This window comes from Panicum virgatum, chromosome 2N (assembly GCF_016808335.1).
Source record: "Panicum virgatum strain AP13 chromosome 2N, P.virgatum_v5, whole genome shotgun sequence".
NCBI lineage: Eukaryota > Viridiplantae > Streptophyta > Magnoliopsida > Poales > Poaceae > Panicum > Panicum virgatum.
Genome location: NC_053146.1, coordinates 1,207,429 through 1,277,772, shown reverse-complemented (window position 1 = coordinate 1,277,772; position 70,344 = coordinate 1,207,429). Strand labels below are relative to the sequence as shown.

Sequence of the window (70,344 nt, the reverse complement as noted above, 5' to 3'; positions counted from 1 at the left end):
ACATCGAGCTTGAAATTAAAATCAGACGTGCTGAATGTGTGACAAACTTGACTCTCAGGTCATAAGCTTTTTCATTTATCCGGTAGCATCTTTTATCTGGAATGCATTAGTGATGCTGAGTTCTCTACTGACATCTTCACCTGCAAGCTTGAAGTGATGTCCAACTTCCTGCATGCACTTTACTATGACACCAAGTATGTCAGTACTACCAGAGAGATCAGAGATGTAACATGAATCCTAAACTGGAAATCTTTGTAGGCTCATTTAAGTCTTGGGGAGAAAAACTTAGTATTTCCTCCACACTCTGCAATGCTGATAGGTTGTAGAATAATGTAGTAAAACTTGCTACTGTGCAATGCTTGATACCTGAGAAACTCCCCTATAACTGTAAGGTGATGATATGGTTGAAGAAAACGTGCTGTCATGGGGTCCTTCCGAATTAAAAGAGCTTCAGGAATTCATCTGCACCATCTACAAGTCTGTCGAATCTTCGGATATAAGTCAAGATACATCTCAGCTCATCATTACTGGATCCAACAAATGATGAGAAGAGCAACTTGGAAGCGTGAGCAATGCGTTTGGCAAATGAGGAACTGTTCACTCTCTGCCTTGTTTCTTCCTCTTCCTGGGTGCGTTGCTTGCAACTTCTCAATGTGTCATTGCACTCCTGAGCAGCACGCTTCAGCCTAGGCTGCTAGTAGACTAACAGAAAAATGAAATGGCGGCACCATCCATGAGTCAAAGGTCATTTCTTTCACTATTATTTGCATGGACTTGATCTCAGCAGAAACCTTCAAGACACCTCATCTGTTGGATCACTCAATTAGACATCTCAGAAGCAAATCATTAGGTCCTAATTTTACTTCTTCAAAGTTCAAGCTTTGGATTTGCAACAAAAGTAGTGACTGAGCATAAATAATGATTGAAGTAGCATTCAGAGATGGGAATGGTGATAAATCCCACCCACCCCCAAGGCCCCAACGACCCAAATGAAGTTGCATAGGGGAAAGGATCAGCCGAACGTATAAACCTTGGTGTCCACCGGAGATAGATCCCCCATGGCGTCGTCCACGGCACCCGAGACAGCTCGCGGACTCCACGGTCGCGGAAAATCTGAGGCTGATTGCTGCCGCTGGACCAACCAAGGAGCACGAGCTCCTGGCCGCCCGACTGCGGCAAGGCTCCTCGCCCGTCGCGACGAGCACCGCGAGAGCTGCGAAGGACTGGTACTCGACCACGGCGGCTGGGGCACGAACGCGCAGCATTGGCGTGGCGGCGTGTTCCTAGCACAGCATTTGCGCACTTCGCCGGCGGCGGCGCCCTGAGCGCCGGCCGCCGGACACGGTTGCGACTAGAGAGGAGAAGGCTTGGACAGGTTTGGGCTCTTCTATCTTTTTGTACATGTCCATGGAGGCCCATACTCATGGCGGTCCATATCAGTTTGTAAAGCACGGCCCAATAATTCAAGCACCCAATCGTTTCACAAATATTTTTTGAACACATTTGGACAAAATAACAAAACACTGGTGCTGAAAGAGGATTGGACTTGGGAGATAGAGCTGTATATGATCATGTCTATGATGCCACTCCAAGAAATACAATTGTTATTTCGCAAAAAAAAATGTTACTTGTGACAGATAATTCCAGGTGGCTTTCGGGCCTAGTAAAAAATTGGATAATTTTGTTGACATCCAAATGATGTTTTTAGGTTTAAAAATGTCCCTAATGCATGGTTTTGGGCCCAATCCATGACAATTGACAGATAGAAATAGTTTGCCCAGAAGTTATTTAATTAAATTTTATGAAAAACATTTACACCACATTCCACTACTTTATATTGCACTTTATTTGCTCTTGATACTGTTGGCCAAGCATTATCTCAATGAACTATTCATTTGAGACTTGATGCTGTGAACTCACAATCGAATCGCATCTAGTATAAGAATTTGATTTTCTCTCACTTTTGAGATAGTAATGGAAGCTTCATTAGCCCGTATTAAATCAATTTTGAGTTAGTAATTTGTTGGTGAACCAACACCACACATCAAATCACTGTCAAGTAAACGACACCAACAATGGATGAAGAATTCCAAGGAACTAGCTTTCAGATGCTGCTTTCATCTTAGTGGGTATGGACTTCACCATCTCGCAAGTATACATGTAGTTCTTGTAAGGCGGTATGCGCAACTTCAATGCAAGGACCTCAAACTTCCCTTCACATTTAACAGTTCCGTACACTAGATCAAATAGTGTTGTTCTAGTAATCATGTCATCAGCAGCAAAACCTTTGGCGCAAGGATAAATCGCAAAGTACTCATTCGTGGCTATTCTCCGAGCATATTTAGGATTCTTTTCGTTTATAATAGCAGGTGCACAGGAGGATATCCTTGCTCTATTTAGATCCCTCAGGCTGGCACGAACCATACGCCCATACTGACCATTAAGATGATCCCTGAGGAGGCAAGAGACGAAGTTTGCACCAACGAACGACCTATTAGTACATCTGCTCATTTCCATGGCCATTGATTCCAGTTTTGGTTGGTCCTTTGGATCTGCACTGCCAAATGTAAGCACCTTGAAGAAATACCAATATGCTTCTGGTGGGAGAAGATTCAGCACAAGGGCCTGTGTGGTGCCAAAATTGATGATTTTGTTTGATCGGCTTGTGATTATAACTTTGACAACATTTGAATGGCAGGTTGCAGAAGCTAGATAGCAGTTCCATGCAGCCTTATCAATATCCTCAGAGAATTCAATTATAGACAATGTCCTCTCATTTTCATTCAAGGAATTCTGTTGGTAATAGATCACACCTCCATCTTCTAAAGTTGTTAGTCCCTTGTCTTTAAGATCATATTGAGTAATGAGCACAATTCGTGTGAAGTTATTGCGCACTCTTTCATCATTGCATACATGTGCAACAAGAGTACTCTTCCCGACTTCTGCTGGACCAACAATTGGTAGAACACCCACGTGTTTTGTGCTAGTAGGATCAACTAGCATCAAAAAGTTCATAATCCTGTCTAACTCCATTTGACGACCAAACATGCACTTGTCAATAATCAAGTGCATGCTATAAGGTTGATGGTACAATGGAGGATAGTTTTTCAGAAGTGCGGTGAACTCACTCATATCACTAACAATTTCATTTAAATTGTAGAGCACTTGCTGCAGTTCTTTCTCCACATGTGTAACACCAGTGGAGAAAAAGAGCCGCTTGGCAGGATTGAATTTAGACAGGGCGAAAGGGTGACTCACATCAAGATCTGTGGTCTTGTTTTCTTCATCATCTTTTCTTCTTAAGTTGTCCATAGTGAAATAACCTCTGTACATCTCTTTCCTCAACATGTTTAGTTGATGTAACATAGCTTGATTTGTGATCTTCCGTGCCTCTGCTTCGTCGATGATGACATTAACCCGGCGCAACAGCTGTTACAAATTGTGTATCATCTGATCCTCATTGGTTGGCAGTTTTTGCTTCGACCATTTTCCAATTAAGAAAGATATTGATCTATTGGCAATCTCACCCAAAATTGCAGTGAGAACTTCTTCCATTGAAAAGCTTGCTTTCTTAACAAGATGTCGAGGCATAATTAGAACACTAGTGTATATATATATATATATATATATATATATATATATATATATATATATATATATATATATATATATATATATATATATATATATATATATACACACACACACTAAGTAATGCCAGCACAAGGAACCACCTAGGATTTGCAGTTGCTATATGCACTATAATCAGGGATGACGTCATAATATATATTTTCTAAGCATGATAATGACACTGCACTTTGACTTGATAAAATAATGCTGTCTAGGACTTAACGGCATCTTCCGAATACAATACACCGATGATGAATATTAGCCATCGATAGCATGCAGCCTCAGCTGGAGGATTTCTGTTGATTATAGTACCAATGGTTGGTCCAGCAGCTGTTTATTTTTTATTGGAAAACTCCAAGGGAAACCCCTAAAATATAAAGGTGCAGCACCTAGGGTTTGAACCCTGGGTGGGAACACTCCGGCCACTAGCCTTTGTCATTGCATCGTCAGCCGCTTCACCCAGCAGCTGTTTATTGAGAGAGCAACCTAGTTTACGCATGTCTGCTGAAATAAAAGAGTGATATCTTTCCTCGAATCTTAGCTTGTGTGTTATTGGCCTTATGAAGTGATGCCAAGTGCAAGCAACACATCCTAGGATTTGCAGTTGTTAATAAGCACTATATATAAGGAGAAGGATTGAATATACATGTCCTAGGATAATCTATGAGCATGACAAAGACTAAATTGACTTGATCAAATCCTGTAGTCTAGGATTTAACACAATCTTCCTAGAACTAAACGTTCATGATGAGCAATAAGGATGCAAATGGGTAGCTAATGGTATTTCTTAGTCACTAGATTAATTATGATGGCACGCATGACATTCTGCTTTGTTCTCCTCCCAAATTATTTACGTGGAGTGGCATTCTAATTTATTTTATTAAGTGTGTTTTGGTCGACCTAGTAATAAAAAATGATTAGGACTTTCATCCCTAATGGGCAACCTGCCGAGGCATGAAAGCTTGGAAATGCATGAAACTTTGTAGCCTCCATTAGTCTTAATGAAGATGCACACAAAATGTCTGCCAATTGTTTGATGTAGCAACAGCATGCCATATATTTATCTCCATGGAATGACGGGTCAATTCATCACTCTTATGCTGCTGTGGCAGCTATCAATTTTCTATCGTCTCTCGGAATTCGTTGTTTGCGTTCGTTGGTTAATATAGGAAGTATCGCAGCTCATTTTGTAGAAACCTGGATTGAAGGACTCGAGGAGCAAAGCAAATTTGGCACCACTCCTTGATGAGTTTCATAGGGGAAAGAATCAACACAACGGTTACCCAGAACATAGGAACAAAATTGAGATTCTTTCAAACACAAACTTTGGATAATTAACTATGAATTTTTTACTGCATCATACCCCCATAGAAAATACTCCAACAAAGATTTATATAAAAACAAAACAAGATCTGGGACACCTTTTGGGGGGAATTTTTTTATTGTATATTTATCACATAAAAGTGAAATTAGTTGATTTATCTGGAAAATATTTGCAAATTATTATATTCCTAATAGTGTTTACTATATGTATTTAGAAAACTTATTATCTTTCGCATTCTTATGAATTAGAACATCCCTTCATCTAAAAAAATATTTAGAAAATGTAAGGGTTAAAAGTGTAAAAAATGGAAACTATATTGATTGCTAAAATGACAAGTAAAAAGAACTAAAGGAGTATCAAGCTGAATTGACAATATTCATTATGAACTAATAGCAATGCCAACATAACAATCAATAATTGTTCTTCTTATCTTGGTTTCTGAATCAAGCAACTAGCAATGTAAGAACTGTAAGGTTGTATGTGTGACTTCCATTCAATAACCTCGAACTCCCCTTCATATTTTACTGCCCTAGACACAACATCTTCTACTGTTATTGTGGGAGCATTTTCCATGGTAGGACATGTACATTACTTATCCCAAACAATAAACTCATCATCGCTGATGCGCCAGGTCATACGATGACTTTTATGCTTAAGGTCAAATGGGTTCTCACCAAACAAAGCGATATTCCTTTTAATATTTTCCTTTAACTGTGCTAGGTATTTCCACCAGATTTGAGAACTAAAATTGTTCCGTAGAAAACTTGATGTAACATTTGCACAGATGAATGATCCATTGAGCACTCTAGCTATCTCCATAGCTATTGATTCTAATATTGGGTGATCATTAGAGTATGTGCTCCCAAAGGTAAGATTCTTGAAAAAATACCAATATGCTTCTGGTGGTAGATGGTTTAATACTAGAGCTTGTGTGGTACCAAATTTCATGACTTTGTTCGATCTACTTGTGATTATCATTTTGCTACCTCTTCCAAGGTAAACACTAGAACATGAATACAAATTATTAAATGCAACCTCATCAACATCTCCTGAGAATTCGATAATAGCCAGTACTCTCTCATCCTCGCCCATGTCATTGTTTCGATGCACAATCACACCCGCATCTTGCAAGCTGACCAGATTTTCATTATTGATGTCATCTCCACTAATTACCATGATTTGAGAAAAGTAGTTACGCACTCTTGGATCATTGTAGACATGTGCTACTAGGGTGCTCTTTCCAACAAATGTTGGGCCAACAATTGGTAGAACACGCACACTCTCCGTGCCAGGATGCCCTTTTTGCATAAAAAAATCCATGATCCTGTCCATTTCCATTTGACGACCAAACATGCACATGCCAACAAACAAGTGCATGCTATAAGGTTGCCTGTATAGTGGAGGATACTTCTTCAAAAATATAATGAGCTCGTTCACATCCTCCATGAGGTTCTTCAAATTTCCTATCACTTGCTGCAGATCTTTGTCCATATTACACTTGTCAAGATTGGAGAAAAAGAGACGCTTGGAGGGATTGAATTTTGATAGGGCGAATGAGTGACTCACATCATGATCTTTATCCTCAATTCCTTGGCACCTCAAATTATCCATGGTGAAGTAGCCTCTGTACATTTCTTTCCTCAGTAAATTCAATTGATGTACCATAGCTTTGTTTGTGATGTGCCGTGCCTCTGCCTCCTCAATGACAACTCTAACCCGCAACAGCAATCTTTCAAGATTGTGTAGCCTCTTCTCCTCCATGGTTGGTGTTGTCGTTTTCGAGTACTTACCGATCAAGAAAGCCAAGTCACCTATAATAGCTTTGAAAGATACTGCCATCAATTGGGAAATAAAGCTTACTGTCCTAAAAAGTCTGTTCTACGAATCAGTAGGAACACCAACAAAAGTGTTATGAATAACAAAGTCAAGGAGTGGTATGGAGTACCCGGTAGAACATCTGTTCTAGTGTTTATATATAATTGCAAAGCATTAAGCATACTCTCCAAGAGAGCATGCATGTTAACATGACAGAAATAATAAATTCAATAAATCCAATGATGCATAGCATTTGACGCCACCTTTCCTAGGATTTAACAGAGACCATGGCATATACCTTTTTCCGATGTTAACGATGAGGCAGATTTTGTACCTACATACATGTAATGTAAAATAAAAGCAATAGCAGCATGGATCATGGAACATGCATGGAAGTAGCAAGCAGGAACCGTGAGAAGGAACCCTGCAGACTTGCAGCAGTGTCATGCTTGTACCTACGAACAGCATCAGATAGGGACAATCGTATCATCCTTCTCAAGAGTATGCAGCCTGCTTTTCATCTAGGTACAGCAGAAATAGAATAATTTTCTAAATATCTTACTATTACTAATTAGAGACTCCCTTAAAAGCGTTCATGTGAAGCTACCTAGGATCCTAGATGAGCGCCTCAAAAAGAGAAATTCTGTAAAAATAACAAAATATCTAGCCTCAATCAATGTATGGTAATCATCATTGATAAAAAGATAGAAATTCTCTAAAAAAAGTAAACTATCTGGCCTCGATCAATATATGGTAATCATCATTGATAATAACTAGCCTATACCAACCCATGCAACCGCACGGACAAATGATTTATAGTTATATATGTCCCTAGTTAACAAACCCTCTATTTTAAATTATAGTTTATTTATCTTTATCCTAATGAAAATTCATCTAATTTTGACCAAGTTTATGGAAAACTTAGACCGAAATATATTTTAGTCTATCTAGTGAATTTAGTTTAATATTGTAGATATTTATAGATTTTTTCTATAAACTTGATCAAACATAGAGAAGTTTAACTTAGAACAAACTAAACTGACTTATAGTTTGGAATGAAAAGATTAGACAAATAGAGTTTTTATTTAGACACCATAATACATAGAATTTGAATATATTTTGACTCATTTGCGAGTAAATATATTTTAAATAAAGATAAGTGTTGTCAAACATCTAGCTAGTTAACTCATTTGTGAGTAAATATAATTTAAATATATTTTAACTCATTAACGAAAGCATGGTGGTGCAAAAAAATTAAGCAGAGAGAAGAAATATTGAAGTGTTCATATATTGTAGATTTGCAATCAGGCCAACTATTTTTGCATGAAACTGAGAGAAGTAAATAAAGAAACCCTCCATGCCTAGGTGTTCTTTTTACAAATTAGTGATTACAGATAAGAGCATCTCCAAGAGCTCTTGTATAATCTTAGCTAGTTGCACACCTCTGTAGAGTATAAAATCTATTCGAATAGCCGTGCCCACGGTACTGGGCGAGTTATTGTTTGGTCACACAACTAGTGTTTCTTCTGGGAATGGATGGGTTGGCGTGAGTTGTTTTGGAGAAGTGTCCGACAGCTGTGCCGTGTGCTACGGCAGATGAGGAGTCTGGTAGCAATTTAAAACTTGGATCCTGTGTGGATCCACCTCACCCGGTTACAAAAGAATTGCTTTAAAAAAAATCTTTTTCAAATAAACCCATGCATAAAAATTAGCTTTCCGCAAATTAAACCCTAGCCTTATCCTTGATCCATCCTGTGCATGTATTCTATTTATACCCCCTCTGTGGGTGTGGTTGGACTTGCTGAGTACGTTTGTACTCACCCCTTTCTTAATTTTTATAGAGGAAGATCCAGACTTTGTTCCCGAAGACGTTGAGTAGGGGTTCTGTTCTGCACCCAACCTTACCTGTGGATAGGGTCACCAAGCTTTGTATGGCGCAAGACTCTGATGACCTCTTCGTGCTTCATATTCTTGTTTGGGTTGTAGTTGTTGTCCTCGCAATAGTGGCGCTTCACTGCCCACTTCCACGTAGAGTTGTACGGTGATGTACCATCTGATGTAATAAATGTGTTATCAGCCTCTTGGGACTGATATTTGTATCACATTTGAGTCTTCTCTTATGAGGGGATGCTTCATGGCGCTCAGTGGCGGCCCGAGGACGGCGGGGACACGGCGGCGCTCGACGGCATGGGCGGCGCTCGGCAGAGGCTCGGGATGGCGGGGCAACGCTCGCCGGCTGCCTGGGATGACCGGGGCGGCGTGGAACACACAGGGGGACCGCGTGAGGTGCATGGGGGAGCGAGCCACGGAAAGAAGATGGCGAGCGGGAGATGTTTTCTTTTTTGCCCAGTGAGGGGGAGGAGATACAAAATAGGATAGCTAGCAGAGCGAAATACAAAGTCTGTTGGATCCAAATTTTGATGAGATTTCTCTTCTTTTAGCTAACCCATCAAATATACAAGAGCTCTTGGAGATGCTCTAAGTGTAGTCAAACAAAAAAACTCGACCGGAGAGGTATGACGGCCACTGCCGTTTTTCATTAAGAGGAAGTGACTTCGGCTTCCCAGTCGAGAAAATTCCACAAACTCTAGCTTCTCTGGCTAGCCAGGGAGTTTTTTTAACCTTTGGCTGAAATTTACTCCCTCCAGGAGTCGAACCTGGGATCCGAGGAGTGCTACCGTAGCCATCTAACCAAGTCAGCTAGAGGTCCTTTCGCAAGTGTTGTCAAACATCTAGCTAGGATTTGCATTTGTGAGCACTATAAGCAGGGGGTGATGTCCTTACATAGCTCAAACCATGATAAACACTTGAGTACTTGACTTGATTAAAATCAGCAAATTAATTAAACTGCATAAAATCTGAGAAGTGCATATCAACTATCTCTAGCAGGAAATAAAATCGTTCCTGGCTACAATTCATTACCTATCACAATCGTTCTACTATTTGTGATAGGCCTTGATGGGCCTTCTAGAGAATGTACAGGCCCAACCTCCTAGACCAATAATTTCTCCTTACATCACCGAAGGTGATGGTTTCGGTGATGGAAACGGCATCGATTGCCTCAAGCACGGCCCACGAGAAGTGGCCCACAAACACCTTCTTCTTTCTTGCCCCCACGCCGCCGTTCTCCTCGGCTCCAGCGTCGGAGCCGCTACCACCGCCCACATCTCTGTCCTGCTTGCCCCCGCGCCGTAGTCCTCCTCGGTTCTAGCAGCTCCCGTCGCCGGAGCCGCTACCGCTACTCACGTCCCCATCCTCCTCAGCTTCGGCGGCCGCCGCCAAATCCACCGTCACCAGCTCCGCACTCCCCCGTCGCCTCCACATGCCAACCGGTTGTCCTCCACGGCCCATGGCCGGTGGCTCCCACCGCCTCGCCGCTCCACCCACAACCCGCCACCATCACCCGCTACCCTGCCACCAGCGACCTTCCTCTAGAGGCGGGCACGCCGGAGACAATCCCAAATTCCCAACCCCGAAACCCCGAACCCTAAATCTTACCGGTGGTGGCGAGGCAGGCAGGAGCGGCGGCGGCGTAGGGAAGGAGGCTCGGAGGAAGGAAGGCTAATGGGCTGCATTGGGCCAAATAGCGGTATGGTTCTGTTCAGGCGATGGATCGCTGACAGGTTATTTAACTATTTGCCATCTTTACCAATGGCACTCCTTGAGAAACCATTCTTACAAACATCCCTACATATTTGCCACTGAACAGTGAATTAGTCTATATTTTTGCCACTTTTGCTAATGTGGCTAGCCACGTCCTCACGCCAGCATGGATGAGCCATGCAAAAAGACATCACTGCCCCTTCGTCTATCCACTTGCGTAGTTTGCTTTTACTCTTCCCTTCGATATCTCTCTGGACAGTGGGACCCACCGGTCATCTTCTACCTCCAGGAACGGCAGCAGACTCCCGTCGGCCACGCTTCTTCCCTAGCGAGCGCGTCGACTCGCCTCGCCTGGGCGCAGGAGGCGCGCTGGTCCATGGGCGGCCTTGGTGTCACAAGCACCTGCAGCTCTGCCGATTCTCCGTCTCTCAGTTTCAATTCTCTCCCTGCTCCATGAACAGCGAACACAGTTGTCGATCTCCGGCATTAGGCCACCACATCTCGCTTGCTTCGACGGTGAGCACCCCTAAATTGATGTCCACTGAAGCAATAAATCTAATAAAAAAGGATTTGGCTCCTAAACTGAAGGGAATCAGCTCGAGATTGAATGGGCACCATGCTCTAGATGGCTATGGCGAGATCACACAAGCGCCAAGAACTATGGGAGGGGTGGGGCTTATGCGGTTGTCCCCCCTCAAGATCCCGTCTCCATCGGCACCAGATGGGGTGAGATTGGTTACCCAAGCACCAAGAAGAACTACACAGTAGCCCGCCGGCATGGCAAAGGCAAGCGATTGGGGACTGATTCGAATGCAAGAGCGCGGACAGGATGAGGCATCGCCGGTGGAGGATTTGGCGTCTCCAAGGACGACGAATGAAGCCCGGTGCACCTCCCCTAAGCCATGCACCTCTCTATTCTTGCTTGTACAGAGGCCCCGCACGTCCATGGCTGGCCATGCCCGCCTCCCCTCTATGCCTCAATCCTTGAAGAAAACTCCAAAAACGGAAAACCCCCTCTCCCTCCTCTGCTACCCCATGCCCTTAGATTCTGAAACGGTGTCCGGGGCCCCCGTTCCGGTGAGCTCCAGGAGCTCAGCCATGCACCTGGGAGGCTGGGAAGTGTTAGGAGGGAGGTTGAAGATGACCCTGACATGCGGGTCCCAAACAGTCAGTGGTAGGAGAGGGTGGAGGGGATGACTAACGTGAGGGGGAGGAAGGGTATAAGGGTCATTTGGTGTGCTCAATTCATGCAGGCGTGAGGACATGGCTCGCCACGTCAGCAAAAATAACAAAAGTATAGACTAATTCACTATTCAGTGGCAAATATGTAGGGATATTTGTAAGAGTGGTTTCTCAAGAAGTGCCATTGGTAAGGATGGCAAATAGTTAAATAACCCATTTGTAGCGCGGGCGACATATAGTCATGGTGGCTGCTGCCACTACCGCCACTCGCGTTCACGCCATGCCTCAGCTCTACCGTGCCATGGAGAGCCGCCACCCATACTGAAAGGAATCGGATGCTCGTAGCCTAAGAGAGGGAGGGGGTGAATGAGGCAAACTAAAAACCTTAACCTCAAGCTCCAACTATTTGCACATAGATTAAACTAAGACATGCTATCTAGATGTGCAACTAGTGTTCAACTAGTGTGAAAACTCTCATCCCAAAGGAGTTATGCAACCTATAGCCAATCCTATCAAGATTCTACTCTAGAAAGTAAAGGCACACAAAGATTGCAATAAGTAAATACGGAAGCTTAAAGAGGGATGAGAGAACGCAAATTCTTGTGACACGAGGATTTATCCCGTGGTTCGATTAGCAACAAAGGCACACATACATCCACGTTATTGAAGCACTCACAAAGAGTATTACTTCTCGGCAATCAAGTCTTTTCCAACGACACCAAGTCCACGATCACCATGATCCCGGGTTCCACTAAGGAGCTTCTCCACCAAGGAAGCGGGTCTCCACGTCCCCCGCACAAAGCTTGTCGACGCCGCTCCACACCAAGCCGGAGGGTCATTGACGTTGCCAGCGAGCCACCACGACTCCAAGGGGCCGGCACACCGAGTACAAGATGTGGTTCTCTCCTAGAACCAAGGCACAAGGCACAATCCTTGCTCACTCACTCACTTAAGAGCTAAACTAGTACTAAACCTAAAGATGTGATCAATTTTATCTTTGGTTGGCTTGGAGATGTTCTTCAATGTGTCTAGGCTCTCTCTGAACTCCAGCAAGCTTCAAATGACCGGGGGATGGCTTATTTATAGCCCATCAAGTCGAACTAGCCGTTTTGAGCCGTTGCCGCTTTTTCTGCGTAGGCGTCGGATAATCCGACGTGGCTCTGAGAAGGGCGTCGGATCATCCGACCCACTGTGATTCCACGGTAGCCGTTGAGTTTCAAACCAGTTGCTGACGTCAATTATCCGACCCTTTAGTCCGACCCTCTTTTAACCATGCGTCGGATCATCCGGTGCAGTGGGATAAACCCTGAATTCCAAACATCTTCTCTGATCATTTATCCGACACTTAGTCCGACGCTCAAGACAAAAATGTCGGATCATCCGATCCTGAGGCAAAGGATCCAACTCGAGAAAACATCCTCTCTGAAGAATAATCCGACCCTTAGTCCGACGCCTCTTGATTCCACGCGTCGGATAATCTGGTTGCACTGGAGATTCTTCAACTGTATTCTGTACCCTTGTCAGAATTAGTCCGACGGTGCTTTTCTTGCGTTGGATCATCCGGCTTCTTTGGTCGGATTGTCCGACCGTAGGGTGTCGGATTATCCGAACCTACTCTGTTTTCTGCTTCATCCTTGCATATGTCCAACTTGTCGCAGCGGTCATTTGGACACTTCAAATATATTCTATCTCTGCTTTTTTACTACGACTTGATATCTCTGCGATAGGTTGGACACCTCGTCTCGACGGTGCTTTGGACGTCTCGTCTCAATGGTGCATTGGACGTCTCGACTCGACGGTGCATTGGACATTCCGTCTCGACGGTGCATTGGACGTCTCGGATATGATTTGGACTCTATCCAAGGGACCTAAGAAATCCTACAAATATGATCTTGAGTTCGCTGCCTTCACAATATGATCATTTGCAATGATGTATCTACATGTTGCAATCAGTGAACCCTTACAGGAAACTAGTACAAGAAAGACTAGATGCAATGCAACAATAATTGAAGGGATTTCTCTTTGGCTTGGAAAGACTGGCACAAAAACTGGGGATGATATCTGTCACCATTACCATCTCCAAATGCTAGTTGGATAGTTTATCACGCACAAGCATAAATATGCTTTTCCGTACTTTCTGCAGCTGCCATTTTGTTCATCTGAATCTTGTATAGTCAATTGCAGTAACTCTCAAGTGTCAATAAAATCCTATCTAGAATGTCAAATATTCAAAGGAAGTTGAACTGGTTGCGCCCACAAAGTCAGGTCATTGTTTATAAGTACTTTTGATATGATACACTAGTAAAAAGTCAACTCTCCATTTTGTGGTGGCGCTAGATGACAAACTTATGTTAGTAAAACTAAAAGGAAACATACTCTGCTAGTCTGCCAGACATTCTTCTTATGTAAAATAAAGCTATTTCTTCAGAAGTCTTATGCAAGAGGGGTCTCCACCACTACTTTTGTCAATGAAACCCATCTAACTTCCGTGCTGTCCTCACCTTCCATTGACTCTCATCTACCTCCTCTTAATGTCAAGCCTCCCCATTATTGCAAGACACCTACTTATACACTGATTATTGTAGCTTTATCATTGCTACTGAGCATGATCATGCACACCATCTAAATCTTCACCTTCACTACTGTAACGGCAGCAGCAACGAGAGTGTACTTCAGTAATACTTCTAGCAACACATATTCTCCGCCTTTCAGCTCATGCATGTTAACTAACTTCTTACTCCCTGTGCAGAGTTAGGTTTCTGTATATTAAATTGTTGAGCAATCATGGCAGGGATGGTGAGTTCTGCCATTGTCGGGGAGACAGTGAATAGAATCATGTCAAGTGTTACTGGCAAGGATGAAGAGAAGTCTAAGGAAAAAGAAAACATAGAAAGGTTGGAGATGGCACACATCAAGATGGAGGCTGTGCTCCAAGTGTCCGAGAGATGGCAAATCACCGAGGTGCCGCTGCTGCGGTGGCGGAGCAAACTTAAGCGCGCTGCCCAGGAGTGTGACGACACTGGTAAAATGCAAGCAGCGTGCCCTGGAAGACGAAGAGACGAGGCTGCGTGTGAGCCAGTCCTCATTCCCCAAACGGATCGCCCATGCTACAAAGTCGTTGATATCATCTTTCATCGGATTCAATGACGAGCCAAGCAGCAACTCCGCTAATGTCCGGAGATTCGAGAGGTATGCAAATGGTGCAAATGAATTCCTAAAGACTGTCGAGTGTGGTGGAACACCAATGAGGTACACCTTCTTCAACCCTCTCATCAGGCACCTCTTTACAGGAAAGTCTGTAAGGTACCAAGCGTTTCAGGGAGACAGGCTTTTCTACTTAAGCATACGACCCATAAGCTCGGCAGAGCGTGGCGTAGAGGCAATGGTAGGTTTTGCTTGCCAAGACTTCAAGGAGCCTACAGAGGGTTTCTATGTAGCGTGCATGCTGCGTCTCTCTGAAAGCACTGACGTATTTGATGTCATAATCAAGTGCGTGCAGCCAGTCGCACCCCACTTCAAGTTTGCAGCTGAAGGCATCAGGAGAGGGCTCATTGAACTGCCTCTACAGGATTTTACCTGGGACTCTCCTTACGGTGAGAGCGAGTTTTGGGCAAATGTTCACAATACCCTGACAAAATGACACCGTCCAAATCCACTCTGTTGCAATAAGCGTGGGCATCATCGGATCTCTTCTTCTAGCACCAGCAACACGACAGCATCATCATCATCATCATCATCATCATGGCTGTTGTCAAATGTATTTCCAGAAGAGGTTATCAACGTGCTTTTGAAGTGGCATGTCCCTCTCTCTCTTTCTGACCAGGGCACAAACAGTAAGAGTTTAACTGCTGTACATGGAGGAACTAGTTCTCAGAATTCAGATATTCCTACTCTGAAGATAGGAGTTTTGGTCATACCCCATGAATCTTCAGATGATATAGAGCCTGCAGCAGATAGCTATGCTTTAGAGGTGATTGATGGTGAAGAACAAGGAATCATACACGCTAATGCACATCTACAGGACCTGGGTGAGAAGTTATTGCCAAAGGCCGTAGAGTACCTCCATCAGAATTCTGAATCCGAGGCGTACCAATTGTCTCTGAAGTCTAGACATGGCACTGCTCACATTTGCATGGAGAAGGCAAGCATACAAATTCAGTCAGCCGCTATGGTTCAAAGTGAAGCGACAAGACATGCTCAGAACAAAAGTGCAGCTCTACAGCGAGACATGGAGCGATGGAAGCAGGTATCTACGGACCTGCTGAAGCTATGGGTTGTGCGTGGATCTGACAAGCTGCAAGGCTCACTGATGGCCACACACAACTTGGCGTAGGTATTGGTTGTGTGTGCTCATCAAGTTTTCAGAAGATGCTACCAACAGGTGTGTAGAAATTGATGTCATCGGTCAGTGGCCTCGATCCACATGATAGTGAGACTTCGCAAATTTGCATCCTTCTAATTCTATCAAACCATGATCTTTGTGGTGGATCATGGTAAATACATGTAGTTTGTGTAATATTTGTAAGAGTCATCGTCAGTGCACGCGTGCTAGATATAGATATATAGAGTCGATGCAACCCATATTTTACTGTAATAAATGTTTATCAGATGAACTTAGTATAAATAAAAAAAAAGGGCGTACCCAGTGCCGTAGGCTTCCCGCACTGTGCGGGGTCTGGGGAAGGGTTGTTTTTAAGCCCCAAGCCTTACCCACACAAATGTGTAGAGGCTGGGGCTCGAACCCGGGACCTTCCGGTTACAGACGGTAGGCTCTACCGTTGCACCAGGCCCGCCCTTCGAACTTAGTATAAATCAGGAGAACGAAAATTCTCCATATACAATTTGAGCTCTGGTGGAGGACTGGAGGAGTAGAAGATAAGCTTCATTTTTTTAAACTCGTTTTAAGTTCTACCAGTAGAGTTGGCAATCCATTATAATTTCTAGTCACTTCTACTGAGCCCTATTTTTTGTTCTGATGAATTGCATCTATCCTTTTTTTTTTTTAAATCAGCTATCTTTTTTTTTTGCGACTGAATACAAATGGGACCTGTTTGACCTAAAAAATAGTAGGTCGCTTTGGAGCGAAATGGATATTTGGGCCTAATGTTTTATGGGCCCCATGGAGCCGGTATAAGAAAGTAGAAGCGGCCCAGTATCGCGGAGCCTCTTCATTTCCCGCCAGCCTACAACTTTAATTATTTCCTACTCTTTTGAAGTCTCTTTCAGGTTCATTCAGTACCAAATCCGGAAATTTCTGGGTCTGGCTGCCTTGGCAACATGACCACTTGCAACCTTTTGTGTAGCAGCCACTGAACCCAAAAAGTCCAAACAGCAAATTAGTACAAGTGAGAATAGATGCAGAAATAATTGAAGTTTTTTTTTGTTTTAGAAAAAGAGAGCGCAAATGCTCTGGTGATATTTGCCAACGGTAGCTGTCAAGTCTGAATAAAACCCTCTTCAGTTTATCAATATTCAAAGGGATGTTAGGACATCTAACCAATGTTGCTGAGAGCAACTGCATGGAAATTCGTCACCTGTGAACAGCAACGTATCTGCATTTTGTTGATTCTTTACCTCCCTCACTATTCAACTCCATTGTTGTGCTCAGTTTTTCGTAATGAGTCGCTATCAAGTTTATTTATTACCAAATGGAAAATATCTGAGCCTAGCAGCCTGACTACATTTGCTGTTTTGTGTCTATCTGTGGCAACCACAGGATCCATACAGCAAATTAGTACAAGTGAGACGAAATGCAACAATAATTGAAGGGATTTCGTTGAGATGGAAATGTAAGTGCAAATGCTTGTGTGATATTTGTCATCATAGGCAACTCAAGATGCCACTTGGACCGTTAATTAGGCACAAGTATGAGCACACTGTCCACCTTTCCTCTTCCATGAGCTTTTAGGTATTTATTACTGCAACTTTCATTTCGGTCATCTCTTAGCTAATTAGCAGTAACTCTCAAGGCTCAATTACTTCGACACGTAGCTTGGCTTAGCAGCTAGCTCCACACACATTCACATGCACACGCACACATCTGTCGTGGGCCATGGCCAATATACATAGCTTGTTAAGTACTTAGGATCTTTGGTTGTTTCATTGCGTGTGTATGTCTGGATCAATATGATCCAACCCATTCTATTGTACTTGAACATAGCATGAATCAGGAGTACAAATTGTCCATATATTTGAACTGCACACCAATTCATAAAAAGCTGAAGGAGATATATGTAGAAGGTAATTTGGACTTCTGTTCAGTACTACTTCCAGGAGAGTTTTGGCACCTGCATTATTTTGTTAAGAACCTAACTTGTATGGTTAGCCTCGACTTCGCATAGACCAATTATTTAGTTTGCTTACCCTTTTTTTTACTCAAAAAATCAAACTCAAAATGGTTTCCCCAATAATTGGCTCATGAGGCCCAATTGTTGGGAGCACATCATATAACTAAGCTCTCTATAATATTTAATAATTTCAGGTATTACACAGGTGACCCATAAAGTAATGTGCTTTGCCTAAAAGAAACCTTTGTGTAGTCCAACTGGTGAAGCACCTCAGATTTAAGAATTAAGATGATGCAATAGTCCGATTTCATCTCAACACCACAATAAACATTCCCAGAAGAAAGATTCCTAGCACAAAACTAGGTGTCCACATAGATTGGGCTTACAGTAATAGCATTTTTCATGAGCTCTTATTGCACCTTCCTCTGAGTCATGCACCTAACAACATAGGACTTGAATGGTAGTATGTGTGACTTCCATAAAAGCATGTCAAACTCCCCTTCACATTTTAGACTTCCTGACCGCAGATCATCCACTGTTATTGCTGGAACATTATTGTCATTGGCAAGACATGTAAGGTGCTGACTATAAACTAGAAACCTATCATTGCTATAGATCGAACAACATGTATGTTTATTTTTCCGTAAAAGAGCATATGGATGTTCACCAAACAAAGCGATATTTCTTTGTATATATGCCCTAAACACAGTGAGCTGCATAGTCCAATATTCAACAGTAAGGTTGTTCCTTAGGAAACCTGAGCTGATGTTAGCAGCTACAAATGATCCATTCATCTCTCTTGCCATATTCATAGCAATTGATTCTAGTTCTGGGTGATCATTGGAATCCACACTCCCAAATGTGAGAATCTTGAAGAAATACCAATATGCTTCTAGTGGTAGAAAATTTAACACAAGAGCTTGTGTGGTCCCAAAATTTATTATTCTATCTGATCTACTTGTGACTATTATTTTGCTACCTGTTCCAAGGCAGCTGCTGGCAGATGAGTACAACATGTTCCATACCACCTCATCCACGTCCTCTGAGAATTCAACAATAGTGAGCAATCTGTCATTATGGCCCAAGGCATTTCCTTGATGCATGGTCAGACCACTATCTTTAAAAGTGGCCTGCAGGTTTTCATAATTAATCTCATCTCCAGTAAGTACAACAATTCGAGAAAAGTGGTTGCAGACCCTTTCATCGTTGTATATATGTGCAACTAAGGTGCTTTTTCCGACAAATGCTGGACCCACAATCGGCAATACACCGACATTTTTCATAATGGGATTCTCTGTTTGCATCAAGAAACCAATGACTCTATCCACTTCCATTTGACGACCAAACATGCACTTGCCAACATAAAAATGCATGCTATATGGTTGCCGGTACAGTGGAGGATAGTTACTTAAAGTTGTAACAAACTCACTCATGTCAACCATAATGTTATTTAAATTGTCGAGCACCTGATGTATATCTTTCTCCATATGTTTATTTCCATCAGAGTAAAAGAGACGCTTGGCAGCATTGAATTTGGATAGGGAAAAAGAGTTACTCACATCATGATCTTTGGCCTTCAATTCTTCATTAGCGTGGATCCTCAAGTTGTCCAAGGTCAAATACCCTCTGTACATTTCTTTCCTTAGCATGTTCAATTGGTATGCCATCAATGAGTTTGTGATGTATCGTCCCTCTGCCTCCTCAACGATGACTCCAACCCGAAGTAGTAACCGTTGCAGATCATGTAACCTCGTGCCCTCTGTAGTTGGTCTTGAAACTTTTGGTAATTTATCCATGAGAAAAGCTACAATTCTATTGGCAACGTCACTCATAAGTGCATTTAAAAATGCTGCCATGGGAAGCTGTCCTTACAAGATTGTGATAAGAATCACGCACTAAGCCAATGATGTAGTGCAACTTATAGCAACAATGATCCTGCAATTTATAGTAGTTGAGCACAAAGGTTGATGCGCCTAGTTGGGCCTGCTAACTCAATCCTGAAACTATACTTGTGAAGATAAACAACCTTAGTTGTCTAGAAGTTAACGCCATTGATGTTGTATATGGCCGCCCCCCAATGTCGAGACAACAAGTGCATGCACCCACCAGTTGGTTAATGGGGGCACGCCATTTGTAGGAACATGCATATAGATGCAGTTAAATATTGTAGTAGCAAGGCAGTGTGCATTGAGCTCGAACTCCATATGCATAGCAGCTATTTTCTTGTCCTGTCCAACAAGCTCTAGACAACATCTGGAAAACAGGTTCGTCGATTCGCGGAGCAGCGCCGCTCGTCGGCGCTCCCGTGCCGTCACCGCCGCCCGGCCACCCGGACGTGCCTCCTCCGTCCTCCCACTCCTTCCCTCTGCTGCTCATCGCTCTTTGCCATCACCGCCGCCTGGCCGCCCGTCCACCCATCCGTGCCTCCTTCCCCTTCTGTGGTGACTGGTGAGTCCAACTCCGTGCCTCCTCCTTGTCCTTCCCTTCTCAAATCTATCTCCCCATGTGCTGATTCATCTACTCTGTGGCTATTTCCCCTCATGTTAGATCTAATGGCGACTAGTAGTAGTACAAATGCTTCTGCATCTATTGATGGTGGTGAAAGTGAAGGATTTCCTGTTGCCAACAATCCTGCTCTTGCAAAACAAGTCTTGGCTTCTGCTCGCGTGATTCCTCCAGACGATGATGACAAGAAGCCCCTGTGGAGGTATGTTCGGATCATTGAGAGGTGTGGAAAGGGTCAGGGTGGCAACGCAAAGATGCAGTGTAGACTTTGTGATAAGGGTTTCCAAGGAAGTTACTCTAGAGTTAAAGCACATCTATTAAAGATTTCTGGTTTTGGGGTTTCATTTTGTCGAGTGGTGACTGTTCATATTCTTGAACAACTGCAAGCTGAAATTTCTGCTGCCAATGCTGCTGCTGGGAGGGGCATGCCTAGAGATATTCCACTTCCAACTGAGCGTAATGAGAAGATGAGGAAGAGGAAGGGTGTTTCGGTTATTGAGTCTAGCTTCAATCTAGAAGTCCGTAGCCAACTTGATGAACTGATAGCTAGGATGTTCTACACAGCAGGCCTGTCTTTTAATCTTGCACATAACCCATATTTCAGAAAGGCTTTCATATTTGCTGCCAATCATCCAATTGGAGGATATATCCCTCCAAGCTACAACAAGCTGAGGACAACCCTTCTTGTGCAAGAGAAAACAAATGTTGAGAGATTGATGCAGCCCATCAAGGCAACATGGAATTCTAAAGGTCTGAGTATTGTATTAGATGGATGGTCTGATGCTCAAAGGCGCCCACTCCTGAATTTCTTGGCTGTGATAGAAGATGGTCCAATGTTTCTTAAAGCAATCAACACTGAAGGAATATCCAAGACCAAGGAATACATTTCAGAGAAGATGCTAGCTGTAATTGATGAGGTTGGGGCACAAAATGTTGTGCAAGTGATCACTGATAATGCTGCCAATTGCAGAGCTGCTGGTATAATTGTTGAGCAGAAGCACCCTCAGATATTCTGGACCCCATGTGTTGTGTATACTCTGAACCTTGCCTTGAAGAACATATGTGCTCCTAGGGACATTGATGATGAGCTTTATGATGAATTCCAGTGGATCAGTGAGATCATTGGAGGTGCTAGTTGTATAAAGAATTTCATCATGAATCACTCCATGAGGTTATCTATGTTCAATGAGCATAGCAATCTGAAGTTCCTTGCCATTGCTGAGACAAGATTTGCCTCTGCTGTTGTGATGTTGAAGAGGTTTGTTGCTATAAAAGATGCTCTTTCAGTGATGGTAGTGAGTGAAAAGTGGACTGCCTACAGGGAGAATAATCCTGGTCCGGCCCAATTTGTGAAGGACAAGATTGTAAATGATGTGTGGTGGGATAAGGTGCGCTATTTCCTCAGTTTCATTGATCCTATCTATTCTATGGTGCGGGCAGCTGATACTGACAAGCCATGCCTCCACTTGATATATGAAATGTGGGACACAATGATAGAGAAGGTGAAGAATGTGATCTATCGTTATGAAGGGAAAGAGACACATGAAGAATCCACCTTTTACTCTGCTGTGCAAGACATCTTGGTGAGCCGTTGGACAAAAAGCAACACCCCCTTGCACTGCTTGGCACACTCATTAAATCCCAAGTACTACACTGAAGCATGGATCAATGAGATTCCAAACCGACAAGCCCCCCACAATGATGAGGAGATTTCAGAAATGAGAAATGCTTGTTTCAGGAGGTATTTTTCTGGTGAGGAATTAAAAAGGGTCAAGCAACAGTATGCTAATTTCTCTTTGTTTGGACCTGGATTCAATTCATTCGATTCACTTGAGGATAGAACTTATATGGATCCAAAGCAATGGTGGGGAATTCATGGTCATTCTGCTCCATAACTGAAGAAGTTGGCACTTAGACTACTTGGGCAGCCAACATCATCTTCTTGTGCTGAGAGAAATTGGAGTACCTATGGGCCGATCCATAGTTCTTTGAGAAACAGGTTCTTGTTCTACTCTACCTCTTAATCTCTTATTGCTGTTTTCTTAAATCTTAATTGTCTGCCACCTGTAGTTCGGTTCAACGATTCCTGGTTGCAAATTTGCCTTTGTAGGCTGAATCCTGCACGTGTTGAGGATCTAGTTTTCACACACCAGAACTTGCGTCTTCTTTCAAGGAAAACTGAGGAATACAATCGTGGTCCATCTGCAATGTGGGACATTGGAGCTGATAATTTTGAATCTGATTTTGAGGGTGGTGCTGATTTCCTTGAGCATGCTGATCTGTCACTTGATGAGCTAGAACTTGAGAGAGTTCTTGAAGATCTTGGGGCAATGGGTCTGACTGAAGATGCTTGATCAACTCCCTCATCAGGAATCTGATCAAAGGAAAAACTCCCTCATCAGGGATGATGGATTGATGGATGATTGCCATGGCCAGCTGTCGTTCATGCATCATCAGTTCATCACTTTATCTGTTATCGTTTTATCATTTCATCATGTCATGTCCTTAATCTAGTTGCTACATTATGTGTCTGTCGAACCTAAATTAGCTTAATGGCCTGAACGTTATGCCTTGAACCGTTGAATGTTATTTCCTGAACAATGTTATTATTATGTTATGTAATATTTATGGTCTGTGTGCTAATTTCTAATTTTGGTGGATTTTTTTTTTATTTTTTATATATATTGACGTATCCCCGTATCCGCATTTTGGGAGAAATGGCGTATCTGCGTATCGCCGTATCGCGTACCGGTATCCGTATCCGCGTATCTGGGCAACATAGCTGGGTGGGGCTAGCTATCGCTACGATGAGAAAAAAAAACACCGTGGATTGGCAGAATCATTTTTCTTCCCTCCATTTTTTTCGATCCACCCAAGTGCTGTCAAGCAACCGGTCTTACATGTGGGGGTGTCTTATGAGGGGGTGGATGGGTTAATCTTGATGAAAATTGTATTAGAAAATTTTAACTTTTATAATATGGACTAGTGGATGTGCACGTGGCACGTGTTTAAAGAACAATTATATTTAAAATATCACATCTTAAATTTAATAGGGATTTCAAAATCAAAATACCATGACCGACTTCTTTATTGACTGAATAAAGTCCAGAAAAGGGGAGGACACAAGTCCACGATTACAATTCTAATCCAGAATAAATAATTAAATATATAGCGCACGGATGAAACACTACTTGAGACTCCACAGGCTGGGTGTAAATGCTTGCATGATCCAATATTCTTTGAGGGCAATGACCCTCTTAACATCATAGCACATAACGTCCGTACGGATTTCAGTTCGGACATCTATAAAATAAGAACAACAAATCTAGTAAAAATACAGTAGAGCATATAGTATATAATAAATCTAGTCAGCACTCAATGTTATGGTATGCACCTTCAAGTGTTGCAATCGAGAGGTGTATGCACCAGGTTCTGCTAAAGTGATCACTATGTCGTCTGATTCCACAAGGCAACCTGCAAACAACAGATGATAAACGTGAACCATCATAGCCTTTTTTGAAACACCAAATCTGTTTACTTTTTACAACTCTATCATGATTTACACGGACTTTATTTATCATGAGACATTTGTTATGGATTTCTACATGGAGGAATCCCACCCTGTGCTCTGGGAATAGTAAGAGACAATACGAAGGAATCCAATGTGACTGCAACAAAAGTGAGGCATAAATAATCAGTCAACTGTTGGGATTCAAAATTGATTCACAAAATATATTTCATCAATTGGAAATACCAACCTAGAGTCTTACAAACAAATCTCTCGAATGACTAATGGATCAAGGGAGCAGTTAGGGATCAAAGGACCAACAGAAGCCACAATAGCAAAAACATCAACTACCGATCCATTAGCCATGCCAAAAGCCTCCTGCATGGACACGAACTTGGCACAGTAAACCATCTTTGCCTACTTCTTTGTTTCTTTTTTTTATGTGGCTGTCAACATTGGCTAGGTAGGCATATAAAGAGGGAGAGTAAAGATTGAGGGTATATTAGGCAAAAAGATTGATTGGAATGATTGATTGATCGCTCATTTCTTTTTCTTATTCGTGTTGATTCCCAATGATATGGAAAATGGATAGTTGATTGACAGGATTGATTGACCAATCATGGCCTTTTCTAATTCGTATTGAATACAAATACTTTCCTAACTTTACAAATCGTGTGATCAATCTTCATCATACACACGTGTTGGCGGCATGCATGCACAATTCCTTGCGTGCAAATCAAGAGAAAGTATTCAATCAGCACCAAAATCAGAATTCAAGTTTTTTTGTTGATTTACATGCTTTTAACTTTTTAAAAAATTAAAAATATTTAATCAGCACAAAAAATTCAAGCAATGAATTTCCTCCTCAAACGAACAAACTAAAGACATTGGAAATTTATGCAAAAGACGCCCAAATAAAGAGTCACCAATGGAGATGTAAGAGCACATCAGAAGTCAAGGCCAACCACCAAATAAAAAGTATTTCTACCCATAGAAGTCTGTATCTATATCTTTTTTTTATCTTTTTCAATAAAATATTATTATATAATTAGTAATAATACGAATAGTAAAAAAATTAAGCTTTCAAAGTTGGGGCACGCCGTGCACACAACCCAAAGTGAGCCCAGCAGGCCCAACCACGGGCCAAGTAACCACAACCATAGCATGCTTTAGATTTTATAATTCTAAAAGTGGAGAGGGAGCCCTGCTATTTACGCTAGGTTAGGCCACCTTGCCTTGGCGAGGTGGGATAATTCGTAGCGCAAGCTCGCGCGCAGAAGCTGGTAAAGGCTGAAAACTTGAAAGGGGCTGCTTGACCCATCAGCGAAATCGCGCCCCACGAATCTGGCCCAGAGAAGCTAGCTGCGTCTTGACTGCGGAACGCACTGGACCCATCAGTGGTGCCTTTACCCCCAGGTCAATTTTTTTTAATGTCACGTCGGTAAACAACGTACATGCCATAAACAACGTACATGCCATTTGGTAGAGTTACTTGATTTACGGGGTATCCGATGGGCCATTTGATGCACGATTTATGGGGTATCCTTCCAAAAATAATAGCGACCCGTCAAACTTGTTTCTTCCAAAATAGTAAATTGCATGCGACCCTCTCTCCTTTTCCTTCCAAAAAAATCAGTGCTCCCTTGTCTATATGTTTGGAAGGTACGTGTGAGTAGAAGAGGTGGGTATGTTAAACTTTTGGTGAAAAAAAAAACAAGATTTTTGGGTGAAAACATTTTTGATCTATCAAAAAATGGGACTCCACCCACCCTCTTTCGTTAAATCTTTCGGGCTGGCGTGTGGGGCCTCTGTGAGAGGTACATGGGCCTAATTTTTGTGAGAATTGTTTCCAATTATTTCAACTTTTATAGTATAAATTTATAGTATGGATACCATCATTAAAGCTGGCAACGGGTGCTTGCCAAAATGAGGCAAGCAGAATCTAACAGTACCATCTGTGACATTGTCAAAACAGCATCGTGTACGTCTACAACATGTGGGTCTTACACACGACACAGCCGCTGCTGTTTTGGCAACGCGATGGCATTTTGTAAATCACTTTTGAAGCAAGCAATTTTCAAAAAAAAAACACAGAAACAGGCCCGTAACATTGTGAAACCAGACTTGTAGAAAGATCCAACAGCAACAAGCCTGCCGCCTACCTCAGCCCAATGTCCATCCCCAGGGGCAAACCCGACAATTCCTCCCCTGCCCCGACCCGGACTTCAAGTCCAAACCGTATCGGATCGCAGCAGCATTCCCAAAAGGAACCGAACCGTTTCGGATGCGTGGGGTCCACGCCACGTGGCCTCCTCCTCGACTTCGAGTCCAACTCGGAGTCCGACCGCGACACGGAAAGGGAACCGACGCGGCGCCTCCACCCTATAAAACCGCCGCGCGCCTCGCCGCGCGCCTCGCCGCGTGCATTCCCTACACCGCTCGCCGCCGGCCGCCGGGCTCCGACGACACGATCATGCTGCGGCCCACCAAGTTCCACGCGCCGCCGGCCTTCGACTCGCACCCGTCCGACGTGGTGCTCGTCAAGTCCTACCTCCGGCCCTGGGTCGCGCAGGGCGTCCGTCCCGCGGGCGCCTTCGTGCACGCGGCGGACCTCTACGCCGCTGAGCCCGGCGAGCTCGCGCGGCGGTTCCGCGCCGCCGTGGCGCGGGACGGCGAGCGCGCGTGGTACTTCCTCTCGCCGCTCCGCACCAAGAGCCCCCGCGGGCGCCGCAAGGCGCGCACCGTCGCGGGCGGCGCCGGGTGGTGGCACGGCGAGGCGGGGCCCCGCCCCGTGCTCGACCCGCTCGACGGCCGCCGCATGGTCGGCTACCGCCAGAGCTTCTCGTTCATGCGCCGGGGCGCGGACGGCGCGCCCGTCCGGACCGGGTGGATCATGCTCGAGCTCCGCCTCCACGACGACGACGGCGGCGACGGCGCGGGCGGGATCGGGGACCAGCTCGAGGGGCTCGTCCTGTGCAAGGTGTACCGCAGCCCGCGCCACCCCGGGCACGCGGACGGCGACGACCTGGACGAATCTTGCGCGGCCGCGCCAGCTGGGCGCCATAGCAACGTCGCGGAGGACGACGGGAGCTCCGACTCGCCGGCGGCGCCACCTGGAGGCAAGAGGAAGGCGGGCGACGACGGAGAACCCAGCGCGGCGACGCCTAGGCGCCATATCAGGACGGCTGACGACGAGACCTCGGGCGCGGCAGCGCCGACGGTTCTTGGGCCCAAGGAAAAGACGGCGGACGACGGGAACGAGACCTCTGGCGCGACCACGGCCGCGGCGCGCGGGGACGAGGGGGGAAAGAAGGCGGCGGACGACGAGGACTCGTCGGCATCGACGCCTCCGCGCAAGAGGGCGAAGACGGCGGACGACGAGGGCGCCAAGAGGATGGCCGGCGCCCCGGCGACCCAGCAGCTGCACTGCCCTCAGTGCGGGTTCCACCTCGGCTCGTTGCAGGCGGTCGTGTCCCCGGCCAAATCCACATCGGAGACGAAGACGGGGATTGGTCAGGCCGACGAAACCCAGGGAGGTGGAAGAACGGGTGATCTTCCAGCGAAGGATCTTTTGAGATTCAGAGATCCCAAGCAAGCATGAGCCATGGCCGTGAGCAAGTCCAAATCCTCCTGCCTCCTCTGTGAAAAGATGCACCGGCAATGAGCAAGTCATTGTAAACATCAACAGCATCCACAGTATATCTGTTACTTCTGCAACTCCTCAACATGTAGGGAGGTTCAGTTGAATAAATAGGATAGTTTAGGATGGATGATTTCAGATCCAGGGTATTTTGTTAATCTGCAACTCCTCAACATGAACCTGATATGCTAGAATTCATTCATTTTTTACATAGTGTTATTTGACTTTCATAGTTCAGAGAATTTAATCCCCCCCACCCCCAAGAACAGGCTCTGAGTCTGATGAGTGCTGGCAATTGTTTGGATTACTCTACTTAGTGGAAAGATGGTGTTCAAGCTGTTTGCGACATGATGGAAGCCTTGCTTGTATCAGCTGAACCTGGAAACTTGTATAGTGTCAAACTGTCAATGTTCATAAATTCAGTGTCCAGTGGTCATCAATGCTCCAATATTTGTCAGAGCTTAAGATGCTTACTAATCCATACTTCGAACACTTAAAATTCTTCATGTTAGACAATCAGCAGCAAACTACGATTTACGTTGAGTTACTTCAGAACTTCAGATATAGTAATGTATTATTATTCAAACAATCTCCAAGTTCTGAACATTGACGAACAGAAATGAATGTTGGCAACTGTTGGTCACGTGCACAGGTGATTGGTGCAGAGGAAGGAGATTCAGCATATGGTTATCTCGTTTTCTGAAACTGAACCTTTATCTACTGCTTTTCAGTTCCAAAGATGTACTAAGAATGTCCAAATCTATTGCTTGGGCAATCTTGTCGAGATCAAACTGAATGTCTGAAACTAACTGAAGTACAGAGCCATCTTTTTCCGGATTGGCTCCATTCTCTATTTGTGTTCTAGGGAGTCAGGTCCTGACAGACACGCTCGATGGTCATCAGTGATCATGACGTCCAAACCATTGAGCTCAAGACGATGATCTCTACTGATGCTGATCCCTCCTTCTCACCTTGTTTGGTGGGCTTTGCGTCTGGTGTTAAAGTCCTTTTTGCAATGGCGGCTAAAGGTTATTTAGTATGGATCTGAAGTCTGACCAGGTGAGGAAAGTACATGGCTCGGGCGTGCTCGACTGCCGCCACGGCCGCGTGCTCCTCCGCCCGTACGTGTCCGTCCTCGACGTTTGTGACCCCGTCACGTACGAGCAACGGGAGGTGCCCCTGCTGCCCTTGTATCCTAACAAGTTCTCTGAACGCCTGGTGCACCTGCGACCACCCACCTCGACTGCCATGGCGGACCCTTCGTCATCGTCCTCGTGGGCCCAGATTACAAGCACGACATGTTCGTCTACACCTACTCGTCGGAGGCCGCAGCATGGAGATGCTCAGGCCCAGGCTCGTCGCCGGTGACCCGATCTACTTCTTCCATGAGGATGTTCGCAGGATCCTCAAGTACGACCTGGGTCTGGGTGTGGCGGGCATGCCCTATCTGTGATCAAAGAGCCGCCATTATTACCGTCGTCGTCGTCCTTGCATGCTCAAGAGAAGGCAGCGGATTTGAGCCAATATGACTCCACAAATTTACTGCTATTGCCGTAGCTCAACTCACTATCTCTCCTCCCCTATGGCAGCGCCAGCATACATTCAGGCTGTAACAAACTAACAGTAACACCTGAGTTTGGCTCCTTGTTGCATCTAGCCATTTACCTTTGCTGAACGGCTGCACCTCACACCTCTAAAGCAACAGAAAACTCTACTGCATTGCGCAGGTTAACTGAACGCGACCCATCTATTCAGTTTATAATCGTGTCAAACATGTCGTGACAATATGATTTGCGTGATACTACAGTGACCTGAAAAGTGTGCAGATAACCTGAGATTCAGATTCAAAGTGTCACGACACCCAAGAGAAACAGAAAAAAAAATGATCGGAAGCCTGCCCGTGGATCATGGATGTAGGCACGAAAAAAGTACATGCTGACAGCATTCAGGTTACACACTTAAACTGCTTCAGTGAGACCTCATACCAACCGATCTGTCTGAAGATTTTAAGCTGCAGAAACTGTCAGCCTCCTCCCTCCATCACTACCGGAAACTCGCAAATTGCCGTGTGCCAGAACCTTTGCAGTGTGCTGAAACACGGGCACACGGCAAACCGGATCTTTGTCGTGTGCTAGAAGAAACAGCACACGGCAAAGGTTTAACTCACGGCAATAATTTTATTTGCCGCGTGTCCGCCCAAAAAACACACGGCAAAGGCACAACACACGGTAAACATGTGCGTTTGCCGTGTGCTGAAAAAGGATGCACACGGCAAACCTTTAGCACACGGCAAAGAGCCCCTGTTTGCCGTGTGCCTGCTATATTGCACAAGGCAAACCTCTAGCAAAACGGCAAAATTGTGCAAAAAAAAAGTAGACACAACACTCCCAATTTTTTCTTCTATGCATATACAGTGTATTGTACTCCTTGTTAAAATCTGTTATATTTTTAGTTATTTTAGCTATATTTAGTCATTTAATTTCATTAATCGAATTTTGAGGGTTCAACTTGAAGTGTTTTGAATAGTGGAGTATAATGGATAGAAAAATGATCTTCATGTTATGGAGTTTAATTTGATGACGTAAGCACGAAATAGAAGTAGATTTCGAACATCTTGCTCGCGGACCATGCTTAGAACAGTTTGAATGAATTGTTTGAAAATTCTATTAATAGCAAACGAATTCAGAAAATCATGAAATTTGTCATCGTATCATGATTTCATGCATGAAGATGGTGGTAAAATTTTGGGAACGTTTTGCAAAAGTTTTGATGTACGCATGTTACAAATCGAAACATATCCAGATAAGACCCGTAGAGTTGAGGAGTCATTTACATTTGGACAAAAGGTTACGAACAAATTAGCCATTGACTTTAGAACTTTTTGTGTTTGCCGAAAACAACATAAGTTCTTTAATGCCAAATTTTGGTTAATTTTCGAATAACTGGTATATTTATTAATTTTTTTGCAATCAAATATTTGTTTCAAACACATGAAATAATAACAATATTAAAATAAAACATGAATTGTTTAATCATTTTAGCAATATAATGAGAAAATGCGATAAAGTTTGAAACATGAAATAAAATACCAAAGCGATTGAAGGAAAAAATTGAAAAGAAAACATTTCTAAAATTGAATTTCTAAAATTGAATTCAAAAATTTGAAATTGTTTGCCGTGTGCACAGGACAGAACACACGGCAAACGAGACCTTTGCCGTGTGCCGTGCCAAAGGCTCACGGCAAAGCCTTTGCCGTGGGCCGGATCGAGGCACACGACAAAGTGGTCCGTCCCTACCGGGCCCGCTCCGGCCCTTTGCCGTGTGCCGGATCGGGGCACATGGCAAAGGTTCCACCCTTTGCCGTGGGCCGGATCGGGTGGCACCGCGCCCCGCTGCGCCCTCCCCGCCGCGCGGTCCCCGCTCCCCCGCCGCGCCTTCCCCGCCACCCCGGTCCCGGCCGCCACGCCGGCACCCCGGCCACGCCCCGGCCCGCGCGTTGGCGGGCTCGGCAGGGCCCACTCGGCGCGCCTGCCATGCGGTTGTCCCGGCCACCAGGCTCCAACCCGGTCGGCGCGCCCTCCCCGCCACCCTGGTCCCGGCCACCCCCGCCACGCCCTGGCCCGCGCGCAAGCGGGCTCGGCAGTCCCCGATCGGCGCGCCTGGCGCACCGGCGTCCCGGCCACCCCCGCCTCCTCTCCCTTTCCGGCTGGCTCTCGTCGACGCGCCCGCCAGGGCTCGGCAGGCCGACGGCGCCGGCCTCCCACGCCCTGGCCCGTGCGGCAGGGGCCGTCCACCCCGCCTCCGCGCCGCTCCACCGGCGCGCGTCGCCCACGCCCTCCACTTGGTTGCACTGCGCGAGCCACCGGCGCGGCACGCCCACGCCACCGGGCTCGGCACGGTCACGGTGCCGGCCACGCCCGCCCCATCCAACGCGCTGGACATACCCTCTGCGCTCTCCACGCCTCCACGCCGGCACGTTCCGCACGCTCGCTCGCCATGCAGCCACGCTCGCCGCTACCGGCCAGGCTTTCCACGCGGGCGCGCTCACCACGGTCGCCATCGAGTCCTAGGTGAATTTGCTTAGTGGAACTTGCATGCTCAACTAATTTTTGCCATGACAAAATGCATTAAATCAATATAATTGACACATGTTTTTTTGGCAGGAGAGGCTATTGCACTATCCTCGAGTCGTTCATTGCGCGTCTCTGCCTAGCTAGCTAGCCATCGAGCCCTAGGTGAGCATGTGAAAAAGACCTTTGCTCCTTCTCATGTTTGTAATATATTACATAATTTAGTTGCCCGTGATGATATAAATTGATACCTAGATTTGTTCTGGGTAACATATGATGATCTTGAGCTTGTGGCTGTATTCAGTGTGTTGTGTAGTTATATGTTTGTCATGATTGCCATCAAACCATGTGACACATCCATGCCCAAAGCAACTCTCATTTGTGATGATATGATGGTTGGGATGGATGTGTCACATGGTTCCATGTCTATCATGATCTCTTTTTGTTGAGAAGATTTCTCCCGCTGCAAGTTCAAGATCAAATGAAACGAAACATATCTGAGGCAAAATACTAGTTCAATGTTTTCTATTGAGTTGATCAAAAGTAACATGACGCTGACTATAATATGACAAATGTTTTTTTTGCAAGAGCTAAGCACCGGCTCCTAGTTCCCGTCGCGGGCCTCCGCCACCGGGTCACTTGTGTCACCCACCTCAGTTTGCAGGACGTATAGCAAGGTGAGGCATACAAGACTCTCCTTTTCGTACCGCATGTTCGTATATCACGTAACCTAGTTAGGCGCCTCCCGTTCGAAATAGTTAGGCGCCAGGAGTACCAGCTCAAGCCCTGCCATACGCCCACGGCCAGACACTACACAGACTCAGATTGAGGCTGTCAAGGTTATTTCTGTTTCATCCGTCGTTCCTCTGTTTTTACATATGTTCGCTTTGAATTCTAACCCTGGGATCAAATCCTTTAGCCCCAGATGGAAGCAGCCTTCCAAGCACGGGAGGAGGTGGCAGAGGAGAGGTGGAGGGCCGAGCGGGACGACATCCAGCAAAAATTGGATCAAGCTCTAACATTTATGCAAAGCCTGGGCTCGGCGATGGGTGTTTCGCCTCCACAATTTCCTCCGGCCCCACTTGTTCGTCGTGCAAAAACTCCGGTTTTGACTCCTATCGAGTTTCGAAATGTCTTAGTGACTTAGCATTAACCTAGATTTACTTAAAAATAATATCTTATGATACATCTACAATGACTTAGAACTTAGGCGACTTAGAACTTAGGCTAATGCTTGTAGTTTCATTTTTATGTAACCTAATATATATTCGCTTATGTGCAGAATCAGTCGGCGGCATCCAATGATGGGCCAGTGAATCCTGACTTCTCGACTCCGGTGCAGCAGACTCAGCAGCCTCAGCAGTTTGTGTGGCCACCGACTCAATGGGTGGCTTGGATTCAGCAGCAGCAGCCAGGTTGGTCGCAGACGCCTACATGGCCGCCCCCGCCGATGTGGCTGCAGCACCCACCACCGCCGCCACTGCCGTCGGCCCCGTGAGTTATGTTGTATGGACTTGCTTTGTACCACTTTTATGGATTTGTTTGAACTTGATTTGTATGAACTCGACCAGTACTTGTGGTTGTCGATGAACGAAACAAGACTTTATTTGTATGTGTGTATCAAATGCCTGTGATGCTTATTCGGATACATGGAATAATCATTATGATATATATGATTTTCTGGGGGTACCATATATGTAATAATCAAACAAAAAAAATTGGTTCTGGCACCTTTGCCGTGTGCAAAAACCATGGCACACGGCAAAGGTGCCAATCTTTGCCGTGTGCAAAAACCATGGCACACGACAAAGATTTGAATTTTGCCGTGTGCCACGTCTGCAGGGCACACGGCAAATATTTGGCCACATCATCGTTCCTGGCTGGCTACTTTATTTTGCCGTGGGTCGAGAGTGGCACACGGCAAACCCTTTGCCGTGTGCCCGATATATAGCACACGGCAAAGGCCGGCTTTGCCGATGCCTGGTTGCCGTGTGCAGCACACAGCAAAGGGTTTGCCGTGGCCTTTTGGGGCTTTACCGTGTGCCCCTGGCACACGGCAAAGGGGGCGTCTCCCGTAGTGCATCATCCAGGAGCAGTTTGCCTATAGATAAAGCAGTTAACAGTGAGTTATCAAGTGACAACTGGATTGTTCTCAAAAAAAAAAGTGACAACTGGATTAAACAAACAATCTTCTGCAAGTCCAGCCCACTTTCTGAAAACATGCATTGTTTTGGCTTTACCAAGAATACATCAGCCAGTCCACACATTAATTCTTTTTCCATCTTATAAACCTGTCCAGTTAGTAGTACCCTCCAGTTCCCAAGCTCGCAATGTACAATTGCATATGTTGGAGAATGAGTAGGAGATCAAATAGTGCACGTTAACATAAGTTTTGAAATAACAAAACATTGGGCTATCAAACAAATGAAGAACATCTAAGATTTGAAAACGTGGGCAACACAGCGTCACTCCCCGTGCACAATAAGTCAATAACCAAGCAAAAAAGAGTCAACCAAACTTCTTGAATGCAACGTGTGGAATTAACAAGTATAGTGCTCGGCATTATGTGCGGACTTCACAGATGAAACCATTGTGCCGGCTTCATAAAAGAAGCCAGAGGGCTCCCAATTTCCATAAAAGATTGCTGGATAGCAGCGAGATGGACCTGTGCATACGGATTATTCCATTTAATTTCGTTCCACATTGTCAAAATTATCCCCACAACACCCCATAAACGTGGGCCTTAGCCAACAAGCACTCAACAAGGCCAGGTGCACCATTCATGATCAGGAAGAAATTTAAAACAACCATAATAGAGCATGAAAACTTATTTCTTAGTCAACACTTATTCAGTTCAGAAATGAGCTAATCCATAAAGATGAAAACCTGCAGAACAGAGGGAATGAGTGACCACGTGTATATTCTGTTCTAAGAGGCCACGTTAAGTATGATACAGCTATTTGCATGTGTGCATGAAGAATGCGACAAGATAAAGGATATTTTGACCCAGATGAGTACCACTATTTTGTCACTCAAAATTCTTAGAAGAATGCGTGGTAATAAACCCAGATATCTGTGATACTTGTGTTTAGCAGAAATATTACTGGCTAAGCTTAAATTTAGATCAATTGTTAAGGTCTTCATCATCCATCAATAACATGTATAATAGATGAATAAAGTCCTATGCATCAATAAGCAGTTTCAAGGACACAACAAAAAATGGGTAGGAGTAGCAAAGTTCTACGTTTACTAGATTTTCATAGATTCACTGATTCATATTTTCATATGACTAAATAAACATGTGGTAATAACTGCAATGAAATGACTGCTACAAAAGTACAGAGATCAGATAGCTTTGCACATTATAACCATAAGGTTTCGGAGATGCTTGATCAAAGGTTCACAGTACTGCTTTGGCAATTTTGCTCATATCAACTCAAACTGAACTACAGAGTCATTTTCAGGAAAAGTAAAGCACATATCCAATATAATATCGTTCAAGGAACTCAGATAAGCCTGATCTTAGCAAAAGCTCCAACAAGACCAAACATATGTTTACGATTCATGAGCAGGAGGAATTTCAAGACAACCAAAATTGAGCATGAAAACTTACTGCTTGCTCAGCACTTATTCGGTTCAGAGAGGAGCTAATCCATACTTATGAAAATCTGCAGAACAGAGAAACAGAGTGAACATATGTATATTCAGTTCCAATTGGCCACTTTAAGTATGATAACAAAATATTCTTTCTACATGTGCCCACGAAGCATTTGACAGGAAAAACGACATTTGGGCACAGATGGGTAGCATTATTCTCACTCTAAGGGCTCAACAGAAGCATAAATGATCTAACCCAGATATCTGACTTCTTGGGTTTGCCGGATAAGTTCCTAGTTCGGTTCAGATTAAGATTAATTGCCAAGATCTCATCATCCATACATAGCATGTATACTAGATGAATAAGTTCCTAGGCATATCTAACCAGTTTCAAGGACCCTACAACAAAAAATAGGTAGGAGTAGCAAATTTCTACAGTTACTTCACTTTGAAAGATTATTCACTTTTCCATATTTTCATGGACTAAGTTCTAGAAACTGAAAAACCCTGGACTAGGCAAAGTTGTACCTGGGATGTAGAAGCTCGTGTATGGAACGACACCGTGGGTGTGACCATCACCACAGTCCTCCTCCCTCACCTCTCCAGACTCTATATCAATACTGAACCAAGCATCATCCGTCCCCACAAAAAAGATCCCAACGCCATGTGCAAAACCAACATAATCATTTACGATGGCATCAGCATCAACTTGGAGCAGTGTCAGGAGCTCAATGGATCCTTTTGGCGCCAATACAGCATCCCCCTCAGGACCTGTCTCGATTGACCAGAGCCAGAGTCTGGAGTTCTCCACCCTTGCGAATCCCAGCACGCCATCCTCCGAGGTCGTGAGCACCGCAAAGTCGGAAACGAAATCAGGAGGCAGGTGAAGCACAGACACGCTTCGCTCGGCCAAATCGTACTCTAGAATGCTGTTGAACGCACAATCAGGAAGTAGAGCGCATTCCCCACAAGGGCAGGAGGAACCATCTCGCCCCCATATCTTGGGGAGGGAGGGCCATAGGTCGGGCCGCTCCAGGTGCCAACCTCCGATGAGTAGACGTAGACGTGAATATCCTCAGGGCCGAGGTTGTCGAGGAGGACGACGAGGAAGGGCCCGCGGCGGCAGTCGAGGTGGTCGCACTTGCCGTGGGCGGCGCAGAGCACCGCCGCGTTCCAGCTGAAAAGTGGGTAGGGCGGGGCGGGGCGGGGAAGCTCCCGCAGCTCGTCCGTGACGGGGTCCCAGACCTCGAGGTTGGTTGGCCAGGTCGTGGTGGCGAGGAGGACGCGGCCGTGGCGGGCGTCGAGCGCGCGGCGGTGGAGGCGGTCGGCGTGGCGCGGGCGGAAGGGGGTGGCGGGGACGAAGCGGGCGACTTGGTCGCCGTCGTCGCTGAGGTTGGCGAAGAAGCCGAGCTTGGGGGCCGCGCGGTGGCGCTCGGCGAAGCCGCGGCGGAAGCCTGGAGCGGAGACGATGCGGCACCACCGCCTGCACACGGTGGCGGCGCGGACGAGGCTCGCGGGGTCGTCCGGCGGCAGGCGGAGGAGGATCTCCTCGACGAGCTCGTCCATCAGCACCGCCTCCGCCATGCTGCCTGCTTGGCCGGACCCGGAACCCCGGCGAGCGGCGGCGCAAGGATTTGGGGATCGGCGCGGGCGGGGGCAGCGAAATGCGACAGCGACAGGGGTGGGGATTTTTATATTTTGGGTTAGTTGGATCCATGCCACTACAATTTCTTAAAATTGGATTTCATATTGAAATCCATGCCATTGAGTAGCATGATTTTAAACATGAAACCCAAATTCACGGAGTTGTAGTGGCATGTATCGAATTTTCCCTTTTATTTTCCGTTGGACCGACCGAGCGGGTGGCGGTGGCTCTCTCCTCTTATGTGGGGTGGGGCCCGGGAGGCTGTGGCCCTACACATTTGTAGTGATCGATTCAAGGGGCCGTTTAGTTGCCAAATTTTTTTGTCTTTTTTTGACATATGAATGGAGTATTAAATGTAGGTAAACGACAAAATTAATTGCATAGTTTGGATGTACACGACGAGACGAATCTTTTGAGCCTAATTAGGGCATGATTAGCTATAAGTGCTACAGTAACCCACATCTGCTAATGGTGCAGTCAAAGGCCTCAAAAGATTCGTCTCACGGTTTCCAAGCGGGTTCTGAAATTAGTTTTTAAATTAGTGTCAAAAAAATCCTTCCGACATCTAGTCAAACAATCGATTTGACAACAAAAAAAATTTATTTTGGGAATTAAACGGTGCCTCAGAGGAGTTTCAGACATTCAGGTCACATAGTCTCTTCTGTTGTCAGTGCTCAACATCAATGGTGAGTTCATGTCTAGATGTTCGGCAGTTAGGCCATATTTAGTTTCCAAAAAATTTTGCACAGTACTCGTCACATTGAATTTTCGAACACATGTATGGAGCATTAAATGTAGTTGAAAAAAATAACTAATTACACAGTCTAACTGATTAGGTCGAGCTGAATCTTTTAAGCCTAATTAGTCCATAATTGGATATTATTTATCAAATAACAACAAAATATGCTACAATACCAAAATCCAAACTTTTTCTCCAACTAAACACACCCTAACCAGGCCATTTTCCCCTCCGAGAACAAAGCAAGGCAGCCAGCACACCAGCTAGCAAAGAACGGGGCAACAAAATGAAGCTCAAGTCAATACACGATGCCACTGACAACCATCCTTGCATACAAAGACTCAGTAGATTTCAATCTTTTTCAGTTGCAAGCTGAATCCTCGTTCCAGAAGTGAAAAACTAAATTGAATAAATCAGATCCATTTTTCAGTCAAAACAACCCTAAATTAACCTCAAACGTACTCTTCATAGTCTTGATCAGGAATTGTGTTGGCCATGGTTGGTCTTTTCAGGACTGGTTTAGTGTGTTGGCCACTTCTCTCAGTATTGGTGTCTGTATGTACTGCTGCAATGTTGTTTCAGTGTTTGCTTCTGGAGTTCAGTGCTGTTTCAGTGTTGCTTCTGGAATTCAGCGAGAGTCACTCTTCCAAATGCTAGAGCACAACTGTAATATTCTTAATTGGAATGTTCGGGGCCTCAACAACCCGGCAAGAAGGAAGGTTGTTAAAGATTTGGTGCAAGAAACAAGGTCAACAATTGTATCTATCCAAGAGACTAAGCTTCAGGATATCACTCCTGAATTAGTGGCAGAAATCCTGGGTCAGCAATTCGTGCAGAACTTTGCATTTTTGCCAGCTGATGGTACACGAGGGGGTATTCTGTTGGCAACACATGATGAACACTACAGGATACTGCAGGCTGAGGTGGGGGTTCACACTGTCACTGCTACAGTAGCTGCTATCTCAGGAGGAGAGCAATGGAGCCTTACAACAGTTTATGGACCACAGGAAGACCAGGCCAAGATTCAGTTCCTTGGGGAATTAAGATGGATTAGCCATGCAGTTCTGGACAAATGGTTGATCATTGGTGACTTCAACATGATACTACATGCTGCTGATAAGAGCAATTATAATCTTGACAGGAGATTAATGGGGATGTTCAGAGATCTGGTGCATGATCTTAGACTAAAGGAACTCAATCTGTGTGGAAGGAAATTCACTTGGACAAATGACAGGACTCACACACGTATTGACAGAGCATTTTGTACGACTGAGTGGGATCTGATGAAACCTAATGTGCTGCTGCAGACACTTTCTTCCAGGATCTCTGATCACTGCCCTCTGTTCCTTATCGGACATGCTACAGTACAGAAACATAGAGGCTTTCGTTTTGAAGCTTTCTGGCCAAGGTTGCAGGGTTTTCAGGATGTGGTTTCGACAGCTTGGCAAAAGGATGTCAGAATCTCTAACCCTTTTCTCAGATTACACATCAAGCTTGAAAGAACCAGCAAAGAACTCAAAAAGTGGTCTAAATCATTTTTGGGCAACAACTGACTGCTCATGTGTGCTGCAAGGATGTTGATTCAGATCCTGGAGGTTGTGCAGGAGTTCAGACAGCTGAGTGCTTTGGAGTTAAATCTCAAACGTGATCTTAAGGTCCGGTTCCTTGGCATGACAGCAGTAGAAAAATTGAGAGCAAAACAGTCTGCTCGTCTCTCGGCAGTTCAGGCAGCAGAAGCAGGTTCCAAATTGTTCTATTTGCAGGCAAATGCTCGCAGGAGAAAAAATTTCATTCAGTCCTTAAAAGTGGGGGCCCAGACTTTTTATTCTCATGAAGAAAAGGCTGCTGCTGTTTACAACCATTTTAGCCAACACTTTGCCACACCTCCTACTAGGGCAGTAACACTGAATTGGGAGGCGTTGGGTTTACAATGCCATAGTCTCACTGACCTTGAAGCTGAATTTACAGAGGAAGAAGTGAAGGCTGTCATTGATGGCATTGCTGCAGATAAGGTACCAGGACCGGATGGCTACATTGGCGTTTTTTCTGAAGAAAAGTTGGTCTCTAATCAAACATGACATCATGGCTGCTGCATCCTATTTTTATCAACAACATGATCAGCATTTCCTGCATCTAAACAAAGCACACATGGTTCTTCTACCAAAAAAGGAGGATGCTCAGTCAATCAATGATTTCAGGCCCATTAGTCTGACTCTATTGCAAAGTTGTTCTTCAAACTGCTTGCTACAAGACTGTCCATACATCTCAACACAATTATCTCAAGATCTCAGAGTGCCTTCATTAAGAGACGAAGCATCCAAGACAACTTCTTGTACACTCAGAACTTCATCAGAGATTTGCATAGAACAAAACAACCTGGCCTCTTTCTCAAGTTGGACATTGCAAAAGCTTTTGATAGTGTACGCTGGGATTTCCTTCTGGAGGTCCTACAACAGTTTGGTTTCCCTCCTAAATGGTGCTCTTGGGTGTCAATGCTCTTGGCAACTAGCTCCACATCAGTCCTCCTCAATGGTTCAAAGGGTTTATGGTTCAAGCATTTTAGGGGCCTTCGGCAGGGGGATCCTCTTTCCCCAATGCTGTTCATATTGTCAATGGAACCTTTGCAGCGTCTCTTTGACATTGCCACAGCTCAAGGTCATCTCTCACCATTGGGGGGACGTGTTACTCGGCTTAGGGCAAGCCTGTACGCGGATGATGCAGCAGTGTTCCTCAACCCAGTACATGACGAGGTGCAAGTGGTGGCACAGATCTTGGAAATGTTTGGTGCGGCGTCAGGCCTGTTGGTTAACCTCAACAAATGTGCAGTGTACCCGATCAGCTGTCATGACATAGACTTGTCTGAAGTTATGCAGCCTTTTCCATGCTTGATCAGGGAGTTCCCATGCTCCTACCTGGGATTGCCACTCGATACTCGGCAACTACGTCGAGTTGATATCCAGCCTTTGATCGACAAGATTGCAAATCATTTACCATCCTGGAAAGCTAATTATATCAACAAAGCTGGCAGGCTCAAATTGGTTAACACTGTGATGTCTTCCATGCCGGTCTACTTCATGACTATGTTTGAACTCAAAAAGTGAGCGATCAAGAAGATTGATAAACTGCGAAGAGGTTTTCTGTGGAAAGGAAAAGCCGAGGCAAAGGGGATTCACTGTCAGGTTGCTTGGGAAAAAGTCAAATGTCCAAAAAGTTTGGGGGGCTTGGGAGTGCTGGATCTCGAAAGGTTTAGTAGGGCGCTGCGACTGAGGTGGTTGTGGTTTGCCTGGACTGATCCTGACCGGCCTTGGGTTGGCTCTGATATCCCTTGCAGTGCTCTTGACCGTCAGCTTTTCAGGTGCAGGACTTCGGTCACAATTGGGGATGGCAGAACGGCTTCGTTTTGGGACTCGTCTTGGTTCCGTGGCCATGCACCCAGGGATGTGGCACCTAACTTGTACAAGCTTGCATGGAGAAAACGCCTCTCAGTCAGGGAAGAAATTGAAAATCAGACTTGGACACGCGGGTTATGGCGGATGTCAACTGCAACTGAAATGGCCGAGTTCACAGTTCTTTGGGAAGCGGTGCAGCAAGTTCAGTTCTCTAATGCAGCTGACGAAATTGTTTGGAAGTGGACTGCAAATGGTATTTACTCCTCAGCCTCGGCCTACAACATCCAGTTCGCAGGAAGGATCTGCACTTTCAACGCTAGGGACATTTGGAAAGCTAAGACAGAGGGCTGAGAGGCAGTGGAGGCCTGCTCCTTAGTGTGATGAGTGATTGCCAACACGTGGAGTGGACTGACAGTGGTGTAGTCGCGACTTCGTGGAGATTGCGTCGATTTCTTGGTCTGTGGTGTGCAGGTATACGGATGGCGCGGTGGCAGCGAGTCGGTTTGGACAAGAGCGTGGTGTGTGCCGATGTACCATGCGGCGGCGTTGCAGTGGCGGGAGCTCGACGACCATGCGGAGGCGGGAGACCTTGCGGTGGCGTTGGAGGCCCAACCGGACGACCGTGCGGTGGAGAAGGACAGCCCAGATGCTTGGGCCACTGCTGGGCCGCGTGGCGATCCACTCCTGGCGCCAAGGCGGGACGGCGTGGAGTTTGTTGGTACCTCGGGAAAAACCAACGGCGGGATGCGTCGACGTCGGCCAAGTCGAAGAGGTTTCGGCGGGAGGTCGGACACGTGGCGTCATCGGGCTTGGCGGTTGTGCCCGGAAACATCGCGCGGGAAGGGTTCGCGGTTCCCTCCAAAACCGCAACCGAACTCGGTTTCGGCAGTTTTCCAAAAACTGCCCCCGGAAGATTCCAGAAGGACGCGTGGCGACATCAAGGGGATTGCGTCGAGATGAAGCAAGGTTCTCCGAGTCGTCGCGGCCGTCGGATGTCTTCGATGTATCTTTTTCGGTTTTGCCCCTAAGGGCCTTCTAGTTTAGTCTAGCACTTAGGGGTAGTTTAGTCTTTTAAAGGGAGACTTGGAGTGGAAGAAAGGATGGGAGAGATGGAGTGGGTGGTGGCTGCCTGGACACAAAAAGGCAGGGCCTCCTCCCTGGACCCTGGTGCCCTGGCAATTAGAAGAGAAAGGAAAAAGAGCCAGGCGCCCTCTTCCTCCTCCCTCCCGTGTTCTTCCTCCTCCCTCACCTTCTCTAGGGTTTAGGCATGGATTCTTGAAGAACTTGTAAGGAGAATTCGTGGGAAAGGAGGCCCATCCCTCCTTGTGCCCTCGGGGCTTTGAAATCAAGGTTCGTTCCATGTCCTACTGAGCTCTGTGTGCATGAATCATCCTTGTTCTTGATTTCTTCGTGTTGGTGTGTCTACCACTTGTTGCCGTAGTTCTTGAGGCTCTTCTTGGCGACTAGAATCATCGTAGTCTTGTGCTAAAACTCATCTAGATCGTGAGCCTTCAAGAACTCAGTTTTGGAAAATTCCTGAAAACCCCGTTCTTCCTCGGTTCTTCGTCGATTCCTCTCAAACCATGGAGTAGATCATCGATTCTTTTTGTGAGTAGGCTCACAAGGTCTTTGTGAGTGTGCCTGCAAATTTTGGAGAACTTTCGACCTGTTTTGATCAATCAATCTTCGAGTTTTTGGTCGTGCCGAGAGGAAAACAGAGGTTCTGCGCTCGTTCAGGATTTTTCCTTAACGCCGGTTGAACCGACGCTGGCGTTCCTGAGCGTCGGATCAACCGGTGAGTGCTTTTGTCACGGGTTAGGGTTTTTGGGGTTTTGTGTGATTGCACCGGTGCTTTGATCTCCCCGACGTCGGTTTAACCGGCGTTACTAATTTGGTTTGCAGTTTTGGGCGGTTGACCGACGTATAGGGTTTTGCCTACGTCGGATCAATCGGCGTTCATTTACTTCGGTTTTGTTGTCTCTCTGGACAACTGCACCGACGCTCGAGGTTTTTGAGCATCGGTTTAACCGGGGTTCATTGCTTGGTTTGGTGCATTTTGTTGATCCTCTGGACAACTGCACCGACGTGAGTTTGCGATTTTGTCGGTTTAACCGACGTTCGATCACCGGTTTAACCGACGAGGTTCAAAACCCAGCGTTGGTTCAACCGGTGCTCACTGGTTGTTTGCTGCAGGCTCTGTATCACCAGTTTAACCGACGTCGTTCAAACGTGTACGTCGGATCAACCGGTGATATATACCTTGCTTGGTTCTTGCACTGCTTTCGTGCAATTGCTTCCGCGCTTGATCGCTGTGGTTCCTAGGCTTGTTTTGTGTTAGTGTAGCTCCCTTGTAGCTACTCTGCACATCGCCTAGAACTCTGGGGTTGGGGTGCACTCTAGAATTGTGAGCCGAAGTTTTTGATCGCGATTATTTTCGAAGGCTCCCATTCACCCCCCCCCCCCTCTGGTCGCATTTCTCGGTCCTACAGGGCAAACACCGCTTCTTTACCTGGCTCCTAGTTCAGGAAAGGATTCATACTGCAGATGTTCTGTTGGTGAAGGGAGTTCAGTGTAATCCGGTCTGCATCCTTTGTGATCAAGAGCAGGAAACGGCTGCACATTTATGCCTACATTGTCCTTATGCTCGGGAAGTATGGTGGCACATTCAAGTTCAAACACAAGGGCTTGTTGTAATTCCAGAACCGGGTCTGTCTCTACAAGATTGGTGGAATTCGTCCTTGCTTGCAGCTGGTCACCACAACAGGGGCAGCGTTGCAGCCACTCTCATGTACACGGCTTGGAACATCTGGAATGAAAGAAATCGCCGCGTCTTCAAGGGTTTGTCAATTCTACCGGCGTCCTTGATGCACTTGATCATGGCAGATATGGAAGTACGGAAGAGGGCTTGTGAGGCCAGAGAAGCCGCTTAGTTAACTATGTCAGTTAGTTTGATAAGTGTATGTTTTATTGTTATCTATGTAATCACAACCTATGTAACCATCCGTATTCTACTTCTTCTTATATGATCCGGCAGCGCTCCTGCCTTTAAGTTAAAAAAAAGTCTTGATCATATATAACCAATTAACTACTGAGGAATAATAAAAGGTCCGATCCATAACTGGTGTCTGGTCACGGTGGCTTAAACTACAAAGAAATTTAACTACCAACTGTAACAACCGCCTCGCGGACGGTCCGCGCTGGGCCGGCGGACGGTCCGCCCGAGGTGATGCCCAGATATTTATCTGGAAGGTCGTGGGACCCACTCGTCATTCCTATCTTCTTCCCCTTTCCTTCCAGGGCCGAGCAGAGCTCGAGCTCCCGCGCCATCGTCGCCCCTTACTTCGATCTCCCTCCTCCGCCCACTAAACCTTGATTCCTTGCGTGGGAACCTTCTTCGGCACCTCCTCCACCTTCCCGAACCCCTAAACCGGCTTCTTACGGCCGAAATCGTTCCCGCCACCGCCGGACACCATCGGAGGTGCTTGAAGCTTGCTCCACCGTCGATCCGCCTCTCCGGTCGTCCTCCACTCGAACCGACCGCGGGAATGGATTCGTGGTGAGTTCCTTATGCTTCACAGCCTTTTCCCCTTCCATGGCGCATCGCCGGCGCAGGAGCACGGCCGCCGCCGTCGTCGCCGCCCTTGCTGCCGCCTAGGGCGAGGGTTAGAAATTAGGTATCGCGGACGGTCCGCCTGGGAGGCACGGACGGTCCGCCGGTCAGGTTAGCTTTTGTCCAGAGATAATGTTGCCTCTGGTTGTTTTTGCAAGATTGACTGCGGACAGTCCGCTATAGGGGAGCGGACGGTCCGCCATTGAGGCTTAAATTTGTTCCAGAGACGATGTCGTCTCTGGAGGTTCACATGGGTGAACTGCGGACGGTCCGCCACTTGGGCGCGGACAGTCCGCAGTAGAGTCTAGGAAATTGTCCAGAGACGTTTCCGTCTCTGGTGGGTTGAGTACTTGAACTGCGGACGGTCCGCCAGGGGTGGCCGGACAGTCCGCAGGTAGAATGGGAAAGAATTCCAGAGACGTTGTTGCCTCTGATGGGTTGGTAGGATAGTACGGCGGACAGTCCGCCACTTGGGCGCGGACAGTCCGCAAGGTATTTCAGTTAAAGTAAACTAGTTACATTTTTGGGCTGCACTCATTTATTTCATATGCATACGTGTAGCATCCGCTTCTGAGGGCGCCGTCTTTGAGGTGATCGCGGCACCACAAGAGCAGACAACGCAAGCCCAAGAGGAGAGGTGTGAGCATCCGGCCCAAGGCCCGTCTGACCCCAGTGTTGAGCAGCAGACACAAGGCAAGCCCCGGTGCACATCCTAGTATTTTAAATTATGACACCTATGTATGTTTCTACTACTTGTACATTAAGTTCAGGAATTGTTTGGAACCCTAGTTGCATGATCCATATGATTCCCTGAGTTATACTAGCACGTATAGAACGATAGATGTGCTAAGCTTAATGTTACCGGTAGAAGACGAGTGGTCTCCTGCACTCGCGAGATGTAGGATGTTAGGAGCCGAGTAATTTCCGGTTACTCGCGAGATACATTATTATCTTTATATAATTCAGTAGTTGAGAATTATTTTGAAATGGATATGGTAATGTGAGACCGGGCGGGGATGATGGATAGGTATGGCAGCAGGACAGAGTTCCTGGGTGTCTTAGCCCCGTCTGTGTCGATTAAGGACCGGTGGATGTGGCAGTGCTGATCGGGGATTGAACTGTACTAACCGCATGCCGGGAGTAGGAGGTAGTCGAAACCGGTAAGCCGAGTACTGCCTGGCTTCGAAAGTACAGGAACCCGCACCCAACTCCTGGGGCGAGTCGAGTAGTCGCGGAGAATTGGGATGCATATGTTTACTTTTGGTGGTCTCACGTTGAGCTCGGCTGACCATATGTCGTTGGGCTGGTTCCTGTAGTTCGAGGTGGGGAGGGGAATGGTTGGTATGTATAGTCCGACGGGGCAAATACGTGCCGTGTTGGTTAGGTCCACCTTGCAAGGTTAAATCGGATCGATTCGCCGTGTCTCGCGGTTATGAGGGCCTTGGTCTCTTTGTCACACCGTAGCAAAAATGTAGAATGTGAGTTAGGTATGTTTATATAAAATATTGAGCTCATCAAATTATTTTGCTTGCATCACCATGATTGCTATAGTAGGTCTTTGCAAATATTAGATGAGAGTTAATTTATATAGAATCTGAAGCTAAAATAATGAAAGTAAGGAATTACTTTAGTTGCTTTTTCTGCAAAATAACCACCAGCCAAAAGCCTTGTATGTCTAGATATGTGGGCTAAGTTATACCCACTGGTCGGGTAAGCCTTGCTGAGTATTAGTATACTCAGGGTTTGTTGACAATATTATTTCAGGGCATACAGACGTAGACTTCTGTCCCTGCTGCGCCAAGTTCATCCGCCGGGATGCAGAGGGATGGGTGGTCGTGGAGCCGGACGTTTAGTTAGGGATCTCCCTAGGGCTCACTTTTGATAGCTGTAGGCCCCTTTCCTCTAGATGAACTAGGATTTCAGTATTGTAAAGTTTGTGAATTATGTATTTATTCAAACTCGGTTTGTAAAACTTAAGGTCAAGTTCTATGTATATTTGTTGTATATTCAAATTTGTGTCGTGCTTGTACCATCTGCGCCCACCTTCGCGTGGGACTATCGGTGATGTTTCGATCGGGACGTGGGTTGAGAAAGGATCGCCAAATTAAGCCGTTAAGCTAATGAGCCCGATGTGTTCAAATGACGGCCATTACACTTAATTTGAGTTTTAATTTGGCGGTTCCATCACAGCTGGTATTAGAGCCGAAACGCACCGAGGGTGGTACAGGCATGACTAATTTCAAGTTTTTCTGAAAATATAAAAATGGATTTTTAGCGTAGGGCGTGCATGCATCTCATTTTTGTAGTGTTTATGGGTTTTTCCGTAGGAGTTGATGGGGGTGTGAGTCTACGATCCTAAGGACCTTTGTAGATGACGTACGGATCGAGAGGGTAGGTAGGGGGCGTGAAAGGTTGCGAAAGTGTCGTCGGCCGGACCGGGGGCACTGTCGCGTAGTTGGAGGCATGTTCAGCGGACAGTCCGGTTAGGACTGTCCAACAACTGTCCAATTTGAGTTTTAATTTGGCGGTTTCGTCACACCAACTGTCCAACAAGTGCAGAATGGCGAGGGGACACGTGCAGAGCCTGCACATGCTCCGACGAGCCCATGCGAGGTGCTAGAGCAATCACGCAACTCAGGGGATGGAGATCATCGTTGCATGCTCGGTGCTTGAAAAGAGATTAGACACGAGGAGATAGATGAGTCGTATTGGTAAAGGTGTTCAACGGGGCGTGGGTAGCAAATGAGTGGACAGAAATATAGGCCTTGTTTAGATTCTAAAATTTTACAACAAAAAATATCACATCGAATGTTTAAACACATGTATAGAGTACTAAATAAAATTTATTTGCAAAAATTTTTACACGAATGGGTTGTAAATCGCAAGATGAATATAATGAGTCTATTTAATCCATGATTTGCAATAGTAATGCTACAGTAAACATCCGCTAATTATGAATTAATCATAGATTAATTAGGCTCATTAGATTCGTCTCACGATTTACAACCCATCCGTGTAAAAAAATTTATAAATAAATTTTATTTAGTGCTCCAAAATAGTAAGATTCTCTTCCAAAAATTTACGCAAAAAAGATAAACATATGATGCCACGTGGGTGTCCGATTTTGGAGTGAGGATTCAAGCAAGATTTGAAGGGATTTGGAATCGAACAAGGATATGGCTGCCACCAGAGGTTCAAAGAAAATCTTATGGCGCAAGGCTTTTGAAAAAAAAATTGAACAGGGTGTTAAGCAACCAAGGCAATTTTTAGTTTGTTGGAAAATATTTAAAGAAGGTCAAAATTTTAGTGGTTTTTAGCATGAGACAAAACACAAGGTCCTCAATGGCATGTATGGATTTGCAGTAATCATGAAAAAAAAGAATATCAAACGCCCATTTAATTTCCTGATGAACACAAGACATTCTGGTAAAATGAATTCCATTCATTTCTTGGAAACCTAAAGTTTTGGAGCACACAGAAAGTAGGATAGCGCTTAGATCACGACCTTAAAATGAGCCCCATTAAGGTTCACATCAGAGCTGTCAAGCTACTACATTATAGCTAATGGCTTATACTGAAGATTCAGAAAGCAGGAAAGCAGCGCAATATGGTCAGCAGCAAAATCACAGATCCTCAAGAGCACGCAATATGATCAGCAGCAAAATCACAGATCCTCGAGAGCACAATTAGCACTTTCTAGAAGTTCAAAGACCTTTCAACAGCACTTGAGGTTCTGATGCACCCGCACTTGGTTCAGCTAGCTCCATCACCTTCAGCAGCTATTCTCAGTGCTGCAGAAACATAGAAATATGAAAATAACATCAGCAAACTGAGAAATCAAATTGACCTTAATAAACCCCTGTTTCGCAGCAATGGCAAGGACCAACAAGTTGCAGTAACCAAACGACACTAACTCATTATCCGTTCATCTACCAGTTCAACCCAAATTTGCAACCACAAAAAAAAAGCAATACCCAGAAGTTACAGTAGCTACGAATGTACAATGCAATGGGCACAGTTGTAATGATCTCTCTGAAGTGTAGAATTGCAATTAATGTATGAGTTCTTTACGTTTCTCGTATGTTGGATGCCTTCATGGGCGAGCTTAAATCAGATCAATCGCCGTCATCCATCCATAGCATGTATGATGTACTTCTATATACAAGCAATGAACATCGACCCAGTTTCTAATAAAGCTACTAAAACTCACTATTCTTTATTGGGAACACAAACCATGCATTCTTCATATTTTCATGTTAGTTATAAGCAGCTGAAATATAATGTTACTCATCACTCCAAATTAAATATGGACAACTTGAAAACTAAAGCAGATAGAGTTATAGTACCTGGAAAGTAGTAGGTCCCATAAGGAACAACGCCATAGATGTCCGTGTCGATATCCACGTTTCTCAGCAGACCAGATTTCAGATTGACGAGGAACAACCCGCCAACAGCCGTCCACAGGAAGAGCACTCCAACCCCATCAGCAAAGCCAATCAAGTAAGGCAAGGTCAAGAGGGCATCAGCGGGGAGCAGCGTCTCGAGCTCAATGGCTCTGCCCTGCGCCCACCTTGCTTCCCCGTCAGCGCCGACCTCCCGCGGCCACAGGCAGAGCCTGGAGTCGAGCACCGAGGCGAATCCCAGCCTCCCATCCTCCATGGCCATGAGCAGCGCGCGCCCCTGGAAGGCGGTGCATGCCGGTGGCCTCTGGATCACAGACACTTGCCGCGCACCCAGAACGTACCTGAGGATGCTGTCGCCGAATTGGAACAGGAAGTGGAGCGCGCCCCCCACAAGGACACCGGGCACGGATTCGAGGCATGTGGGGGACCCGGGGTGGGAGGCCGGCTCGCTCCACGCGCCATCCAGGGACGAGTAGACGCAGGAGAAGATGCCGCCCGCGTCGGTGCCGACCAAGACCACGCGGAACGGCCCGCGGTGGCAGCCGTCGCACGCGGCACCGACGACGCAGCCGCAGAGCACCGCGGCGGCCCAGCTCTCCGCGCGCCGCGGCGGCATCGGGAGCTGCTGCTCCTCGCCCGTGGCGGGGACCCACTATAGATGGCCATTTGGCCCGATACCCATGGGGGCCTGAAGTCCGGCCCATATTAGCCCGACCCGAGCACGGCACGGGCCCGAATATTATTGGGTTTGGGCCGGCACGGGCACGATAGCCGGGCCGTGCCTGGGCCTCACTGTCAGCCCATGGACGCGTCCAGGCACGGCCCGAAAAAGGGCGGCCCGATCGGCCCGATGGGTAGCACGATAGGCCCGTTTAAATACTATGTTATCCATTATCAAACCCTATTTAAACATTTTCGGGCCGCTGGGCTGCCGGGTCAAACGGGCCGGCCCGGCCCGATTAAATCAATTTCGGGCCGTGCCTGGGCCGGCACTTCAGCCCATGGGCAGACACGGCACGGCCCGTTAATATTTTCGTGCTTAAGCGGGTCGTGCCTAAACGGGCCGTGCTTAGACGGGCCCGTGCCGTGCCGGGCCGGGCCGGGCCGGGCCGCCCGTTTGGCCACCTATAGGACCCACACGGTGAGCCTGAGGACGCTCCCGGTCCCGGGGGGCCCGAGCCGTCTGCGCAGCGGGTAGAGGAGGACGCGGCCGTGGCGGGCGGAAGGAGGAGGTGGGGACGAAGCGGGAGACGGCGCCGTCGAAGCCGCCCCTGAGGTCGCAGAGGAAGCCCAGCATGGGGGCCCCGCCCCCGCGGCGGAGCCGGGCGCGAAAGCCCGGGCCGGAGACGAGGCGGGCCCACCGCTTGCAGGCGAGCGCCGCGCGGAGGAGGCTCGCGGGGTCGTCCGGCGGCAGGCGCACGAGGATCTCCTCGACGATGTCGTCGCACAGCGGCGGCGACGCCGCCATGCTCCTTGCTTGGTGCGAGCGATATGGGGGAGGGAGGTGAAAAGTGAAATGCGACGGTTACGGGTCGGGGTCGGATCGGATCCCCTTTTATTCCGGAGGTAAATTGCTTCGCTGCCATTAAAATTTATAACTATTCCTCAAATTATTAAAATTATTTTAGCAATCCTTTCGTTGCCACTATTTTTATTTTTTATTTGAGCTTATGTAGTTAGTTAGCTCTTGGGAGTATCATGAAAATGTCATAACCATTAAATTTGCTGATATAACATAAGGGAGAATATAAAATGTCATGCATGTGAAAAGAGTATTATCACAATAACACTCTTCCGACTTAATTATCTAGTTTACAGTCTTGGATAGCCCTGCAAATGAATTGGAAATCAAATTATATCCACACCAATCCATTTTTATGAGGAAAATTAATATTAACCACACCACTCCAAACTATTACCATCATACACCAGCCCACCCCCAAACACTTCATCTCATAATGTAAGAAACTACTCCCACCATCCTCAAATGTAGGGAGTTCTAGATTTTTGAGACAAATTATGGAGGCAGAGAAAAGACACATGTACACCTCAGGCTAGTCTCAATGGGAGTTTCATGTAGAGTTTTATGGCATTAAATACCATCAATTTTGCTGATATGGCAAGGAGAGAGAATGATGAAGTTTCATGGGATGTGAGAAGAGTTTCATCACCATGAAACTCATCTGGCACAGTTACCTAGTTTCCAGTCTAGGTCACTGTTCCCTTGAAACTCCCATTAAGATTGACCTCATTAGTGCATTGTTCAATTAATTAATTGCTTAGTTTTCTATGTCCGCACCAAAATCAAGGAGATTAGCATATCTTTTTTACTCTCTCGATCCACCACAATTGATTTTTTTTACAAAACTAGCATCAAAACCAATTTGAGTAACATGCCTTTTTATCCAAAGTACTCTAGAATGCTTTACATTTTGGTACAGATTTTGATCCCTCAAATGTCATACATTTCAGGGCCGAGGGAGTATTAGCCAAACTATGGTTATAATCCTGACGGAGGGAGTATTAGCCAAACTATGGTTATAATCCAATAAGAACATGTTTTTCAAAAAAAAATTATAGTGCAGGTTTTGCCACACCATTTTGCACAAAGTAGCTGCCACTCATACTGAGTCATCTCCAACAAATTTCGGTCAATTTCGACAAAATTTAATAGTGTGAACGTGGGGTTTTATTTTTATGGTCCGGCTCTTGAGTGAGGTCCATGTGTAATTCTAACCCCACTGCTTTGCACATAGCAGCTGCTAGTCATATTGAGTCATCCCAACAAATTTCTATCAATTTCGATAAAATTTTATAGTGTGAACGCGAGATTCTATTTCTAAGGTCCGGCTCTTAACGTGTGGCCCACAGAGCGCCGCCGCCGGAGCCTGGCGTCATCCCCAAGCGCCGAGCGCCGCCACGGAGCGTCACCGGCCGGCCGCGCAAGATCCACCGCCATCCACTGGAGTGAGGTCCGAATCCGCCACGCCGCGTGCGAGGCCCGCCGCCGGAGGCAGGGCCCAGCTCCACCGCGCGCCGGCTTTGCCGCCGGTCGCAGGCCTCGTCGCCACGCGTCGGCCCCGTCTCCGCGTGACCCTGCAGCGCTTGGCCATCCGCACCGGACCGCGCGTGGCTGCTCGCTGCGCTAGTGGTCCCGCCTTGCTACGCCCCGCCGCGAGGGCCGCGGCCCGGGGTGGGGCCCTGCGCCGCCACGAGGGCTGCCGATGGGAGCGCATTGGGGCGGAGCTGCGGCGTCCCGTGCAGACCGCCAAAATCCAGCCGACGCCGCACTGTCCTTGAGCTCGCCCCGCTCTCCGAGGTTGTGGGGAGCGCGGAGCCGAGCACCGGCAGCGCGGTGCGGACCTCGGGGCGGGACCGGTGCAAGGGGAGTGGGTTGGGGGGTGAGCAAGGTGGGCGGGCCACTACATGGCATAGGGGGCGCGCGTGGTGTGGCTCGCTGGCGGAGGGAGGCAGGGGCGCCGCCGCTGGAGAGAGAGAGGGGCGGAGGAAGCAGGGGAGGGGCGGGGGCGACTGGGAGGAGAGGGAAAAAAAAGAAAATATGGGGATAAGAAAAGAGAGGAAAAAAGAATAGAAAAAGAAAAGAAATGGTAGTTGGAGATGGTTGAATAAAATATAGAGTAGTTGGTATAGAATATGGGATATAGAGTATGATTGGTGTAGAGGAAATTGAGATAGATGAGAGAATCTCGATAACCAGGACGATATATTGCTTTTAGATAATGGATTTAGAGTACGAGGAGTACATACAGTCTTCTAGTGCTATCTTATACAGCTCTCGAGCCATTTCACACTCACAAAACGTATTGCGAGGTGGACTGTTGTCTCGTTTTCTTTTCTTTCTCCTTCGGTTATAAGCTAGCAGCTATCTCAACCTTTGGACACGGCCTCGGGCCATGTGCTGCCTCAAGCTGCTAATGGCGTGGGAAAACCGGTTTGATTTGGTTTGGAATATTAATACCACCGAGCGGTAAAGATTGTATTGACCATATATATACTCCACTCTTACATAGGGTTCACATGTGAGTCTAGTCATACTGTTTTACAATATAGTAGATGTCAGTCATATTGAGTATCTCCAAAGAAATTGCAATTAATTTGATAACATTTTATAGTGTGAACACAAGAATATATTTTTAAGATCCAGCTCTTGACGTGGGGTTTACATGTAGTTCTAACCACATTACTTTGCAGAGAGTAACTGCTTGGCATTATGAGTCATCTCGAACAAATCTCGGTCAGTTTTGACAAAAAATTTATGTTGTGAATGCGAGATTTTATTTCTAGGATTCGGTGTTCAACGCGGAACCTACATTTATATATAGTCATACTGTTTTGCACAAATTATCCATTTCAACCTAACCTACTAGCAGGCCTAGATGGGATGTTGTGGTTTGGTTTTGGAAAAATTCAAAATTACTCCCTTGAACTATAGTCAAAGTTTGGTTAACCCCCTAAACTATCATTTCATTCATTCTACACCCCAAACTATACCCTTTGGTTCAAATTACCCCTTGAACTATAGTCTCCCTGCGGCTGCGGCCAACTACCACGACGACCACGAGGAAGGGGCCGTGACTGCAGTCGAGGTGGTTACAGCCGGTGGCGGCACATAGCACCGCGAAGTTCCTGGACGACTCATACGGATCCGGCACCCGCGGCAGCCTGGGCAGCTCCAGCTTCTTGTCGGTGATGGGGTCCCAGACGTAGAGGGTTGGATCCCATGTCTCGTCGGTCCAATGGAGTACGTTGTGGAAGAGGACGCGGCCGTGGCAGGCGTCGAGCACCATACATTCTGTGCGGGGCTTGGCGGGGACCTGGCACCGGAAGGAGGACGTGGGGACGAAGCCGTCGATGTTGACGATGGCGCCCAGCATGGGGGCCGTGCGGTGGAAGTCCCTGAACCGGCGGCGGAAGCCGCGACCGGAGACGAGGCGGCCCCACCGCTTGCAGACGAGCGCCGCGTGGAGGAGGCTGGCGGGGTTGTCCGGTGAGATGCGGAGGAGGACCTCCTCGAGGAGCTCGTCAAACAGCGGCAGCGGCGTCGCAGCCATGCTGCTTGTTTGGTTGGAATCGGCGGGCGCTAGGGTTTGATCGGTCGGGGGTTGTGAGACCGAGGGGATTGGATCATTCGATCCCCTCTCCCTTGTGTTTTGATTTACTGGGCCCACCAGAGCCAAATTCTTCAAATCGGCTGTTGATTTCTATGTCTATCTCCCAGTTCGGTCCATTGCATTTTGCACATATCCAGCGCAAATTTATTTGTGTACGATTGAGTTATCCTAATTATTTCTTTTGGATTTCTCCATCATTATATTTTCATCCTAAAAAAAATTATGTTCTTGCTACATAATTTAGTTATGTCATAATTTTTCAAAATGTTCCACATTCTTCTTAGCCTTTTCATTTGTTCCATCGTATATTGTAATTTTTGGTGAGGCCGTACCACTTGTTCCATGGTATTTTGTGTAGTTCCCAAAGCAATAACTAGATGTTGCAAGTTTTTTCTTTGTGATTCTAATGTTTTGTTGAGATGTTCCACGGTGTACCTTTTATCGTTCCTTCCTATAGTATTCATGAGATGAGAGTGTAGTCTCCACTTGCTCCGACTAGTCGGATGACTAGTGTCCTCCTCACACATCTCATTTCGTTCTTCATCAAAATTGTCATGATCATGAGCCAGATAGTTTATTCCAAAAAAAGGATTTTCTTCTCGAGTACATAGGACAATTCATTACACGTAATAAGCATGAAAATAGATTAAATGGTGTTTTACAATATGTGTGGAATATTATGGCACCAACGAAACTGAGGTGGTTTAATTTTCAATATAAATATACTGATTGTCCTAAACACCAGACATGAGAGTTTGTTCCGGGTCTCCTTCTTATATAATTTGGCCATGCTCTTGCCGTGTTTTCGAAAATATAAAATAAAATCTCACAGGGAGTGTATATAATGCATAATAATACTGCCTGGTGGACATCTTACAAGCAAGCCTCAATCAAGGTTTACACCAACTGGACAACATACAAATCATAGGGGTCCTAATGACTTATATAAAGGATCAGCACTTACATTACTTATTAGTCTTGGTTTGGAAGACTTGCAGCACGCAATTGAAGAACTAGATCTTGGTCCACCAACTGTAGATCAGGTTTCTCTTGCTCCTAGTGCTGTGAAAACACAGAAATTTGGAAAAAGCATATTTACCAACCTTGAGGAATCATTTGCCTTCACCGAAAAATTATTGGTTGTCAGTAATAACTGAGAGACCACTATTTTGCTGTTAATAGTTGATCGTAAAACATCAAGTTATTCCCCAAATAAAGCTCTCCCACTGAAGAAACTTTAAGCAAATTAGAATCATTAACAGATGTCCGCTTAAACTACTGACACACATCTCTCTTAGTTTAGAAAAGTTTCCATCATCCACATCTCTATTTGCAGTTAAGTGGCATATATAGGCAAAGATCCAAAAAAGGAAAACATGGGTTAGACACAAATTAAACGCGAGTGCATGAGGCCAATATATATCTTCTAGACTCCAGAGTGTAGAAGGTGCTACTTATATATGGCCAATAACTTATTTGGAATTGGATTCCCTCCTACTCCATCTGTACCTTCCTACCTCAGCCTAGATTCATCAGATAATAAATTGTTAAAAAGACCTGATCGTTCGTTTCAACTTTCAACCATGGTTCATCAAAAGATTATTAGGTAATATCACATATTCACTGTCCATGTTTTCATGTCAATAATAACACGGTGCCTTGCGAGTGTAAGGAAAATCTATCATGGAGGAGCTGTTGTTCCTGGAGTGTGGAAGCTCGAGTACGGAACAACGTCTACGCTATGGCAGTACCTTGTAACCGGCACCTTCCTGACCTCTTCAGACTTTATGTCCATACTGTATAAACCATCAAGTAACGTCCAGATGAAAAGAACCCCGGCCCCATGCGCAAAGCCGCTCAAACGAGGCCATCTCTTGGGTGCATTGAACACCTTCAGAAGATCAATGACTCTGAACTGAACAAATCTTGCTTCTTTGTCGTCTCGACCAACCACCCTCGACCATAGGTTGAGTTTGAGTCTGCCTTTGTCTATGGTGGCGAACCCTAGCCTACCATCATCCATGGTCATGAGCACAATATCCTGCGGATTGAATGCAGGTCGAATGTCGATCATAGATGCTTCCCGGGTGGTCAAGTCGTACCTCACGATTCCATGGTTTGAATTGAACAGGAAGTAGAGCGAATTCCCCATGAGGACACCGGGCTCCGGCTTGAAGCAGTCGCGGCGGCGACAGCGAAGCCGATCACTAAAGGTTTGCTCGCCCCACGCGGCGAGCTCGGACGAGTAGACGCACGAGCAAATCTTGTTTGAGTTGTGTTTGATGTCCATGAAGACAACCAGGAAAGATCCCCAGCGGCAGTCGAGGTGGTCGCAGTTGCCGCCGCCGGCGCAGAGCACGGCCGCGGCCCAGGTGCGCGGGTACACGTTGAACTGCATCGGCAAGCTGGGCAGCTCTCGCTGCTCGCCGGTGACGGGGTCCCAGACGGCGAGCTCGGTCCTCAGAGGCGGGCGGGCCCCCCAGGGCCAGCGCTCCAGGAGGACGCGGCCGCGGCGGGCGTCGACGGCGCGCCAGCCGTAGCGGGCGGCGTGGGCCGGGCGGAAGGAGGACGTGGGGACGAAGAGCGACGTTGGCCGGGCATCTCCGTCGCCGCATTTGCCCTGGCATAGGGCGCCCAGCAGGGGTGCCGTGCGGTGGAACTCGCGGAACCTGCGCCGGAAGGCGGCGGCGGAGACGAGGCGGCGCCAGAGCCGGCAGACGAGGGCGGCGCGCACGAGGCTCGCCGGGTCGTCCGGCGGGAAACGGAGCAGGACCTCCTCCACGATCTCCTCCACTAGCTCCGCTGGCGGCGGCGCCATGACTAGTTGGTCGGACCGACCCCGGCCCGGCGGCGGCGGCGGAGCAAAGGGGTTTGCTGGTCGACAATTAAGGACAACGGACGAGTACGTTGCGATAGATCTGCGGTTGCCTCCGGGTCCGGTTCAAGTTCTCGAACAGCTTCAGCCTTCGGGGACGTCTCTTCCCCCTGTTTTTATAGGGAACTTTTCCGGAAAAGCTATACATAGCCTGAACGATTTCGGTGTGGATCGGTGGTGAAAACTCAATATCTATTTCCATGTGTTGCTGCACGGCCAAGGTAAAATCAGACTATCAATTTGAGTGGTAGAATCAGACTATCAATCTAAGTCATAGAATCAGACTATCAATCTGAGTCCTAGATCTCTGTGTAAGGCTACTGCTATACTCAATGTGCTGCAACCAGGTCTTGCTATTTTCTCGTGCCGATTTTTTTTCTCCATTTTTTCTCGCTTCGTTGCTAGTTTCGTTTTCTCCCCTCTACTTTTCCCTTTCGTTACGCTCTCTCTTCTATCTATTCTTACGAGTCTTTTTAGTCTTATTTTATTTTTCTATTTATTTCCTTTTCCTCTTATTTACTTACTTATTTTTTCTTCTATTCCTAAGTAGATGTTTCCTCTATTTTATAAACCATATTATTCTTCTTTATTTTCTGTGTTTACACAAATTCATAATTGACTTCTTAGAATAAGAGGCATGCCTCACATGTTTTTTATTTTTTTCATTCTCTTTCATACTTTCTTTTTCATTCTTTTTTCCTTCCACCTTTTCCTTTCATATTTTTTCTTTCATTTATCCTTATGTTATTTTTTCTCCTTTTTAATATATTTTCTTCTTTCTTTTTGCCCCCTATGTTTTCAATTTTCTTCCTTGAACTTTACATTGACTTCTTTCACAAATAAGAATAAATTGTTCGCTTTGTAAATTAAATAGTTCTGTGATACCGACTCATTTGTTCTCTTTGTAGATTAAATTGTTCCGTGATGTTGACTCATTTGTTTTTGAAATTTATTTTTCATATCTATACAATACAATCAAATGTTCACAATGTACAAAATTTTGTTAGTTGTACATTATTATATGTTCATTATATTTAATTAATATATAATTAAATGTAGTGGTATTTGAGTCAGCCCGTCAGGTGCTATGCGACATATAGTGGTATTTGCATGTGTATGATATTTTGTTTGGTAGAAACAGATCCATCAGAATGAAGCTTAAAATCATGATCTTGAGCGTATAATTTAGTAGGACAACATATAATTAATATATATTTTTGATATCAGTGTAAATAATACTACTCCCTCCGTTCACTTTTGATAGCTATATTTCATCTTGACACAATGACCAAGGAAAACAACTTTACTTATCATATAATAAATACAACACGGACTTTTTTGTTGGTCCTCCAATGCTTTAACTGGAAACTCCTCGTTACCAGTGCTATTTATTGCCACAGCCCATGCCATTAGCAAATATAGCTATCATTTGTGAACATTTGAGTTTTTAAAATATATCTATCAAAAGTAAATGGAGGGAGTAATGTTTCAGACCTTAATAGCGCGGTCCTCAAACCGAAGAACTTGGTGGGAGGGGCACGCTGAGTTTCTGGCAGCCCCGTGGACGCACACAGCGCCGTCGGGAAGCGTGCGCGCCCCAACCAGCAAAGGTCACGGGAGGCGTGGACGGCGACTGGAGGCACGGGTGGTGAGGGTAGACACGGGTGGCGGCAGCCGATAGGAGGGATGAGCGGGTGGCGGCAGCCAGCGGGCGGCAGCCGGGATCGAGCCCTATGAAGTGGAAGGACCGGATGGTTTGGGAGGGTGGCATGACCAAAAGAGATCTATGTAGTATTAAGTTAAGTCGTGCCAAGCCGCTCGGCGCGACTCATGAAGAAGTCGCGCCATGACGCATGGAGAGACTCAGTCGCGGCAAAGCATGTGGTACGACTCAATCTTACCATGGTGTGACCCTTTAGGGAGTCGCGTCACAAGTCGTGGCGCGACCTAAAAAGCTATTTCTTAGAAATTTAGATCCACACAAATTATTATTAAATATTAGATTAAAAAGGATTAAAATAAAATAAAATTTCTAGCCTGGTTTTGCTTTCCTCTAAGGCTGTGTTAGAGCAACTCCAGCAGACCCTCTATCAAACCCCCTACCCTAAATTTGAAGGGTGAAATCAAGAAAAACAACTCCAGCAGGCCCTCTACTTGAGTCCCTAAACTAGAGAGGCCTCCAAATTTCCCCCTCCACCCTCTAGGCCTAGGGGGGTCTCTAGGGAGCCCTCCATCCGTGGGCCCACACTCACCAGCCCCTCTAGACTTAGATGAGGGTTCAAATATGAGGGCTTTTGCTAAAGTTGGATGTATTATTTGGAGGGTATGAGATGGGGACCAGCCCTCAAAAGCTATATGAGGACTGTGATTTGAGGGCTATTGCTGGATATGCTCTTAAATTCCTCCCCCGAAATTTTCTTGAAAAAGAATTTTGCTATTTAAGAGTATTAAATAAAATTTATTTACGAAACTTTTTGTATGCATAGGTTGAGCCTAATTAATCCATAATTAGCGAATTATTACTGTAGAATCACTGTTGTAAATCATGAATTAAATAGACTCATTAGATTCGTCTCGCGATTTTACAACTCATCTGTGTAAAAAGTTTGGTAAACAGATTTTATTTAATACTTCTAAATAGCAAGATTCTCTTTGGTGTGACTGCGTTTAAATTTTTTGAGGAGGAAACCCTAACTTTTTGTTCAGGCAGGTAGCAAGTTTCAGGTAACACTAGTAGTTCATGCATGTTGTATTAATATTTGTGTTACAAATACTCCGTGCTTGTCCAGAGTATATGTATACTTTTGACACTCTGTGTGACCTTTTTCTTCAGAAAAAGTCAAGTCTTTTTTTTTGGAAAGTAGAACACGTCAAGTCTTGCAACCAAGTTACAAACTGATTCAAGTCTTTAACCGCTAAGCAGTAAAATCTAAAATGTAACACGCACTTGATCAATATTGGACGGTACAGATCGCTTCTCGTGAACACGTCACTTGGCTACGAGAACGAATTCACTTCAGAACTCTGCTTCTTCTTCTTCTTCTTCTCTGACACAGTTTGAATATCCTATCCTATTAAAACACACACACACACACACACACACACACACACACACACACACAAAGTCTGAATATGGCCTTTCCTCTGTTTCTTCAGTTAAGTTTAGACGTCCAGTTTCGTCAGGTAAGTAGATAACTGCCTTGGTCCTGGCAGGGTGCTTACATGAGCTTTTATACTCCTGGCACTAGCTCCATGGCCATCTGTATACTTCCTTAGAGCTGTATGCTTTTTGATTTGGAAGACTCTGCAGCTTTTGAGTCCTTTATTAGGCAATATGAAGAACTAGCCCATGGTTGGTTGGTCTGTCATCACCTGTAGACGAGGCTGCTCCCAGTGCTGCGAACATGAAATTTTTAACAACATATCAGTCTGGAGGAATTTATTTTCCCTCGACGAAAATTCATTGCTCAGCAACGAACAGTGACCAACAGATCGAGTTGCGACAACCGTACGTAGTTACACCAAAACACCAACTAATTAATAATTACCATCATCTCCTCCAGTTTTAACAAACTTTAATCAAAACCATTAACACACATATATATGCATGATACAGTTAAATTGCAGACAAATCAAACATCTGTCTTCGTTTAGCACGGCACTGAGCTAGCTGAAATAAATACGGCATATATGTTCTGAACGTAAGGAAAATCATAAAAAGGAGCAAAATTAAAGTGACAGACCGTAGAAGCTGCCTACCTGGAGTGTAGAAGCTCAAGTAAGGAACAACATCGAACGCGTAGCAGCCGGGCACCCTTCTGATCTGCTCAGACTTGATACTTATACTGTGTAACCCATCAGACGTCCACATGAAAATGACTCGGGCACCATCGGCAAAACTGCTCACATGAGGCGAGGCGCGGAGTGCGGCGGCAGGGAGCAGCTTCTCAAGATCGATGACTCTGGTGAGAACAAATCTTCGCTTCTCTGATGGAACCAGCAGCCTCACTTATACGTATAGATGGCCATTTGGCCCGATACCCATGGGGGCTCGAAGCCCGGCCCATATTAGCCCGACCCGAGCACGGCACGGGCCCGAATATTATTGGGCTCAGGCCGGCATGGGCACGATAGCCGGGCCGTGCCTGGGCCTCAATCCTGGCCCATGGACGCGTCCAGGCACGGCCCGAAAAAGGGCGGCCCGATCGGCCCGATGGATAGCACGATAAGTCCGTTTAAATACTATGTTATCCATTATCAAATTCTATTTAAACATTTTCGGGCCGCTGGGCTGCCGGGCCAAACGGGTCGGCCCGGCCCGATTAAATCAATTTCGGGCCGTGCCTGGGCCGGCACTTCAGCCCATGGGCAGGCACGGCACGGCCCGTTAATATTTTCGTGCTTAAGCGGGTCGTGCCTAAACGGGCCGTGCTTAGCCGGGCCCGTGCCGGGCCGGGCCGGGCCGCCCGTTTGGCCACCTATACTTATACGTAACCTAAGGGCGGGAACTAGAAGCGTTGAGTTCTAATTTATATAATTTTAAGTTGAAAATATATAAGAATCAAGTTTGGAGAGATGGCGCCTATCGCCTCTCGCGATACGGGCGACCATGGCGACTCCGCACCTCGCGGCGCCCCGCCCCCCGACCCCCCCGCCACCGTGCTCGCCCCTCTCCGGCGCTGCGCTCCGCCCCGCCTTTCGTGCTCGAAGCCGACGCCGCCCGCGTCGTCAAGGTGCTCTCCGTGCCCCGGCCGGGAGTGCAGTTCCAGGAGCCTGTCCTGAGCAACCTGCACTCTACCGTCTGTCCGGGTGTGTTCCGCGCTAGAGTAGCAAACCAGAACGTTGCTAACTTTGTGGCCGTGCGTGGTTTCCTCGAGTTCAATCAGTTCAAGTTCGGGATCCATGCCGTCTGAAGCTTCAGCTCTCTCCATGGCGCGTTTGCTGGAGGTTGATGACGCCTTCAATGCCCCTGGCCATGCTACGTTTCCCAAGGGCGACAGCGCCGAAAGCAAACCGGGGGGGGGGGGGGGGGGCAGCCTGGCGCGGGAACAAAGTCAGACCCCCAACGCTGCCCAAAAGATCTCCCCCGCTACGCTCTTTACTGCTCCCCAACCACCTGCTGTGCCCCCTCCCATAGACAGCATGCGTGTCGCTCTGCGGGGGGCTACGTCGTGCAGCCGATCACCTCACCGTTCACTACCACGCCGCCCACTACCGCGAAACCCTACCTTCAGGCTCCCCCCCCCCCCAACCCTCGCCGCGTTGCCCAAAACCCATTCCCACACACCACCGGGACTGTTTCCGCTGTCTCTCCCTTGACCACCAGGTGAAGGACTGTAGAGACCCCGTCCGGTGCCGATCTGCCGCGGCTCCGGCCACTGTAGCTACGCCTGCACCATGGTGATCCCCCGCGAGCAAACCCCCCACCCGCGTCGCCGCCCCACTGTTCCCTTGCCGGCGTCCCGCGTCCCGGTCCATGCGGTGCCGTTCACCCCTCGTGCCTCGCCTCCGCCGTCCGCCACCCCTACGCCACCACCCACCCCCCTGAACCTCCCCCCGTTCACCACGTCCTTTGACCCCCTGAACATGTACGCCTCCTCCAGCTCCGCACCCGCCATGCCCACCGGTGTGGTGCTCCCGTCTGATGACGACGAGATCTGCTTCTGCGCTTCTGCTCTGCCTTTGGTCGCGAAGTGGCGATGGGACTGCAACCCATCACCTACAACGGCACCGTGGTCCGCCTCGAGCGCCAAGAGGAGACCGACAACCGCTTCATCCGCGTCCCCGACTGGTTGGTCCTTGTGCACGTCTGGGACTACCCAGAAGAGCATTGGGATGAGGACAAGGTGCGTTCTGTGTTTAGCTGCATCAGGTCGATTATGGAGATCGATCCAGAGTGCCTCACTGGGAATGACTACCGCTCATCGCTCCGCTTCGTCGTCGAGCTCGGCATGCCGCGGGTGCCCTACCGCGTCGGCATCCATGCTCGCAGCGGCCACGGAGCTGTTGTCCGCCTGAACGCCATGGAGATCTGGCCCAGGGCGGACCAGTTCGACGGCCAAGGGGCCTGGATCCCTTCTTCGGGCCGCCTGCTGCTCCGCATGGTGGAGGTGGGCCGGGCCTCCTCCCTCAGGCGCCGGCTCCGTTTCGTCCCGCCCCGCCGGCCCCAAACCAAGCCGAACCCCTCCACCCTGCCGCCTTCTTCGGAGCCGCCATCCTCTGCTTTGGGTACGTCAATCCCTACCCTATGCCGCGGCTTCCTGCTTTCCCGCTTATCCTGCGCCTGCCCGCTGCTCCAGCACCGCCCGCGCCGCGCACCGTGTCTGCACTCCTGCGCACCTGGCACCAAGACATCACCCCACCGCCAGCGCCACCCCCCACCCCCGCGTCACCGTACAGCGCCGCTGCCAGCTCCCACTCGCCGCCCACCCCGCCCACGGCCCCTGCAGTGCTGCCACCATCACCCACCCCGCCACCGCCCCCCCTGCGCGCTGCTGCTGTGAGGCGCGGACGCAAGGCCACGGATGCTCAGGCGATGGGGACTAGGAACAGCTCCCGCCTCGCCGCCAAAGCCACTCAGCTGAAAGCTCTGAAGGACAGCCTAGCCATGTGCTCCAAACCGGTCAAGGCTCACGCCACCAAGAAGAAGCTCCTGCACAAGACTGCCCAGCCTATTGGTGTTGCCGACCTCAAGAAGCTGGCTGAGGCCGTCGGGTTGGGTGAGTCCTCGGCGCGCGCCCACGACAGTGTCCTCGCGGTCACCCAGGAGACCGCTGCTGCTCTCGACAAGGCACTACACCGCACTGCATGAGTGTCCTGTTAGCGATAGCGCTTATCATGCTACGCCACTTCGGTCTAGCACCTTTAGTCCCCCATTAGAAGGCTGCGTCGTCGTTGTTAGTTGTTACTGTCTCTGATGTTCTTCGCTGTTAGTTGCCTTGCCTGCCGCCATGGCAGCCTGTCTGTCGCTGATGACGCTATTTTATTTTGGTGTGTAATATGTCCTGATGAATGCTAAGACCTTTAATCTTTCCGTTCTCTCCTGGAACGTGCGTGGGCTTGGGGATGCTGACAAGTGTAAAACGGTGCGCGACTTGCTTCTGTCGTTGAAGCTTGACATCGCCTGTCTGCAGGAAACTAAGCTTAGCGTCCTGGACGAACGCAGAGATCGTGCGTTCCTCCCGCCAAACCTGTCGCTCTTCCACTGTGTCGACGCGTCTGGTCCCGTGGCGGAATCCTCACCGCTTGGGACGCCCGGACTATTACCATGCGTTCCTTCATTGCTCGCAAGCACACCCTCTCACTGACCTTTGCTTCCGCGGTGTCAGGAACCGAGTTCACCTTAACTAATGTGTACGCTCCGTCCGACCACAGGGACTCGTTCCAGTTCCTTCTTGACCTCGATGAGATTGCCGCTCAAATTTCTGGGAACTGGGTTTTAGCGGGGGATTTCAACCTTACCAGGGGTGCGAGTGACAACAGCAACGGCTCTATTGACGCCCGGCTCGCTAACGCTTTTAACAACGCCATCCATAAGCTAGGTCTCATTGACATTCCCTTACTAGACAAGCTTTTCACTTGGTCAAACCATCGTGACACCCCAACCCTAGCGCGGCTGGATCGCTTCTTCTTCAATTCCGGGATCAGCAGCGCTTTCCCCAACTCCTCACTCATGTCTGCCCCAAAACCCACCTCAGATCACACGCCGATCCGCCTCACCATCTCCACCTCCGTCCCCAAACCCAACATTTTCCGTTTCGAGAATGCCTGGCTCCACCATCAGGACTTCCTCCCCTCTGTGCTCCCGGCCTGGCATGGAAACACCTCTGACGATGCCGCTGGCACTCTGGTTGGTTCACTGAAAGCAGTTCGGTGCGCGGCAAAGGTTTGGGCCAAGCGCATGCGCGCTCCTCCCGCTCTCCACCAAAATTGCAAATTTGTTATCTACATGTTTGATATCCTTGAGGAGTCTCGCAGCCTTTCCACAGGAGAACAGGTGCTACGACATGAGTGCCGAGAACGCTTGGCGCTCTCGGTCCGGGAACGCGCGGCGTACTAGAAACAACACGGCAAGTTCCGAGCTCTCCGCGAGGGGGACGCCAACACGGCGTTTTTCCACGCGCACGCCTGCGGACGGCTGCGCCGCAACCAGATCCACGGTGTGGAGTTCGATGGGGTGGTGGTGACCGCCCACGACACCAAGACACGCGCGCTCACGGCGCACCTCCAGGGGCTCCTCGGTGTGGCCGAGGAGACCGCCTGGTCTTTCAACCTCGACGACCTCTACCGCGACGGCGCCCGGCCGGACGCGGCGTCGCTGTCCGCCCCGTTCTCCGAACGCGAGGCGCGCGCCGCTGTGCGTTCCATGAATCGCAACAGCTCCCCGGGCCCGGACGGCTTCGGCCCGGGATTCTACTCCCTGGCCTGGCATGTCACCGAGCCCACGGTAATGTCCTTTGCCACTGCCTTTCAGTCTGGGACGGCGGACCTGGAACGCCTCAACCGTGTCTACATCGTCATGCTGCCGAAACACCAAATGGCTATGAAACCAGGGGACTACAGGCCGATCTGCATGCAAAACTGCTCCCTCAAGATTGTCGCGAAGATGCTGACCACGCGCCTCCAAATCGAGATCCCGAACCTCATTGATCCTGACCCGGCAGGATTCATCAAGGGCCGCTCGATCTCTGAGAATTTCATCTACGCCATGGAGCTAATTCAATGCTGCCACCGCCGCAAGATCCCAACACTTGTGCTCAAACTTGATTTCGCCAAAGCATTTGACTCAATGGACTAGAGGAGCCTGGACAAGGTGCTCGCCGTGAGAGGTTTCCCATCCGTTTGGCGCGGCTGGATCAGCAACATCCTTGCTACATCAAAATCTGCCGTCTTGGTGAATGGAACGCACGGGCCTTGGTTCTCCTGCAAGCGAGGGCTGCGGCAGGGGGACCCCCTGTAGCCCTACCTATTCCTGCTGGTGGCGGACGTTCTGCAACAGCTCGTCAAGCAGTCCGGTGCTGTGCGGCACCCGATCGACCCTAGTTTGCCATGCCCCATCATACAGTACACGGACGACACCCTCTTGCTGGTCCGTGCACAGACAGACGACGTTGCTCACCTGAAGCACCTGCTGGACAGTTTTGCGGCGGCAACGGGGCTCAAAATCAACTACAACAAAAGCACCATGGTCCCTATGCACATCTCAGCAACCTCCGCGGAAGAACTGATGCAAATCCTTGGATGTAAGCTGGGAGCCTTCCCCCAAACGTATCTGAGGCTGCCTCTCTCCGACACAAAATTGCCACTATCCGCCTTTGCCCCGCTGATTCACAAGGCTGACAAGTACCTGAGTGGGTGGCAAGCTACTCTGCTAAACTCTATCGGGAGAACTGTTCTCGTCAACTCTGTAATGGACAGTCAGCTGGTGCATGTGTAACGAACATGACACCATTTATGCCATTTTGAGTGATTTTGGTGATCGAATGACAATACAACACTTGGACTAACATGATTGTTAAGATGACCATTCTCAGGCTTTTAGGTTCAAGTGATGGCAAAGAGAAAGAGAAAATAGGCATAGCAAGGCCCGAAGGGCCGCCCCTACGCGGGTTCCGCTTATGGGCACCGGATGAACCGACGGGTCAAAAAGGGGCATCGGTACATTGGACGTCCTATGTTCCAGAAACGATGTCAAGTGCCCAGGAGAAGTTTCTTCAGTACCGGTTGAACCGACGGTGCATCGGAGTATTGCGTCGGTGCAATGACGTCAGCGCCCAGGAGCAGATCCTTCAGCACCGGTTAAACCGATGAAGCATCGGTGCATAGCATCGGTTCAACCGGTGGTCATTGTGTCAGCAGTCAGAAGCTCAACGGCTATTTCGTGTCTTAGAGTGACCGGAAGAACCGACGCTACCCCTGCCAGAGGCATCGGTTCTTCCGGTGATACGCAGATTTTCAGCTAACCGTTGGGGCAACGGCTACAAGACTTGGTGGCCTATATATACGCCTCACCCCAGCCATTTGAAGATTGCTGGAGTTGCTGGACATCCCACACACACCCAAGAACATCTCCAAGCCATACAAAAGCATCAAGATCATATCCTTAGCCCTTAGCACACTTTGAGAGTGTTGTGTAAAGGATTAGCTCTTAGTGAGTGAGATTGCAAGGCTTCAAGCCTTTGTGCTGTGGTTCATTAGCGAACCAAAACAAGAACTTGGTGCGCCGGCACCTTGGAGCGTGAAGCTCGCCGGCAACGTCATCGACCCTCCGACTTGGTGTGGAGCGGCGACGACATCTTTGTGCGGGGGACGTGGAGACCCCCATCCTTTGTGGAGAAGCTCCTTAGTGGAACCCGGGACCAAGGTGACCGTGATTGTGTTCACGGAAGAGACTTGGTGGCCGAGTAGCAATACTCTTAGTGAGTGCTACAACAACGTGGATGTAAGTGTGCCTTTGTGGCTAACCGAACCACGGGATAAACACCCGCGTCAAGAGTTTGCTATCTCCTATCCCGCTCATTAAGCTTCCGCATTTCATACTAGCAATTTGTGTGCCTTTACTTTCATAGAATAGTTTCTTGATAGCAAAGGCTATAGGTTGCTAAACTCTTTTGAGATAGGGGTTTTCACACTAGAACAACCTAGTTGCACATCTTGATAGCATGTTTTAGTTTAAATTTTGTGCAAACTAGTTGGAGCCATAGGTCTAAGTTTTTATTAGTGCATAATTCACCCCCTCCCCTTTTAGGCTAGAGCATCCGATAACTTTCAATTGGTTTGTCCGCCCTACTCCTTCCACAGGGGGTCCTCGACGCGCTGGATGCACGGCGGCGCAGTTTCCTTTGGGCCGGTGAGGAGAAAGTTAGCGGCGCACAGTGCCTGGTGGCCTGGGAAAAAACTTGCCAACACAAGGAGCAAGGTGGGCTGGGGATCAAGGACTTGGCCATGAAAAACAAATGCCTCCTTCTGAAACTCCTACACCGGCTGCAAACTCCAGGGCACTCGGTTTGAGGGCAATGGGTGCGTGCCAAGGTCGATCTGGTCACCATGGAGGGGAGGTTGTGGGTGCTCATTGGCGCGACCTCGCCTCTTTACTGCCCATGTACAGGGCTGTCACTACTTGTGAGGTCCAGAATGGCTGCTCCATGGTGTTCTGGGAAGATCGATGGCTGTCTATGGGAAGGATGGAGGCTCTCTTCCCGCTACTATATACACACGCCACTGTCACTGGCATCAGGGTCGCCATGGTGGTGCGCGACGGCCTGGAACATTACCTGGTGCCGCGTCTCACCGCTGCTGCGACCTTAGAGCTGGGGAAAGTCCGCCACCTGATGACTCAGGTGAGGCTGCGTCCTGGAGAGGATCATCGGAGCTCCTCTCTTTGCGACCCTGAGAGGGTCCTACGCGCTGGACCCGTTTACAATCTGGCCATGGGGGCGGCCGGCGCGCCGCCGTGCAACTTCTACACCTTTGTCTGGAGAAACAGAACCCCCCCCCCCCCCCCAAATTCAGTTCTTTGCATGGCTGCTCGTGCAAGAGCGCATCCAATGCAGGGTGAACCTCCAGAAGAAGAATGTGGTGCAAGAAGCTACATGTGAAATATGCCAGGGTGGCGCTGAAGACTGTGACCACCTGATCTTCCACTGCCCTTTTGCTTCTAGCGTTTGGTCATCGCTTCAGATAGACACGGCGGGCTGCAGCGTGAAGCGCCTTTGGGGTACGCCCCGTCCGCTGACGTTCCCGGATAAACATTATGACTGCTTCGTCCTCCTCGTGTGCTGGCAGCTGTGGAAGCACCGGAATGGTGTGATCTTCCAAGGATTAGAGCCCTCCCTGCGGCGCTTCTGGGTGGATTGCAGAGAGGAAGCGCGGATGGCCGCGTGCTGATCGCTTTGTGGGTGAGGTCTGGTGTAGCATCTTGTCTCCCATGTAGTACAACACATGTATGTTTTGCCTGTTTTTATCAATTTTCTCAAACCCTGATGTATTAGCATTTGGCTTGCCAAAGCCGTACCAATGAAATTCAGGTGGGGATGCTCCCCCCCCCCCGACCGTAAAAAAAAAAGAATCAAGTTGGACTATGAAGAGATTATTAGGGTCATCCGTTACCACCCTTAGGCAAACCACATTCAGTACCACACAGGAAAAAGGAGAACAACGAATTAAATACAACCGAGACACAACAATACACATGAGAGAAAACATGGGCTGTTTGTACAATTCAGAAATTCACATTAGGAAAAGATTCTGATCGCAGTAATAAAAAAAATGCTCTTTACGTGGAGATGCAATTCAGCTACCACCATGGGCGGATCTGGCCCACCCTAAGATTCGGCCCATCCCCTGATTGTTTCACCGGTGAGAGAATTTTTAAATCCGTTCCTACTAATTATTTTCTTATGTGTTGCAATTGATATTTTAATTGAGAAGGTGAAAAATGAGAAATTACAACTTTAGGTTTGAGATTAGATTTACTTATTCACTAAACTATTTTAAGAATTATTTCGTTGCACCACCCTAACTTGAAGTTTTAGATTGGCCATTACCACAGCCCAATTTGGGCAAATGCTCTGAACACAAGCAATTCAGGGTGCAGATGCGAGGTGCATGACAGAGTTCAGAGCACGGATGTGGAATTTGGCCGTCCCTCTCTCTCCTCGTCGGCTCCTCTGGCCGTCCGCCGCCGCCATTCCCGTCCGGAAGCACCAGGCCGCACCCTGGCCATTGGTGAGAGAGATGACGGCCACCAGCCAAGAACAGTCAATGGCTTAATACCATGTTCCGTCTTCAACTTGTCTGTCCCAATTTCCAGACGGCGACGGCGCTTGGACTTCTTGCTAGACCGCTGAAACTGCAGGTCTGGAAGATTAGTGTTTCAGTGGTTGTGCCCCTCGTGTGCGCAAATTTCATGTGGCTGTCATCATGTAAACTTCCTTCATTTGTGTTCATCGACCTCCAGCCTGCTGCCAAGAAAAAGAACACAAATTAGCAAGTCTGAATTTCTCTTCATCCCAATTCACAACTGCAGTTGAGATTGACGCTCGCATCATTCTCAGTTTGACCTGAAGAAGGTTCTGCGTGTATACGCTTCAGTTTCAGTAGCCAAGTTTTGGTGCCGGCTGAAACGAGACCGTTGTTACAGAAACTTGTACTCAACATGGGGTACAACCTCATGTTCGGATCTGGAGTTTTCCTATTTCGACTGGTTTTTTTATTTTTAACGGAGCTCATGCACTTGAATTCATTTGTTTGATTTTATGAGAACCATTGCATCAAATTATTTTCATAATCCATTCGAATTAAATCATTGGTTTCCTAATCAGTTTTAATTAGCTGAAATCTCATTTTGACTCTGAATTTTCTACTTAGAAGAAATTAGCATATCAGGCAA

The 70,344-nt window shown here is 47.2% G+C and overlaps 8 protein-coding genes, 1 long non-coding RNA gene and 1 pseudogene across 10 annotated transcripts in view; 2 read left to right on the top strand and 8 right to left on the bottom strand.

Moving 5' to 3' along the window:
- LOC120659259 overlaps positions 1-1,369 on the bottom strand; it is a 5,147-nt gene extending 3,778 nt beyond the window's left edge. Inside the window, exon 1 of the long non-coding RNA XR_005668958.1 lies at positions 1-1,369. This exon is cut by the window's left edge and continues 1,911 nt beyond it. This is a non-coding gene — a long non-coding RNA (uncharacterized LOC120659259).
- A 728-nt stretch (positions 1,370-2,097) lies between these two features.
- LOC120659085 (putative disease resistance protein RGA1) lies at positions 2,098-3,348 on the bottom strand. Its single transcript, XM_039937147.1, has one exon. The coding sequence runs from the start codon at positions 3,346-3,348 to the stop codon at positions 2,098-2,100; it is 1,251 nt and encodes a 416-aa protein (XP_039793081.1).
- An 18,197-nt stretch (positions 3,349-21,545) lies between these two features.
- Positions 21,546-22,686, top strand: LOC120658502 (annotated as a pseudogene).
- Positions 22,687-26,327: 3,641 nt separating this feature from the next.
- LOC120659084 (NAC transcription factor ONAC010-like) lies at positions 26,328-27,455 on the top strand. Its single transcript, XM_039937146.1, has one exon. The coding sequence runs from the start codon at positions 26,328-26,330 to the stop codon at positions 27,453-27,455; it is 1,128 nt and encodes a 375-aa protein (XP_039793080.1).
- Positions 27,456-30,786: 3,331 nt separating this feature from the next.
- On the bottom strand, positions 30,787-31,554 carry LOC120659083 (translation initiation factor IF-2-like). Its single transcript, XM_039937145.1, has one exon. The coding sequence runs from the start codon at positions 31,552-31,554 to the stop codon at positions 30,787-30,789; it is 768 nt and encodes a 255-aa protein (XP_039793079.1).
- Positions 31,555-33,644: 2,090 nt separating this feature from the next.
- LOC120659258 lies at positions 33,645-36,854 on the bottom strand. Of its 2 annotated transcripts, XM_039937338.1 has the most exons (3): positions 35,690-36,854; positions 35,178-35,232; positions 33,645-33,665 (listed from the first exon to the last, which is right to left on the bottom strand). In XM_039937338.1, exon 1 carries the CDS (start codon positions 36,743-36,745, stop codon positions 36,083-36,085), a length of 663 nt encoding a protein of 220 aa, XP_039793272.1. In that variant the 5' UTR covers positions 36,746-36,854; the 3' UTR covers positions 33,645-33,665; positions 35,178-35,232; positions 35,690-36,082. The 2 variants fall into 2 exon arrangements, with proteins under 2 accessions (XP_039793272.1, XP_039793271.1); XM_039937337.1 differs by lacking the exon at positions 33,645-33,665 and having other exon boundaries at positions 33,928-35,232.
- An 11,111-nt stretch (positions 36,855-47,965) lies between these two features.
- On the bottom strand, positions 47,966-49,594 carry LOC120658500. Its single transcript, XM_039936750.1, has 2 exons — positions 48,891-49,594; positions 47,966-48,335 (listed from the first exon to the last, which is right to left on the bottom strand). Exons 1-2 carry the CDS (start codon positions 49,561-49,563, stop codon positions 48,298-48,300), a joined length of 711 nt encoding a protein of 236 aa, XP_039792684.1. The 5' UTR covers positions 49,564-49,594; the 3' UTR covers positions 47,966-48,297.
- Positions 49,595-50,016: 422 nt separating this feature from the next.
- On the bottom strand, positions 50,017-50,439 carry LOC120659082. Its single transcript, XM_039937144.1, has one exon. The coding sequence runs from the start codon at positions 50,413-50,415 to the stop codon at positions 50,017-50,019; it is 399 nt and encodes a 132-aa protein (XP_039793078.1). The 5' UTR covers positions 50,416-50,439.
- A 3,028-nt stretch (positions 50,440-53,467) lies between these two features.
- LOC120659081 lies at positions 53,468-54,019 on the bottom strand. Its single transcript, XM_039937143.1, has one exon. The coding sequence runs from the start codon at positions 54,017-54,019 to the stop codon at positions 53,468-53,470; it is 552 nt and encodes a 183-aa protein (XP_039793077.1).
- A 1,741-nt stretch (positions 54,020-55,760) lies between these two features.
- Positions 55,761-56,897, bottom strand: LOC120659080. Its single transcript, XM_039937142.1, has one exon. The coding sequence runs from the start codon at positions 56,895-56,897 to the stop codon at positions 55,761-55,763; it is 1,137 nt and encodes a 378-aa protein (XP_039793076.1).
- Between the last annotated feature and the right edge of the window lie 13,447 nt (positions 56,898-70,344).

Bases quoted from the DNA above. Each gene is read 5' to 3' on its own strand.
- LOC120659085 (XM_039937147.1), bottom strand. From the start codon at position 3,348: ATGTTGAGGAAAGAGATGTACAGAGGTTATTTCACTATGGACAACTTA.
- LOC120659084 (XM_039937146.1), top strand. From the start codon at position 26,328: ATGCTGCGGCCCACCAAGTTCCACGCGCCGCCGGCCTTCGACTCGCAC.
- LOC120659083 (XM_039937145.1), bottom strand. From the start codon at position 31,554: ATGGCGACCGTGGTGAGCGCGCCCGCGTGGAAAGCCTGGCCGGTAGCG.
- LOC120659258 (XM_039937338.1), bottom strand. From the start codon at position 36,745: ATGGCGGAGGCGGTGCTGATGGACGAGCTCGTCGAGGAGATCCTCCTC.
- LOC120658500 (XM_039936750.1), bottom strand. From the start codon at position 49,563: ATGCCGCCGCGGCGCGCGGAGAGCTGGGCCGCCGCGGTGCTCTGCGGC. The intron at 48,336-48,890 runs GTACTATAACTC...ATGTTTCTGCAG, and splicing joins TGGGACCTACTACTTTCCAG to CACTGAGAATAGCTGCTGAA.
- LOC120659082 (XM_039937144.1), bottom strand. From the start codon at position 50,415: ATGGCGGCGTCGCCGCCGCTGTGCGACGACATCGTCGAGGAGATCCTC.
- LOC120659081 (XM_039937143.1), bottom strand. From the start codon at position 54,019: ATGGCTGCGACGCCGCTGCCGCTGTTTGACGAGCTCCTCGAGGAGGTC.
- LOC120659080 (XM_039937142.1), bottom strand. From the start codon at position 56,897: ATGGCGCCGCCGCCAGCGGAGCTAGTGGAGGAGATCGTGGAGGAGGTC.